The sequence below is a fragment of the Callorhinus ursinus genome, unplaced genomic scaffold (genome assembly GCF_003265705.2).
Source record: "Callorhinus ursinus isolate GAN/ISIS: 27379988/994484 unplaced genomic scaffold, GSC_fseal_2.0 scaffold9, whole genome shotgun sequence".
NCBI lineage: Eukaryota > Metazoa > Chordata > Mammalia > Carnivora > Otariidae > Callorhinus > Callorhinus ursinus.
The window spans coordinates 28,865,117-28,937,041 of NW_027397071.1; the positions used below are offsets into that span (position 1 = coordinate 28,865,117).

General features: G+C 47.0%; 1 protein-coding gene and 1 long non-coding RNA gene across 2 annotated transcripts; both read left to right on the top strand.

Annotated features, from left to right (window-relative positions):
- Nucleotides 1-33,485: 33,485 nt before the first annotated feature.
- Nucleotides 33,486-36,162, top strand: LOC141373421 (uncharacterized). Its single transcript, XR_012379385.1, has 3 exons — nt 33,486-33,573; nt 34,236-34,320; nt 35,189-36,162. It is a non-coding gene; the product is annotated as an uncharacterized lncRNA (long non-coding RNA).
- A 5,280-nt stretch (nt 36,163-41,442) lies between these two features.
- On the top strand, nt 41,443-42,549 carry LOC112824342 (V-type proton ATPase 16 kDa proteolipid subunit c-like). Its single transcript, XM_025872128.2, has one exon. It carries the CDS (start codon nt 41,547-41,549, stop codon nt 42,012-42,014), a length of 468 nt encoding a protein of 155 aa, XP_025727913.1. The 5' UTR covers nt 41,443-41,546; the 3' UTR covers nt 42,015-42,549.
- Nucleotides 42,550-71,925: the final 29,376 nt, after the last annotated feature.

The window sequence follows — 71,925 nt, forward strand, 5'->3', positions numbered from 1 at the left end:
AGACAATATTTCTTTGTGAGAAAATCCAGTTTCTGAAGAACAATGGACATCCATTGATAGTAATCTGAAATAACACAAACATCAAAGGTATATACATCCTCATTTACCCCTCTGGCGGGTTACAAGGAGACAAAATTCCAGAGGAAAACCTCCCAATAGATGGCTCCACCTCTCTTTTAATTATAGCCCTTCTCTTGTTGAAACTGTAATTGTCACTAGTTGAGAGATTGTCCAACCCAGTTCTAAGCACACTGCGATCTGATGTCCCAGAGTCAGAAGGCTTTGTGATATCCTATCTGCAATTGGTAATCTGCCCTTATTCCCCCAACCTCCAGAGCATACAGATTAAGACAGCCACCTTTTAGACAGATTACACTTTGTGGAATCCCATAGAATAACTGATTTGGGAAGAAAATCAAAATATAATTTGTTGACAAAAACATACTTTTTCCCTTTAGAAGCAAGCATTGAAATTCAGTGTGTCAATAAAGCCTTTACATTTTCTTCCATCACAACCAATATCTCCCACTGACCTGTCTTGATTGAGGGCTTTGCATGGATCTTTAAGTAAGAGAAGAAAAAGCTCTAGGAATATCAGATAACCTCAGTTACCACACTTCATATAAACAACTAAGCAACATATGACTTAAGTGGCATATTGCTTCATATTTTTCTAGAGAAATATTAAGAGGTGATTATCAAGGACTTAAATAGCAACACAAAGAACCACATTAAAATTATTAGGCCCAAAAAAGCACGTGTTAAAATTATTAGGACCCCAAAAGCCTATGAAAATTAATTTTAGAGGCACATGTTTTATTAAAATCTATTGTGGCATGTGGTTAAAAAGTCATTTAAAAATAGTGTTTAATAGGGGCGCCTGGGTGGCCCAGTTGGTTAAATGTCTGCTATTCCTTCTCCCTCTGCCCACCGCCAGCCCCGCCCCGTATATGCTCTCTTTTTCTTGCAAATAAATAAATAAATAATCTTTTTTAAAAATAGGGTTTAATATGTGTAATTTGACCATTTAAGCTCATTTCCAGTTTGGCATTTAAAATACTCTCTGAGTATGTAATTATCATCCCACATTTGGAGGTGTCTGTTCTTGCCCTATCGTCTGGGACTTTCTGCTATTTTCCCTGACTATAGATGATTGGTCCAGATGATTGGTCCATTTGACCCCAGCTGAGCCAACCAGATTCTCTACTGAGGATTTGGAGTTGAAACCAAGAGGACATTTATCAGACTCTATAGGTGCCTGGACATAAAACACAGCATCTCTTCATGTGATCTGAGAAACAGAGAAACCTCCGGGGAGGAGTGGACGGAGAGAGGGGGAAGAAAGAGAGAGAAGGAGGTGGAGGAGCAGATGAATAAACAGCAGAAATGACAAATGAAGAGATTCCTGATTTCTTTTAAGTCTCTAGTTCCATTCTGGTCCTAGAGACTGGTTACATTCCCACCCTTGGGTTCCATGAGACATCCCGGACTCTTATAACAAATTCTCTCCTTTTTTGCAGAATCAAGTTCAAGTTTGTTTCTGTCACTTGCAATCAAAGAGCTCTATCCAAACACTCTTTAAAACAACCAAATGCAGTTTGGTCTAGAAGGCCATGCATTCATTGGTTCCACAATCATTTCTAAACCAGACCCTGAAAACACAGATATGGATTAGTCACATCCAAAAATCTCATGTTCCACTGGGAAGGCAGAGAAATACCTTTGAAAAAAAGCAAACCACCAGGTAGGCAAATATACAATGTGGGTATAGACTCACTGATAAAGGAATGTTTTGTGAACACTGGAGTTTCAAAGGAAGGGGCAGTGAACATGACCTGGGGAAACCAGGAAGGCTGCCCCAAGAAGGTGATGCTGACTGGAAATCTTGAAGGATGACTAGTGCAGACAAGGGAAAAGTGTATCGCACAGAAGGAAGAGTACACGCCAACAAGAGAGGATGGAACAGTCTGGTGTGTTTGGAGTTATGAAGGGTCCCTTATCCTGACGCACCTGGTTCAACGAGGGAACGAGGCAACGAGACAGGAGTAGAGAGACCATGAGGGCAGCATGGCATTCAATATGATGAGTGTTGGGTTCAGGGCTGGGCTCTCACAGGCCTGGTAGCCCCCTTGGCCCTCTCCCGTTCCTCAGGATGAGGAAGATGGCACTTGCCTCACTTTTCAGGTCAGAAAAATGAGGCACTTGACAGAACTATGGGACTTGGTCCTGAGATCATCTGGGAACTCCAGACACAGAGTCCCAGAGTCCCGTGACCGCCACCAGTTCTCACTCATAGCCGTCGGAAGGCTCAAAAGAGGACATGCCTGAGAAAGCAACCCCCAAATTGGGTTTCTTAAGTATAGGTACAGAACTATTTAAAAACTACATCAGGGGCGCCTGGGTGGCTCAGATGGTTAAGCATCTGCCTTCGGCTCAGGTCATGATCCTGGAGTCCCGGGATCGAGTCCCGCATCGGGCTCCCTGCTCCTTGGGAGCCTGCTTCTCCCTCTGCCTCTCTCTCTCTCTGTCTCTCATTAATAAATAAATAAAATCTTTAAAAAAATAATAAATAAATAAATAAATAAAACTACATCAGTACATACCTCAATAGAAGAGCCCTTTTGAACATTTCAATAAATGCTTGGGTTGTTTTTTTTTTTCTTCAGTTATATCTGTGCTAAAAGGACTAATGGGAAAGAAAAACGGAGAAATAAATGCTTTGGGAGGATTAAATATGAGAACCCCAAAATATCATGGGGTTGAAACTCAGAAAGAAAGAAGAACAAATACAAAGACAGTAGAAATGTAGATAATAACGAAAGCAAAGTTTAAAAAAAAAAAGGAGGTAGGTGTGTGTGTGTGTATTTGTTCAGGGGGACCAAATATTGAACTTTGAAGAAAAAGTTATACTAGCATTAAATGAGATAGGATCAGAGATACCCAAAGCAAGATGTAAAAATAAAACCAATTTTCCTAGTTCAACTTTCCTCTCAAAAGGGTTAGTGAAAAAAAATACTTTCGGGAGAGAACAGCAGGTGGGACTAAGTTTCCATTCTTAACTATCTCAAAACAATTATTGATAATTGCTTGTCCTGAATTACATTATTTCATTCTAGAGAACCAGATGGTCCAAGCTAGTCTTTTATTTGGGGGATTTAGTGAAGTTCAAACAAACTTTGCCACCACACAAAGGTTTAATAAAGTCAGAAGGAACGACTAGTACTTTCTCGCAGGCTGTCTTAGGACCTCTAATCCAACAGCTCTGGCAGGCTGGCCTTGGTGCCGGGCCTGCTGTCTTTTTATGTTGGTCCTTGATTGCAAAACTGCTCCAGCTGTTGAAGGACTTATTAACCCTTTCTCCTTAGAACAGTGCAAGAGAAGCAGAGCATCCATCTGGACCTGCTCAGCGCTGGGCCAACTGAGTCCAATCTTAGAACGGTGTTCTGCACCCAGAAATGCTCAGTATGATTCCTCAAACCCACCCAGCCAAGACAGTTCCCTCCTTCTAACATCCTTCTCAAACTTTATCATGCATGTGGATCACCTGGGGATGTTCTTAAACTATAGAGCTGATCAGTGGGTCTGGAGCAGAGCCTGAGCCTCTGCATTTCCCAAGATCTTGATGCTGTAGACCAGACTTTGCTAAGGGAGGTCATAGAGCGTTCCTAAAGACAAGCATCTGAGCACTCATGTAAGAAACCTAAAATCTGCATCAGGTTAGATCAGGGGAGTCCAGAGCAGAAATGCCCATAAGACATAAGAACTTTTGTTAAGCTTTCATGTCAGCTCCTGCAACAATATCCCCAAAACAGTGACTTTCACAATGTGCCGGCTGGAGGTTGCGATAATCACAGGACTTCAGACATGGACTTTATTGCCAGGGCAGATAATCATACCAAAAAGGGGAAGAGAGCCAGAAGGCATTCAAATCTCTGGACAAATATGACTTGCAATTTATTATCATGTGAAAAGCGTAAGTTGCAGCAACATTGTGATTTTTTTTCAGGATACAGAGAAATTGATAACATCAGAGTTGAGCTATCTCCTGCCAGTGTCCCCTCCTGGTGCTGTCCCATCCACTGCAGACCTGGAGGGCCTTATTCATCTTCATCTATCAAAGGGGTCATGTGTGATTACACAAGCTAGATAGAAAGATTGCAAAAAGAAGCCTGACAGGGCGATGGGCCCCTTTGCACCACAAGAGTAACGTTTGGAACAACGGACAATTATTATCCCAGAGGTAGTGTTGCATCTGGTGTCCCTCCACTCCTGTTTAGGGAAGGAAAGGTCACAGACCGGGTGATGGAGAAGCAGGTTCCAGGGGAGTGGCTGGGATCCAGGTCCTCTGGCTTTCCTATCCCTGCGGCAGCCTGGAGAACCCCTCCTGGCCAAGAAAAACATCCCGGCTCATATCATTAAGGGGCTCAACTGTCTTCAGGCAATCGCTCAGATTTTTTTTTTTTTTTTTTTTTTTACCTTATTACCAATCTGCCTTTCTTAACAAAGGTCATGAAATGGACAGGGGATGTCTCATCTTCGTTATAATCCACTGTTTGAAACATTTCAATTAAGCTTCAGATCAGGCCCCAGAACTGAGGCTGTTTTAACGAGGGGAAGTAATGACCTTCTGTTGCAGGTGGTTTCTGGCACACCATCAGTTTTAATTCTTCTTGATCTTTCTGCACCCTTTGATAGCCAGGATCAAGGGTTTTCTTTATATGCTTCAAGCACATTGGAGGACTTTCAGGGACTCCACTGACATGGTTTTCATCCCCGCATCTCAGCCGAGCTGGTTGTCACCTGCAAGTTCTCCACGCTTGTTCAATTTACCCAAGATTAAAAGACAGCTGAAAAGGCAGGGCCCATGTGCTAAACTGTGAGTATCTGCATGTGTTCCCAGAGCAAGTGAGCATCAGGAGGGTTCCACCGAGACAGTGAGCTCACCCCTTTGATGCATGCTCCCCGGGCAGAAGGAAGCCCCTCAGAGGGCGCGAGAACAGCAGTGTGGGCTTAATGGGGTGCACACTGGGGGTCTGGTGTGTGTGTGTGTACATGCGTGTGCAAGTGTGTCTGGAATCGAGTGCAGTTTGAAAGTTACACTGGTTTCATATTGGAGGGTCCTGGCTTTTGTGAAATTTCATTTCCTTAACAGCGACATGGATATTTTAAGGAAAGTAATCCTTTTGAAAAGGATTTATCACATTTCTCATCCTGGATAAAGGCCAGGAAGGACAGATAAAATACCTTCTTTCCTTTCAGTATTGAAGAATTGCATTCATTTTACTTATTCTTTAACAATTCTCGGACCCTACTGTGTTCCAGCCTCCTTGTTGGGCTGTCATGGGGTGGGGGACGGGGGGAGGGGTGAGCAGCAATGACTAAGACAAATGACCTCTGCCCCTAGGAGCTTATAGCCTACTCTGAGGAAATTATATCCAAAAATAATTATGCAAATAATTGCTTAAAGTAAAAGGTGAATGCACTGTGCAGGAGAGGGAGAGGTACCTGTGTGAACGTGTGTGAGGAGCACCAGCCTCGTCCGAATGGCCACATTTTGGTGCATGTTCCTGGCTTCGGAAGGGTGAGATGGTTGGTTAGCATCATGGTGATGAGTCAGGGCTTGGAATAAAAATGAAGGCATCCTCACCAAGCCAAAGCTATTAGCAGGTGCTTGTGGGTGTGGATGTCAGCAAGAAACAGCCAGAAGTCACAGTTAAATATCCACATACTTAAAAAATAAAGAACATTTTATTGACATGTAAAGAGCCATACGTATTTAATGAATACAACACGATGAGTTTCAGGAAAGGATTTCGCCTGTGAAACCATCACCACCAACAAGACCACAGACACACCCATTACCTCCCAAAGCTTCCTCCCCTCCCTTTTATTATTATCATTATTATTATTACTTTGTGTGTGCGCGGCAAGAACACCTAATGTAAGATCTCCCCTCCCATCAAATCTTCAGTGTGTACAGTATGGTGGTGTTCGCTGTGGGCACTATGCCGTGCAGTTGGTGTCCAGAACTTACTCATCTCGCAAAACTGAAACTCAGTACCCTCTGGCCATCAACTTCTGATTTTCACCTCCCCGCAGCCCCTGGTAACTGCCATTCTACTTCCTGCTTCTGTGAGCTGGACTATTGGAGATTCCACCTATAAGTGAGATCAAACACACTTCCCTGACCCGCGAGATAGAATAACCTAGAAACTCGAGGCTCAGACTCTAGAGCCAGAGTATCTGGTGCAATCCCTAGCCTGAGCCCTCACGAACTGTGATCTTGTGCAAGTTCCTTAGCCTCTGTGTGCCTCTACTTCCCCAAATGGAAAAACGCAACCAAGAGGAATACAGTCCTCACTGGGTTTCTCTGAGGATTACATGAACTAACAAGTACAAGCATTTGCTGTCAGTATGAGAGGGGCACCAGAATCATCTCTCTCTCCAAGTCCACCAACCAGTGGTGACTAGCCCGGCGGGGTCTGCAGCTGTGCTGAGTGGCCCCCGTTCCCCTTCCAGGGGGCCTATCCTGCCATAGATCCACGGCCTACTTTCAGCGTGTTCCCCTCTCCTGTAACGAGAACTGTCCTCCCACCAGGACACTGGGGATGGATCATTTGAAAGAAATGGCTCCTGGTGCCTTTTCATTCCTTAAGCTGTTCTCACTTGCAACCAGACGGTTTATCAGGAAGGGTATCAGCAAATACTGTGTGCTTTACTGCCGTTAGACGGCACAACATTGAATTGAAAAAGCCTTAAAAATGGCCATCAATCATTTGATATACGTAGCCAGTGATCTATATTGATACGGCTCCAGCTACCATCTGAAATGGTTTGTCTTTCATTTTACCCTTTATATGAGGGTTATTACAGTGCACACCACTTACAACAGACATGGTTATTATGGACAATTGGTTATAGTGGACAAAAACTGATTTCCCAAACCAAACATATTAAATCCAATACATTTTTCATAGGTTATAACCGACAGAAACCTTGGTTTCGGCTGACATTTTCTAGGGACTTTAATGACATTACTATAGGACTCCAAAGAGGGAAAGGAAGGATGGCAGGTATCAAAATGAGGCCGGGGAACACCAGAGGTTTCATTTCCGACAAAATAATGATCCAAGGGTGGGAAACTATTTTGGAGTTAACCCCCAGAGTGCCCCTGCTCATGTGGCCAGGTGTCTGTTAGAGCTGTAGCCCTGCACACCCCCACCCCAGCCGTGGGCGCCAAGATGCTGGGAGCAGGGCTACGTCAAGAAAATGTGCAACTTGTCCAAAACAGGCCTCCCCCCGCCAGAACACAGCTGGGCTACAACTGCTCACGTCTTGTCCATGAAGTTTGCTGAATCGAGCTCTTTTTTTTTTTTCTTAATTTATTCAGGCCAACAGACCCCCTTCAAGGAGTTGTTAAGAGGTGAAATAGGGGCAGGTGGGACAGACCTAATGACCTTCCGAATCCGTGCCTTCAATTCTCTATTTCTTCCTAAGCCTAAGGTCACGGGGAATGCATGTAAAACCTCAGATCGTGCAATCAACGCCACAAGTCAGCACACAGCAGCCGATCCAGCCGGTAAGCTTTCCTCTCTGGGACCCTTCGCTTGCCCCTCAGCGATGTGGGCTCAAGGATCAGCCAAGTTTACTAGTTGTCAGAATGTAAGGTAAACCCCATTCTGCATGGCATCTGCTCACATTTCACCCAGAGCCCACCCCTCTCTCCCCTTTTGGCTCTCCCCCATCCAAGGGAGAAAACAGGGTATGGTCCTGATAGGTGGAAGAGGAAAAGTGACATGGCCCTTGGTCACTCAGAACGCGGACCCCTCAAACAGCATCAGCTTTGGAGCCCAGCACACGTGTGTTCCAATCTTTCTCCTACCTCCTAATACTCTGTCACCTGAGCAAGTTTCTTCACCTCACGGAGCCTCAGTTTCCCTTCTGAAAACTGGATGATGATGTCTACATCGTGTGAAGTGAGATTACTCTGAAGCATCATACATGAAGGCCTCTAGAAAGTTCTGGCACAGAGTTGGCCCACTTGAATATGTGGTGCCCTTCCTCTGGGCTCCCAGAGCACACTCACGGCATTCCCTCCAGTTCAGCCTGTGTTAGCACTCATTGACTTGTCTCACTACCCACGCACACACTTACCACCAGTTCTAGAAAGACTGAGACCTCAATTGCTCTTGGTGTCCCCAGTGCCAGGGGCAGAGCATGTGCTGGGTAAAAGTTTGTTGTTTCCCTCTTCGGTTCCCTCCCTCACGGGCAGTTTAGATCTTCTCTTCAGGGATTCTGTCTTCAGGGTTTTATTTCCAGGATTTGAGGATGATATTCCTAATTTAAAAATGAAGCTGGGGGCGCCTGGATGGTTCAGTCGGTTAAGCGACTGCCTTCGGCTCAGGTCATGATCCCAGAGTCCTGAGATTGATTGAGCGCCGAATCAGGCTCCTTGCTCAGCAGGGAGCCTGCTTCTCTCTCTCTCTCTCTGCCCCTCCCCATGCATGTGTGCTCTCTCTCTCAAATAAATAATAAAATAAAATTGTTCTGAATTCTTTCCTTACTCATTCTATTCGCCCTCTCCAGCTCCACCTGGAGGAGGCGAGTCCTCTCTCTCCTCTAGAGCTCAGACCCTATGAAGTTTAAACTCCCCACGCACCCCCTTCTCGCGCACCCAGGCCCTGCTTGCCACAAGCAAGGAAAGGGCGTCTGTAAACTCGGGGCAGCGTCGCTAATGGAGCACGTCCCAGCAAGCAGAGCGCCAGGCCTAATCCTGAGACTCGTGTCTTTAGTCCAGCGCCTTAAACCCTTCCAGCCTCATTTCCTGGTCTGTAAAATACCCCATTTTCCCTGCTGAATCTCGGGGATCCAGGGACAGAACACCAGGAAAACTACTGTAAAAACCAGAGAGAACTAGACGAGGATTTGAAGACCGAACTACACTTACTCTTTCCGGGTGCTGTTTGAACCCTTCACTGCTCAAGTGACTCTTAGACCAAATCATCTATCAAGGTCATTCTTAAATGACTGAAAACTGAGCGGCAGGCTGACAGTTTCTCATTACCGGAGCCTGGCACTTCTCCTTAGGCCCACTGCCCGGGTGCCTGCGCCCAAATGGCCTTCGACACTACAAGCTGCATGCCGGAGAAGCCAGGCCCAGACACACTCAGCGGAATACCTAGTTCCACTCCTTCTGCATCACTAAGTTCAACAAAATGACTTCCTTAAATAATCCACTCCCACCCTCCTCGCCTGAAAGAGGTTTGTTCTCTGGGGAAAGAAAGTTACGTGGGCCATTGCTAGGGAGGCGCTGCTCGAACACTTCCCCACACGAAACCCTTCTCACCTCCCCCGGAACCCCCCCCCCCAATCCCTCTCCACAGCTCTGAAAGTCAGTGGGGATGAAAAGGCATGAGTTAAAAAGGATCTTTTCACCTCTGTCATAACACCACTTATTAAACATAAAATTTACACATTTTCTTAGGTTGGTCATTATAAAAAATGTTCCAATGTGTGTGACTTTTGCAAATACATTCCAAAGGAATGTCAATAGTGTGTTTGTAGACATGTTCACTGGCTCATCCGGCTTCTGCAGGTTTTGTCATGGGAGGCAGGAGAACAGATTTAAAAGCGAAGGAGTGTTCTGGAGCAATAATTCTAGGTTCTAATCCCAGCTCTGCCTCTAACTTTCTGGGTAAACTTGAGAAAGTTACATGCTTCTCCGTGCCTTGGTTTCCTCATCTGTAAAAGGGGCATGATAACAATAATAATAGTACCTTCTTCAGAGTTGCTTTGTCAATTAAAGAGACTTAATCCAGGTACTTAGGACAGTACCTGGCACACAGTAAATGCTTAATGAGGGTTAATTATTGTTAAATATTGTTATGGTTTGTACTTTGGGGAAAATAATCACTCCTCATTGGGGCCTGGTGAAAATTAAATGAGTTGGATGCATATAAAGTGCTTGCAACAGTTCTTGGCAAAAAGTATTCAGTGAATGTAAGCCCCCCCACCCCACCCCAGGGACAGCTCTGCCCTAGCATGCTTGTGAAACAGCTCCCCAACCAGAGCCCCAGCTGAAGCCCCATCCTCCCCTTCCATGAAGCCCTTCCTGATTAGCCCAGCGGCAAGAGGGCTTTCTCTCTCCTGACTCCGTATTCACACAGGTGACATAGTATTTACACACACACCATCTCTCCAAATCTAACTAGAAGTTCATAGAGGGCAGGGTATAGATTCGAATTATATGCTCCTTACCCATCATAAGCCCTCAACAGATATCTGTGGATTTATTAAATAAATGAAAGAATGTTCTGATGGAACTGTGACTTCTATAATGAAAAGACAGTATCTATGGGCAGAACTTTTTTTTTTTTTCATTGATTTCTTTCAAGCCCCACCCATTGGGGGTGGTCACAGTCTCCTTTCCTTTGGGGTGGATAGCATGAGGGATCGCAGCTCAAAGCATTTTTGAAACAAGGCAGAAAACAAACAAATAAATAAAATAAAATATAAGGGATCATTCTCAAGATGTGGAAGCATTAGCATAAAATGAGTTATTTAGGGAAAAAATGAGTTATTTAGGGTGGAAGCATAAAAAAAAAACAGAAAATTCTTTCTTTTGGTGAGTGAGGAGAAACTGATTCTAAGCCCTTGGGCTTATAAAAGGACTCCTTCAATGAGTAACTCTGTTGAGGGAGAAGGCTAACTATTCCTTTTTGCCTTCATTTTCAAGCTGCTCTTTTTGGGGGACAGAGCTGGGCTCACCCCTCGTTTGTAAACCGGTCAAAACCCTTAATTTGGTGTGTGTGCCTCTCCCCAGCCCAGCCCATTGAGGCCTTTTTCGGCCACACTAGGAGCAGCGAAGGAAACCGGCGAAGCTCAAGACAGTTCAGTTCATGGACGGTGATTACGGTGCTAAGTTTGAGGGAAAATGGGCTTGAGTAAGGCTTCTAGCTAAAACTAGGCTTGAGGAACTACCTGTGGATTTCATTTCACCCCAGTTACTTATTTCCCCCACACACACACCAGCCCCCCTGCAGTCACCATGGAGAACTGAGAATTTATACTTCCCCAAATGTATCCTTTGGGACTGGATGGCCTTGAGCATTTTCCATTACAGACTGCTGGCCTTTCTGAGGTCCCACCTTTCCAGGCAGATCCTTCCTGAGAAAGAGGCCCAGGAGATGGGATTCTGCTCTAGGCCTTCCTCAGGCCCTTATGAAACTCCATCTCTAGGGAATTCTCTGTAGTTTGTATTCAAAGAGACAGCATATTTTCATTGGGTGTTTTTGGTCTTCTGTGAGCACGTTACCCATGTTGCTCCCCCCGCCACACACACACCTACTCCTCAATGTTTGGTGAATGAAAAAAAAATGACTGGCTGCCTAAAGAGGTCGGTTGCAAGGCTTCTCAAAACACCAAGGCTGGGTTCCAGTTCAGTGATTACTTTCCACCCCCTGCACCCAGACCAAGCTTAGCCCCAGGGGGCCCTCTTTCCATAGGTGGACACACAGGGGATGGATTTGCTCACACAGATGCAGCCATCCCTGTCTAGTGAACCCAAGGCCATCCTTCCACCACCTGCGATGGCTACTCTGTCACCCCGGAGCACGGGTGTCAGCTGCAGTGGGCAGGGGTGTACAGAAACGAGGCAGAGACAGAAACTTCCTCTGCTTCCTCCATGAATCAGTGAGTGGCAGAGGCTAGGAATAGACTTCTCCTTTGCTCTAAGTATTGGACCATACTCCGTCCCAGACAGCTTTTAGCTGCTCCACCGTCTGCTGAAGCTCTGGCCCAGGAATTCCAGCCCCGGAATTGACCACATAAATTCCCCCGAGGAATTCCACGGTGGAGACCCCCCAGGAGGCTAGAAATGCAGAGTGAGAATTACTTGGTGGATCAGATCGGACGACTCCGTTCTGCCCACGGAAAGGCATGTGGGTGAATGATCCACCTTTACACAGTTGTAGTCACTGACTTATTAATCCATTATTTAAGTCTTCCATAATTTAAAAACTTCCTTGCTTGGGAAGTGGTAAGAATTTCCAGTTAAAGACAATCATTGTAATCCCAACTCCCACTCTGTTCCTAATTAGCTCTGTAATTAAATTACCAATTAAAGAGAACTGAAAAAACTCTTCATTGGATAAAGTAAAATGTCCTTAGTTCTGATGTTGTATCCTCGACGAACAGAAGCAGAAATATATATGCATGCACACTGACACGCAAGAAATTAAATATATATGTACCCATCTATAAATGTCATCTTTTCATAGACTTTTCCATACCAGCGCTTCACGCTCAAGCTACACGCCAAAGTTGTGACTCTCCTTAGTTTTTTTTAAGAGGGTGGGTGAGAGAGAAGAGGGACGAAGCAAGACTTTATTGGTTTAAACTTGCCTCATGAAAATAATGATATTGATCAAATTTATAGGGCTTGATTCAAAAGGGAATTGTTCAAGCTACTTCCAAATGAGAGCAATATCATTTTTAAAAAGGCACATAAGATGTAATGCTATCATCTAAAGGGCTAACTTTTGCTCCCTATTAACCTTGCTCTCTCTCACATAAAATCAGTTAGGATGGTCTGTAAGATACAAGAGTGATTTAGAGGAGTCCCTGTGTATTGTGCCTTAGTGGGTTCTGAGGGTTGGGCTCTATAAAGCTTCATGTGGTTTTTATGTCTTCCTGATACATTACACAAGAGAGGAAATAAAGACTGCTATGAACAGGAAGGAAAGGAACTTTATTTTTTTCCCTCTATTTACATTTTATAAAACTGACCATTTTTTCCTGAGGGTACAGAATCACTAGTGTGTTAATTAAATTCACAACTGTACATACCAAGTCAGGAAATACCCAAAGATGGAGGAGGAAAAGAGGGACGAGGAGGAGAGAAGAAAGAAAGAAAGAGAGAGAGAGAGAGAGGAAGAAGAGAGAAAGAGAGAGAGGAAGGAAGAAAGACAAAGGCTTCTTGCAACAACACTGAGTTGCTGGTGTTGCCCATGGCATATAATGAAGTTATACACTGCCCTACTATTCAAGCAGTCCAAATTCTGAATGTGCCAAGTAAATCACTTCTTAATTATTGGGGAGTTTAATTCATTTCCCCAACTCTCCTCTGCCTCCCCCTGCCTGTTTCCTCTCCCAAAGTTACCCTACATATCTGTGCATTTCAGTGCATTGCTCTTTCAGTTTTGAAGCTAGATTTTGTGTTGTATACTTCAATCGGGGAGAAAGGAATTTAGCACAAACATTCCAAAGGAAATTCTAGTAGGGCGATGAAACTTCGGGTGGAAATTTTTATCTCAAAGGGACATGGGTTTGGGAAAGTTCTTATTAAGCAGCAATTTTCCACGGACTAACACTGAGCTCTTGTCACTGCTACTGTAAGCATAATAAGAGCCACATTTGGAAATAGCCTTTGCGTATCTATGCATCTGTAATTTTGAATGAGTCCTAGAATGGAATCCTGATGTCTAACGGGCACTTGCTACTTTAAGGTTGATGCACAACTTGACAAAGTAAAACTGATTGCCCTTCTTCCCTCAACAAAACAGGACAAAACCAGCTTCCAGGTATGTCTTGGCATTTTCCTGGTGAAAATTCTAAAAAGCCCAAAAGAGGACTTAGAAGAATAATGCATCCATTCATAGTTTGTAGCTAAAACACAGACGTAATTTCCCGTGTCCGGCACTGTCCTCCCCTCGGTTCTGAGAAATGATGGAGGGCTGTGGCTTCCATTTCACAAATGAGGAACCTGAAACTATCAGTAGCTTCCATAAACAGTCACAGAAAACGATGGGCTGTCAGGCCACACCCAGAGATAACAACAAAGCCAAGATCTAAACCCCCAAACCTGATCATCTTAACTCGGGGAAACTTACTGAACTGATGAAAGCCATTCAGACAGAGTTTGCTCAAATTTTGGAGAGTCAGCCTCTCATCACCTCGGAGAGATGGTACATCTCCCAGAGCACGTGATATTCTGTTTTTGGCGGAGAATGCTGTACCCTGTATCACACAGCTCTGCAGCAGGACCTCTTTCTACTAAACACGCTCGCTTCCCACATGAGCTGCCATATGTCTCACCCTTCATAAGAAGTTGGGTGTGAATCCATTTTTATTTTAGCAAGGACTCTGATTCTGTTCGTCATTAATCTTCCCCCTTTGTCTCATCCCTCATCGCTTGCCAAATGACTTTTCAAGTACTCACTGAACTTATTTTAAAGGACAAAACGTTCCTATACTCCCTCTGTGAAGAGGTGCCATGAGAAATGAAGAAAATGACTGGAGGACTTCTTTTGTTTCAGGAAGGATCTGTGGACAGGCTTCCCACATTTTAGTAAATGCCTTTCACGGAAGGGAACCCATTAAAGACGTTTAGTAAATCTACTCCAGCGGTCTGTTAAGCAGACGCTGGTACAGGTGACTCTTGAATTTCAGTATCCTTACGGAATCCCGGGCCCCATCCCTATCCAGCCCAGTAATCCCTGAGCCCAGGAATCTGTATTTTTGAAAGCTGTCCAAGTAATCCTGATGCAGGTGGTCCCTGGGCCCCATCTTGAAAAACACTGATCCGGTAGATGTTTATCCACATCTCGAAGATAATTTACAGCATTTACAGCCTTGGCTCAGGCAGGGCCTGGCTTCAGGACACTGGAATGTTAAGAGGTCAGGGCCAAAGGGCCTGGGCTGACACAGGGGGTCCGAGATGTCAAAGGTCACTGGCTCACTTCCATGGTGAGTCTGAGGAGTAACTTCACTTTTCTTGTTTTCCTGAGTTCCAAACTCACCCATTAGCAAAATAAAGAGCAATCTGTTCAGATCCTTCCTGTGAATCTTTCCTGGGTTCCTTAGGAGCAGAAGTCCTGTGCTCTCCCAGGGGTTGGCTTTGCTCTTTGTACGGGCGGTGTTTCCTTCTTCCCCTAAACTGTCAGTATTCGGCTTGGACAAAGCAGTTTTCTTGTTCTGAATGACATTTTTCAGGTGTACCATAACTAATCTGGACTTTGCAAATCAAAATGGGAAGCACAACATGTGATCTGAATCCATTTCTTTCCCCCAATAACTGGAGCTCTTAATAGTTCATTTTGCTTAATGACCTAAGCCATGGATCCACAAGGATCCCTATTTCTGCCCCATTCGATTCACACACAGAGCAGAATTCACACAGCCAGGCTTTAATTTTTTTCATATAAATAATTAATTCTACATTTAAAAACACGTTACGATGTTTTATTTCTTAATCAGCTAATTTGACTGGGAAACAAAGATGCCTTTTATTCACATTCTCTTTGAGTCGTGTTACTGTAGTAAAAGTTCCCCACAAGATTTGGCCTTGGCTCACAAGTTTCGTGGCTGCCAATTAGTTTCCAGAGTCGCTATTTTACAAAAATGCTTCTCACTTTTAAAAAATGTAATTGAATGTCTGTTCATCACAGAGTTTCTTGTGTTCAAGCCCAGGGTGTTAAACATTTTTCGGGTTGACTTGGGTCAGCTTTGAAAAATTTCAGACAGTGAAACTTGAGAGGGGCCCGTATGCTACAGTGTGTCCCTCACATCCTGTTAAGTATTAAGTGGATATTTAAATGGACTTGTTATACCTCGAGACCGCCTTAAAGTGAGCCATATAGTTTATAAGATTATTAATTACATGAGAGGATTGCATGGGATGCACATGTATTTTCAAAATCACTCACAGTGGCCTGGAGCTGCCCTTTAATTTTCAAACTAATTAAAGTAACACACTGAACTTCGGAGGGTGCACGGCTGCCTCTCTGTGTAGACGCTAACGTGGATGAAAGTGGCATGGCGAATTTTTCTTTTTAAAGGAAGGAAAAGGAGCGGGAGAAGAAAGACTTTGTCTGAGTGGACCTGACTCCATTCCATTCATGGCTCCCTATTTGTTCCCCTCCTGGATCAAGTTTTTAATTTAACAAGACTGCATTTTGGGGGAGTTTTCAACCCCATCTGTTTGGGGCCAGAGTGTGCCCCACCTGGTGGTGCAATTGATTTTTGAATTAACTGAGCTTTATTTCAGTACAATAGAGCGATTGTTTAGTTGCTTTTAAGCACTAGGATTCTTGGAATCTGATGGGCAAAAAAATAAATCAGACTGCAACGTGCAGCTCCCTGAGCTGCTAATTGCCTTTGACCCATTATCCTCCATGGCCCTGGTTGAAACTTTGACACAGCTGACTTGGAGTCTGAAATGGAAAGGGAAGGCCCGCCTTTGCGGGTTATCACACTGTGGAAAGTCCATTCCTGGAACACTCTCCCAGGCCTGGAAAAGAGAAGAAACGGATAGGAGCAATTAGCCGGGGACTGTGTGGCTGCTAGCACGGGGCTGCCAGACACCGCCCCGGGCCCCTTCTCCCTCCAGCAGCCCTCGCGCCCCCCTTCCCCGCCCCCCCCACCCCCGGGCAGGGAGCAGGACAGGGGGAGTCAGGCTGCCCAAGAGAGTAGCAGTAGAGGTGTCAAAGGCCCATGTGTTCCTAGCACCCCAGGAGATGGGGACTGAAGGGGAGCTCCCCTCCCGCCTCCCACACCCACCCTTACAAAGCATGTTGCACTGACATAGGGTTAGTAACTCCTTTTCTGCCTCTCCAGTTTTATTCTGCGCCTCGCCACCCCTAAGGCCTCTTTGAAAAGAGCACAGCCTTAATAAAGCTCCTCTTTCTTTACAAAGAAAAGTTCCTCCGCTCCTGGGAAGCTCGTCCAAAACCACCAGCTTGCACTGCTCCCCAGCCTGGGTCTAACACAGGATGTGAGTGCTCACCTTCAGCTCCGCTCCCCCCGGAACCACGGCTTTCTTGCCGAGGGGAGCAATCCTAAGTTGAGTTAACAGTGACTTTCAAAACAGGGCCAGGCTGGTGCTTCTAAGGGATGGAGTTGGGCCTCTGAGAGGAGCCAGGGAGAAGAATGGAGAGCCCTGTTGGGGGAAAGGTGGATTTCCAAGTCAGGAAGGACTCTGGGGGCTCAGAGGTAATTGCAGCTGGGAAGAGGAATTGGATCCAAGCCCCAGCTCTCTAGGACGGGAGGGAAACTGGTCCTGAAAAGGTAGGAGGGGATGGAGGAGCCCTAGGGAGCAGGGCTGCTGACATCATGTAGCCACATGAGCAGGACCGCCCTGGGCAGGGGTCTGCGGGAGCCCTGGGAGGGGCACCCAAGGCAGCAGTCCAGAGAGGGGCGTCATTCGGGGTGACAGCCATGTGCAGATCCCAGCTTCGCTACATTCCTAGCTGTATGACCCTGGCCAAGTTGTAGAACTCTTCTGCCCCGGTTTACCAAATTGCTCAAATGGGGGCAGTAATAAACAGTAACTACACAGTAGTGCTGTTGTGAGGAATTCGGTGTGAAAGCCTGCTGGATAGGGTTTGGATAAGGTTCCAAGCAATAGTATCATGAGAACCAAGGCCAGGCTTCATCTTGTTTGCTGAGGAAAGTTCAGGGTCTCCCAAAGACAAGCACAAGTACAACCTAACAGTGTCAACGCAGCACACCTCTGGAGAGGCCTGGCTTCCGGCAGCCTGAGCTCCTGGCCGGATGGAGCTCACCACCAGCTGGAGGAGGCAGAGGCAGCTACACCTGTCAGAGAATAGAGGCACTGGGGTGCCGCGCTCCCCGGGCCCCACTGACCTTTCCGTCCAGCCTTGCAGAGTTCTCCACGCTGCCTCTTCGAGGGACATGCCCCGCTCTGGGCCAAGGGGACAACATCTCCGGGCCAGGCCGGGGACTCTTCCCCGCCCACCACTGCCCTCCCTTGCCAAAGACTGCAAGTCGTTCAACCTAACCTTGCTACTTGCCTGATTTGACCCTGGTTGCTCTTCTCAGTGGGAAATCAGAAGAGGGTGCTTTGTAAGAGTTTAATTATAGCTCCTGTGTATATTAAAAGGAGTGTAAGGCCCCCGACTTTGGCAGGACTACAAGAGACATCCCACCCATGTTCTCAGCTCAGAGATGGAGAGATGTACTGTGTTCAGGGCCAGGTCTACACGGCACCTGGATCCCTATATTTGCCAGTAAATAGAAGCACATGGAGTTATTAATTAGCATTTATGAGCTCATTAGCACTCATAAGTAATGTCAACACAAGAGGATGAACTAAGCTGGATTGTTTGGGAAGGGGAGGTGAGGGAGAAAACTTCTCCCTCCACTTGGACTCATATAAATGTTACTTCCCTAGAATCAACCCCCACCCCCAGAAGTCAACAGAAATAAACACAAATATTCAGGGCAAGACAGTAAATTCCCTGTATATGAGGGTGGCCTCCTCAGAGTTTCTGGTTCCCATTACTAATCTACTTCATATTGAATGGATTTGAGACTCAGTTTAAAGAAAACATACAGTAGCAATATTACCACCCAGAGTGGCCATATGTGATTCCTTTTCATGAAATTTTAAGGTAAAAGGAAACTCAGAGATCATGACCTCATCCTACCACACTTGAGGTAAGGAAACTCAGGTCCTAAAGTTGGTAGCAGAACTGGGTCTGGAAACACCACCTCTCTCCTTTTTCCATAACTCAAAATAGATAAAATGGATCCATCAGATGTGGGGCCTAAAAGTTCCTGTGTGTCCAATGTGATCACTTTGTTTCAAGTGCCCTTCTTGCCCCCAAGAAGGCAGGCAGGCTTCTTTCCTTCTAACATCTTCTGGGAACCAAGCAGCCCTCTGTTCCCTCTTGGGTCCATCTCTGAGCCCAGCTCAAGAGTCAATGGCAGCTGATGTCTGTACTTCAGTCCCTTCTGGGCAGGGCGAGAAAGTGAATCACTGTGGGAACCACCCAGCTTCTAATGGAAACAGGATGGCAATTATTCTGGGCTTAAAGTGTCCAATTTACTAGGGACTGAAAAGGGTTTTTGCAGGGAAGAAAGCAGCAACTGGGTGAAGGAGGGGGCAGAAACGAGATTAGGAACCCAGAGGACTTTTGACTCAGTTCCTCCAGCCATTTGGAAATCTGGCCATTTCTATGCAGATCTACATTTGAAGGAAATTTAATAGGAGTTTTAATTGGTTAAAAAGAGACCATTTTCTAAAGCTTCTCCTACATTCAATCTCTACCAGGTGTTTTGCTTACAAAAAAGCTACTCACAAAAGGATGGTCCCACACTGTTGATTATAGCACTCGCTTTTTGTTGTTGTCTTATATACAGTCTTAGCTGTATTAAGCATTTGTCTAGTTTCTCAAGGGTGCCCTGTGTCTCGCAATTATGATGCCTGATTTCAAACCTGATTTTCACGAGCAGACCATCTCAGCCACTCGGCCCTGAGTGTCTGTGTGTAGTATGTAGGCGATACCTTGGGCTATGTTGGGATACATTTGGCATTTGGTTTATGTAGACTAGATGGGAAATGAGGAAAGACCAAGTGCTGACCGAGGATACAAACTGTTCAGTTCTTAGAAGTTTTTATGGATCCCTAATTTGGAACCACTGGCCCACATGGGACATCTTGGTGACATAATTTTTCAATAATACCACACTTCTGCAAACAAGCAGCATTTTCCTGCTGGGTAGACTGGCCTTAGCTCTTAATCTCATTGTCAATGATTCCATCATTTTGTGTTCTGAATGGTTATTAGTGAATAAAACAACCAAGAAGCCAAAGATGACTTCTACCTCACAATGAGTTCATGGACACAGAACAATGAATTCTACCTGGAGTTCGGTGTTGACTTTTAACTCGGTCAGGAGCTTTTTGGCAAAGTAGTTCACATGTCCCCTTGTTTCCTAATACAAGGTGATCTGTCTTGACATTTTTCCTTCTTTGCCTATCAGTTCATCACTGGATACAGTCTTGTCTGATCATGAAAGTTCATTGCCTTCTGTAAGTTCCCTTGGGATGCTGAAATCTTGGGTTCAGGGACTCAAATTGAGTGATAGTCTCATGTGGATTCTCTGTTTTCAGAATGATCACCAGTGAGTTTAAATGGCTCAGCAAAGTAGCCCACACCAGTGTGGACTCTCCAAGCACCAATAAAGTGCAGGAGCTTCTGGATGGCTATCTCAAAGAACCAATGTTCTCCTGGAACCCTGGCCCATTATCAATCACTGACTTTCCCTGCCATGCCTTTGGCTATTGCTGTCTTAAATAGCTGGAGGGGGCGGGGGGCGGGGGGGGGGGGCGCGGGGCAGAATGAGGCAATTTTCTGCAATAAGGAAAGGCTGAAAAGGCACCAGCCACTTCAGTACTACAGACCCTACCAACAGGTAGTGACCTCAAAGACGTCTTTTTAGCAGCCAACTTCACTAGTATCTGCCAGAACTGAACCGTCTGTTGGTGTAAGATGCTTTTGTAAAGTGTCATGTACGGTGACCCAAAGACACTCAAGCAGCTGCATTCCAGGGAACTGAGAGGCAGCTACCAGCAGGAGACCGAAGAGAGAAGACAGAAAGATGCATTAGAACCCCGTTCCCCACTGAAACCTGTCCATGGGCCCCACATCATCCACAGGATAAACTTGATACTCCTCCGTGTAGAATATAAGAGACTTCATTTTTTGACCCCTGCTTTCCCTGACCTTGTCCTGTACCTTTGATCTGCCTAGAATATTCTTCCACTGCACCCTGGTCTTTTTTTTTTTTTTTCCTTACTCGATAAGACTAAGCTCAGGCATCAACTCCTCCTGGAAACTGCATTACCGTCTTTTCTTTCTGACCAGGAGATGGGATAGGCATCCTTCCTCTACACTCATCTCTACCACTCCACTTACCATAGTACTTATAATAATAGTTAAGTATCTTTTTCCTCCATCTGACTATGATTTTCTCAAAGGCAAGAGCCATGTCTTATTTCTCTTATTCATTTTCTCATTCTCTGTACCAAGAACAAAGCCTAAGACATAGTAGAAGGGTAATAAATGTTCAATGGATGAATAATAGGCTTCAAATAAGAGGAAAAGGCTGTGGAGAGATGGAGAGGCTAGCTCCCTCTTCTAATGACCATTTGAGACTCCCTTTGTCCTCAGCTAGCTCCTGTTCTGGTCTGGGTGGCTTACCTCACGGAGTGTTCCAGATTCTCATCCTTGAGGGGTCTGAGCCCCTGAGCCTCTTCTTAGGCCACTTAGGTTGATGTATTTTCCATTTGCCATCAATACTGGGTAAGAGAATACCTAAAGATGCCTAAGTGGTAAACATAGGCCTCCCTGCCTCTGTTGTGGAAAAGGAGCCCTACCTCTTCTTTGTCAGGATCAAATCCGGCTGCTAAGATGGTGGTCCCTGAACACATGGAGTCCCAAGTGTCCTGCCAGTAGCCATAATTTAGAGTTCAATGAGACATTGGCTATGTCCACTGATAGAAGCTTTCTGCTTTTGGAAATCAAGACCTCTAAGCCTGCAGAGCCCAGAGCTGTGGGGAAGGGAGGTACAAAGTCTTCAAGTGGGTTACTGGGGGTCATGATAAGCAGAGATACCATCCCCCAGCCTGTACTTCATGAAGTGTCGCCTTCAACAGGCCATTCCATCACTCTGGCAGACCAGCTTCACCTAGGTAGTGCTATCCCACTGCCATGTCTCCCCTGGTGTACCTCCCTTGCCATAAAGTAGGTCCCCTGTGTGACATGATGTGATGCAGGATCCCTGTTGATAGATCAAATACTCTAAGCCCTCAGATGCAAATGGAGGTGCCAGCTGAGGCTCTGTAGGCAGAAAAGGGAAACTTGGAATATAATTTTTTCAGTGTTAAAATGAATTTTTGTCCCTCCTAACAAAGTAGCTAACTTGCATCCAAGTGGATGGTTGGCGATCTCAAAGGATAATACCATATACAGGGTTGTTTTCTGTTGCTGACAGATTGGACATTTGGTAGCAGCAATAACTATATTAGTTTGGTGAGTGGGACCCAGGTCTAGCCTCCAGCCTCCACCGTGGCTACTGCGTCTAGGCACCCATTGTGCCAGCACTATGCTGATCAATGGCAGTGGCTATTTGATGTCAACTGGCCTAGTCAATCTATTTTCTTGTTTGTTTAATGCCTCTTCTGGTGTTGGATGCTCTCCGGTGGTTGTTAACCTGTGATACCAAGATCTTCACACTTCATGCCCATCCCCACAAGAATGCCTCTCCTCCAGACCTCCTTGTCTTCCAATCTTCTTCCTTCTGGCTCCTGACCATTCAGTCAAGTCATTTGCCATTGCTCATGAGTTTATATATATTCTCTTTTCCCACAATGTAGATGAGCAGGTACACCATTTGAAGCTATGCTCATAGGGAGGATTTCCACTAATTGGTGACTTCAAGGTCACCCTTGAGTAGGCTTTAGTGCATGGCAATCCACTTTTGATTTGCAGCCACATACCAAGCCAACACATTCATAAACCAAACTAGGCCCTTTATATTCTCCATCAACTGGTCATAAGGGACCCCCATGCGGCCACCAGTGTGCACTGAGGGAGAGGCAGTGCAATGGTGGTGGATGATGACATGGGGTCTGAGCACACTATCTACTTGTGCCCTCTGGCCCTGCTTACATCTAATCCCAAGAGCACCCCTTCCGTCTTGCAATGGATTACTTCTGGGTTCACCCACTTAACGTTATGACCCGTTGCGTCTGACAAAAAGCAGTTTATGATGGATAATTCTAGCCTTATAACCCTTTGATGACTAATAGGCAGAATCCCAAAGCAGACCAGGAGCTGCTTTCATAATGTGTACAGTCTGATCTCTGGGCTCTCCCACTGAACTTGGTCATTTGGTGGGATTTCTGACCTTAGGTGGTATTTCCACTCTGTTGTGCCCATTTCTTTGAGCCTTTTCATCGTTTCTCCCACCAACTGTCATGGTAATTCATTTCTACTTCATTTTATGTGGACTACTACTTTCTCCAAGTTTCTGAGAGCCATCCCAGCAGAATATTAGCAGCATGCTAGGATCCTTACCAGACATCCTGTATCCTAGGAGAATGCTCCCATATCAATAAATTCTTCCTGATATAATTTTATATTCCACCCACCCAGATCCAGTAATCCCAGAATCTAGTCCCTCAAATAACATCCCAGACCCTGCCCGTACTTGTTGGCTAGATCCTACAGTTCCTTCAAGGCATAGTACCTTTCCTCCCCTAGCAGAACCAGCACTTCCCCAGCTGGGCAATGTTGTGATTTAATCCTACTTATTGGTCTGGCTGCCAGGAGAGGGGATATGGGGACAGATCTTGAAGAGAAGGGGACACATTTGCTTTGCAAGACTGAGGCCTCTGCATCTTCGTCAAGCAAGAGAGGAGTGTAGTACTAGTCTTTAACAGAGAGAAGTAGGCCACTTCTTAGGCCCAGAGGGTTTAGGGGAATCTGGAGACTCCAGATGTTCAAATGTATCAACCCTTATCTCAGGTCCTCCTCTTTCCCAATCAGAACCCTGGCCTGGCATAGCACACCTACCTAGGTTGAACATTCAACCTCCCCTGGAACTCCTCTACTCTTATGATTAAGTTCTAGCCCCGATCTTCAACTTTTTCTGCCCTCTAACTACAGGAGATGAGGCTTGTGTTATATCCAATCAGTGAAGGCTTGTGTTTTTCACACTGAGCCTTTAATTGCTAGCTAATTACTCTCTTTTTCCAAAGCATCAATTGCCCCCAGCAATATAGCCATCCAGTACCACTGTTCTTATAATGACTAGTTCCCCATATTTCTCAAATGTTCGATACCTTCACCCACTAGCACATTCCCTTCCACCATCTGAGTCTACCACTGCTACCTTGTGCCAGGATCCATCACTTCTCTGCCTAGAGATGGGGCTCCTCATTACCAGTGGCTATCAGGTGATCAAGTTCCAGAATCCCATCTTAGTATTTCCTTCCTCAGACCACTACTGGTATGAACTGTTTAGGTTGGGTTCTCTGAGAATTAGACTTTGAATCAAAAAATTATTTACAGGAAATGTATTAGTGCACGCTCTAGGAGATCACCATTTGTAGAAGGGAAAGCAAAGGGAAGGAAAGAGGCCTGGGCCGAGTGAGAAGTTGGGCTACGATATAGTCACAACAAAGGCCTCAGCCAACCTCACAGAGTGCTCTGAAGCTGGTTTACACGTGGAAGTTATCCCGAGTTGGAGTGAGGTAGATAGACCTTTGTTCCCCTGAAAGCCGATCTTTGGATACAGGCTGCCCAGTGAAGAGGCATGACTTGGGTGCAGAGGCTCACTTAAGCAGAGGCAATTAGCAAAGAGAGAGCCAACAGCTAAGGGCTATCAGGCAGCAACACACCTAGCAGCTGGACGAGTAAGTCCTTCACTGCTGAGGGAGACGTGGGGGTACAGCAGTTCTATCTCTTATGAACTATATGACCTTGGGTATGTTAGCCATGCCCTCTGGGTCTTAGTCTCCTGATGTGTAAAGTAGAAATAACAATAATGCCTACATCATAGGGTTATCATGAAGATGAAATGAACTGTGATGCACCTTCACACACAGCCTGGTACATAATCAGCATTGTGTCTTTTTATAGCTATAAAAAGCTTAGGGTTTATATGGGAAAGCAAAGACCAAACTATAGGCTACAACAGAAAGAGGTGCTACACAGTGGTCAGTGGGAGCTTAGGAGAGATGAAGATCAGGGGAACAAAGAACAGTTTCAAAGAGGACACGGTCAACAGATACACGGAATTTAGAAGGGGGAAGCTTCCCGGAAACATATTAACAAAAGCAAAGGGCCAAGAAGCAAACATGGCCTTTGCAGGGTGGTGAGGAAGTCGTCCTGGGTGCCACAGTGCTTCCTGGCCAGACGCCGGTTGAGACAGGGGCGGGTTATGGAAGCTTAGAAATCCAGGCAGAAGCAGCTGCTCCAGGACCCCACCAGACCATAGTGCAGTTGGGCTCAGAGGCAGGGTGAGGGGCATCTAACCCTGAGGAATGACACATCTTGGGCAGGAGAGGGAGAGGGAGGAGGGCGGAGACAGGGAAGAGAAAAGGGCAAGGAGAGACAGACACAAAACAGAGAAGCCAAGGAGAGAGAAGGCCGAGAACAAATTGGGATTAAAAGCCAATCCAGAAAGGGAAAGAGAAAAACCAGAAATGAAGAAATGTGGACTAGCGCTTTAAGAAATGATGGTCTTACAAAAAGATGGAAAAACACTCCATGCTCATGGATCGGAAGAATAAACATTGTTAAAATGTCTATGCTACCCAGAGCAATCTATACCTTCAATGCCATCCCGATCAAAATTCCAATGACATTTTTCAAAGTGCTGGAACAAACAATCCTAAAATTTGTATGGAATCAGAAAAGACCCTGAATCGCCAAGGAAATGTTGAAAAAGAAAAACAAAGCTGGGGTCATCACGTTGCCCGATTTCAAGCTATATTACAAAGCTGTGATCACCAAGACAGCATGGTATTGGCACAAAAATAGACATATAGACGAATGGAACAGAATAGAGAACCCAGATATGGACCCTCAACTCTATGGTCAAATAATCTTTGACCAAGCAAGAAAAAACATGCAATGGAAAAAAGACAAGTCTCTTCAATAAATGGTGCTGGGAAAATTGGACAGCCACATGCAGAAGAATGAAACTCAACCATTCTCTAACACCATACACAAAGATAAACTCAAAGTGGATGAAAGACCTCAATGTGAGATAGGAATCCATCAAAATCCTAGAGGAGGGGTGCCTGAGTGGCTCAGTTGGTTAAGCGGCTGCCTTCTGCTCAGGTCATGATCCTGGAGTCCCAGGATCGAGTCCCGCATCGGGCTCCCTGCTCAGCGGGGAGTCTGCTTCTCCCTCTGACCTTCCCCCCTCTCATGCTCTCTCTCTCTATCTCATTCTCTCTCTCAAATAAATAAATAAAATCTTAAAAAAAAATCCTAGAGGAGAACATAGGCAGTAACCTCTTTGACATCGCCCACAGCAACTTCTTTCAAGATACCTCTCCAAAAGCTAGTGAAACCAAAGCAAAAATGAACTTTGGGGGCTTCATCAAGATAAAAAGCTTCTGCACAGCAAAGGAAACAGTCAACAAAACAAAGAGGCAACCCACAGAATGGGAGAAGATATTTGCAAATGACACTACAGATAAAGGGCTGGTATCCAAGATCTATAAAGAACTTCTAAAACTCAACACCCAAAAAACAAATAATCAAGTCAAAAAGTGGGCAGAAGATATGAAAAGACACTTCTCTGAAGAAGACCTACAAATGGCTAACAAACACATGAAAAAATGTTCATCATCATTAGCCATCAGGGAAATTCAAATCAAAACCACATTGAGATACCACCTTACACCAGTTAGAATGGCAAAAATGGACAGGGAAAAAAACAACAAATGTTGGAGAGGTTGTGGGGAAAGGGAAACCCTCTTACACTGTTGGTGGGAATGCAAGTTGGTACAGCCACTTTGGAAAACAGTGTGGAGGTTCCTCAAAAACTTAAAAATAGAGCTACCCTATGACCCAGCAATTGCACTCCTGGGTATTTACCACAAAGACACAGATGTAGTGAAAAGAAGGGCCATATGCACCCCAATGTTCATAGCAGCAATGCCCGCAATAGCCAAACTGTGGAAAGAGCCGAGATGCCCTTCAACAGACGAATGGATAAAGAAGATGTGGTCCATATATACAAGGGAATATTACTCAGCCATCAGAAAGGATAAATACCCAACTTTTACATCAGCGTGGATGGGACTGGAGGAGATTATGCTAAGTGAACTAAGTCAAGCAGAGAAAGTCAATTATCATATGGTTTCACTTATTTGTGAACATACGGAATAGCATGTAGGACATTAGGAGAAGGAAGGGAAAAATGGGGGGGGATTGGAGGGAGAGATGAACCATGAGAGACTATGGACTCTGAGAAACAAACAGGGTTCTAGAGGGGAGGCGGTGGGGGGGTTAGTTAGCCCGGTGATGGGTATTAAGGAGGGCACGTACTGCATGGAGCACTGGGTGTTATACGAAAACAATGGATCGTGGATCACCACATCAAAAACCAATGATGTATTGTATGGTGACTAACATAACATAATAAAATTAAAAAAAAAAAGAAATGATGGTCTTTTAACTTCAGAAGCTCCAATACAAAGAATTGGTGTTGAGAAAAAAATAATAATAAAAATTTAGAACTAGGGCGCCTGGGTGGCTCAGTTGGTTGGGCGACGGCCTTCGGCTCAGGTCATGATCCTGGAGTCCGGGGATCGAGTCCCACATCAGGCTCCCTGCTCGGCGGGAAGCCTGCTTCTCCCTCTGACCCTCCCCTCTCTCATGCTCTCTCTCTCTCTCATTCTCTCTCTCAAATAAATAAAATCTTTAAAAAAGAGAAAGAGAGAAACAATTCTTGTTAAAAAAAAAAATTTAGAGCTAGGTCAGCCATGTTACTTCCTCAGGAAACAATACAAATGCACTTATTAAGGGGCCCAGAGTTTTGGCTATATTATAAATAGTCCTAAATTAATGTCCCTTCCCAAAATGCCTACTTTTCCAACAGGTGCAATATGATACCATCTGCCCAACAAAGAATCTAAATGTCACTAACTTCATAAGAGAATGTAACTGGTTGTTTAGGATCTTGGTTTATTATGATGATATTTAATAATTTGTACTTATAAAGCATGTCAGGGCATAAAATGAGTTATAAATGTTAACTCTCTAGCTCACACAATAACTCCTTAGAAAGACAGGAAACATGACACTCGCCTTTTAAGAGATCGATTCATTCAACAAACATTTATTGGGCTCCTACATGCTAGGCATTGTAATGATGTAGAAATTTGGCTACATGAAGTTTGAGTGCCTGCTCCTAGAGCAGAAATTAGAGTCTCCCAAGAGCAGGAGTCATGACGTTGCCTAGTTGCAGTCCTAGGGTCCAGCACTACACCTGGAAAAGGAGTCATCTCATAAATGTGGGTAGATTTTTTAAAAATTAAACACCCGAAATTAGCTATAAGTCTATGTTACTGTTATTAAAAACACAAACCCAGAAACTTTTGACCTCTGAGCCATTACTAGCCACTGGACCTTACTTCCTGTAGAAACCCCTCATCTAGTGCTCTTCTGCTCTTTCACGTGGTAAAACACTCGTTCATCCTCTGAACGTTGTGAAACATGCAATTTCTGTAACCCTTTGCATTTACTGGGGAAGAGGTTGAGGCTAAGGCGGCCCCACGCTGAGATTTGCTTTTTTTCTGAAAGATTTTGGCTTCTCTGAAGATTTTTTATACTGAGCAGAAAAATAGAACTCTGGATCTAGAAATCACTCCAAGTCAATATCCTCTTCTTAGTTCAGGTTGGGTGTGGGAAAGTTCCATTTGGCAGTTCTGACTACTAACGAGGTCCCGACAACTAACAAATGGCCAGCAGAAAACAGGAATAATTCGGACACTGGGCTTCTCTCTGACTCAGGTCTGAATCTCCAGCAAGATTCTTCACAAGGTGTCCGGTAAACTTAACCCCTGCTCACAAGGTCCAAAACAAACCTATGATGTGCCATACCCAAATCCTGGTGAAATGGAGAGAAAGGTAAAGCCACAAGTTTGTGCCCAAATCTTGCCCTTCCCCCACTCCCACATCTCAATGTGGATGCCCTTAAAAAGCTGGACTGCTCAGAGCAAGAAGGTAGCCTTCACTCTCAGAATGAAGGTAACAGCGCCACGGGGCTTAATCATGAAGCAGAATCTCTCCAAGCCTGAGGATCCAAGTGGCACCCAAAAGTCCAGGTGTCCCACCCCAAGCCTGAAGCTCTTGCCCCAGGGACAGTCATGGCAAAAGATGCATTTTCGAGAATGTCAAAAATCAGGCCTCAGACACACTCTAGGCCCAAATACACCCTAAATAAGTCACTGGTGGTTTCAATGATCCAGGTCATCACTTCTCTTTACCTTTAGCCTCCTGACTTTGCTCAGTGAATGACTATATATACCCCACTGCTGCTCTCTAAGGCGGGTCAGATGATTACACGTAAACAGAGCGCATCCGAAGAGGGCCAGAGAAGTCGAAAGAAAGAAGAGGACTTGCTTCCCTTGTTCTTTGAAAAAACTCTGTCCTGTATGGCTTGGCTGAAATTTACAGAGAAAAAAAGAATCTCCGAGTTCCTTTCTTCTGCTCGCGGTAGGGAGGAGGGTGGCACAGTCTGTCGACGGCTGAACCCACAGTCGTACATGCAAGTTAATATTTCCAGGGTCCTGCATGGGATACCTTTCCCTAGAATTCATGTTCTCAATGGGAAACTGAAATAGCGCGTGAGAGTTACCCTAAGTAGATTTAAATAATTAAATTCAAAAATTCTCAAACCACTTGCTGTTTCAAATTTATTTCTTTAATAACAACTCAGACTCAGCAACAGACTGGATTAAGATTTCATTGATTCGAAATTTAAGGTATAGCCAGCTCTGGGTGTTGTTTTTAAGTATTTAAGGGGAAATTTGTGTGTGGAAAATGAAGAGACTGCAGCCTTATAAATTCATTTCCTCTCTCAGAAGCCGGACCGCGCCTGCACGCTGCAGCTGTCCGGGGAGGCAGGCGACCCTTTGTTTCCCCACGAGGGCACGATTTGGCCGGCCCCACACCCTCAGCAAGAACTATTTCCTCAGTGGCGCCAGGCAGTTGGGCAGAATCATCTGGGGTGGTTTTCATGTGGCAAAGCAAAGCATCCTCTGGGATTCCAGAGAGACTTCTAAGGATCCATTTTCATCCGTGACCTCAAATCATGGCTCATACCAGGCCCCAAAGACCGGAGGCCATGGTGGCCTGAGCCGAGTTCATTGACCTCCGAAACAACCCGCCCTGATAACAGGCAGCAACGCAGAGAGCGCCTCAGAAGACAGGTGTTACATCGCAGGTAACAGCCCCACGGTACGTACTGTTCATGCTAACAGTTTTACAAACAAGTGAGTTTCTTATACATTCATCGCCACCCCCAGGCATTCATATTCTTTTTAAGTACAGAAACCTTAATTAGATTTTGACCACAGACCCGGATTTGACTTACCCTGACAGGGTTTCCATTAGTGTAATCTGTGGGGGAATTCACTGTTTTAACATCTGTGTGCCTGAGGCCTATCTCACATTTACTGCAAAACTCTGAAAAGCCTCCCTTGTATGGCTGTATGTTTCCTCATGCTCCCAATTTCACAGAAGTCATTTCAGCACCAAACGGTAATTAGCAAAGGGATGGGCCTCAGCTGACATGAATGCAATTTATTGTTTTCCACGAGGCCCTGAACCAAGCAAACAAAGAACACAGTCTAGCTGTCTGGCATTTTATTAACTTGTATTGTGCAGTGCACCTTACTGAAGGGAGATCTTCGGGAGAAATGCAGCAGTTTGTGTGTGGCAACACGCAGACTTTGGAAGAATATTAATTTCAGTTCAATTAGGCAAGTTTTGTGGTACCTCAGTCTGTAAAATAGGACAGCCACTTTTATAATTATCTTCCATATTAACTTTATCATCACCAGACTTTTGCATAAATGCAACCTTTCATCTTTAAAATGCCAACACTTCTTCAATTTTGGCAACCGTACAGCACTGCTAATTATTTGCTCATTATGTGTGGTTAACTGATGAATCATTAATAAATGAATGAATGGCTAATATATTTTTATGGTAATTGGAGATATAACTGATTGCAGACTTCCTTAGCTTCTCAAAACGGCACTGAATGAACAGTGGCTGCCTAATTGTTTACAGATGATATTTATGCCCCCACCCAGTGTTTCCCACAGTTGTGGTTTATCACTGGCGTGGTCTCATCCGTCCAGGGTGGCGGCTCGCCGAGGACCAGCCCGGGCCATGGGGAGTGGGCAGCAGTATAACCATGCTTTCCTCTCCTTGTGCTTCTGTCACCTCATTTGTTACAGCTCAGCTGTATGGGCCTCAGGGCCGCTCGCTAGCAACTCGAAGACTCCTTGTGGGTTCCCTTCTGCTGGGCGTTGGCAGGGCCACGGCCAGAACACTGCTGCGGTTACTCCTAGTCAAAGACACAGAAAGAGTTGGAGGCTGACACACAAACACACCCTCCATCCAACTGCCACTTGTCTTGGCTGGTACACCCAAAGGAACAGTGTGGTCAGTGGCCACCCAGCCTGGTGTCTCTGAGGTGGAGGAGCTAAAGGAGACGCTTTGGCGAAGTTTGGTTAGAGGCCTGGAGTTCAGTTTGCACCGCTGACAGAAGTCCAGAAAAGAAAAGCAAGCAGAAATCCTTAACTCCGTTCCCTGACTCGCCATTCCATGGCTGGCTAATGGGCATAGAGAATGGCTGTGTTACACAAACTCGATCTATCAGGCACATCGGTCACCACCTATAGGTTAAAGACAAAAGGTCTGTATTTGTTGACAATTCTTGTTAAAAGGAAAGATAGAATACTGGCCAAATAAGGCTTGTTTAGCTTTATACAAACCGACGGAAGATCAAGTTAAAAATGCAAAGGAGATTACCAATTCTTAATTATAATTATTTAACCAGGTGGGTAGTTTCTCCTAATGAACATTTCCATGAAAACAGAATAACTAATGACAGCCTTAAAGAAGCCTTTGTCTTTCCATGTACTAATGATCACATTTATAAATATGCAGCAAGGCCCCCGTGTACATTGCTAATGATAAGTAATTAAGCACCAGGCGTGGGAAGCCAGTGAAAAGGGTCATGTTAATGCAAGAGAGGAAATTAAAAATGCAATAAAATAAGTTGCCTAGAAAAGATTAAATAAACTTCTGGCTTCTCCTCCTTCCAGAAGGAAAAGAACGGTTTCCCCATTCTCACAGTAGTGTCATGTCAAGCCAGTCAACAGCTGGTTACAAAGTCAGACAGAACAAGTGATCCGCTCGCTCCCTGCCCCCATCCCCATTTCCTCCTATTGGTTTGCAGGCAGGGGGTGTGGCTTCACAGGACACTTCCGGTCACTGGATGAGAAGATGGACCCCCACAAAAAGGAAGGGGTCGGCCAGCGAGGATGGGTACCTGCCGTTGTCAAATTAAACTGGACTTTGGCTGTTATCCCTGATATACCACTTGTTTATTAAACCATCCGGAGCAAACTGGGTTTTTCTCACCTTTCAACTGGCCACGAGGACAAGATGGGTGCCTTTTCCAACACAGTAGAATAACCTCCGTCTCCCCTCACATTGGCTGCTTCCCCGCCAGACCCCAAGCTCCTGGAAGATGAGAAAATGACTGTGTGCAAGTCGGCACTGTATGCCTCGCACCCAGCGCTGCACCAGACACTGAGCGCTCAATAAATGTCGGTTGGATAAGCGAATGAATGAATGTGCAAAATAGAATGTCTCTAAAATAAGCCGCAGTTTGTCAAAGAGTCCTTTAACCTCACTCCCAGACCAAGCAGCTCTGCCACTTTAAAAGCGCTTGGGCCCAGTTGAAAGACATGACACATTTCTTGCTCTCATTCAAGTCCTGAGAAAGGCGCCATCACCGAAAGGAACAGAATGGTGAGGCTTTAACAAAAAAATTACTCTTTGCAAAAAAAAAAAAAAAAAAATCATAGAGTTGGTGTAAGATTCCTGTTGGGTGACCAGGAATTCCGGCATTTCTGTTAAGCATTAAAGACAAATAGAATGAGTAGGTGGCCTCCTTGGTGAAAGAAAGGGGACTTGTATTTGGATCTCCAACGCTCTTAAATAGGGGCCAATTTTGATTCTTTTTTTTAAAGTGTCTTAGTGAAAGCTCTTAAACCACTGAAGATTTTTTTTCCTTTCAAACATTTCAGACTCGCGGATTCCCACCAGTCCCTCAAGGCTTCCCCATCCCCTAACTCTTCTCTCTGCTTCATCCCTCAGTGAGGGGAATCTCATTTTCTGCCGCTGCTGCCGTCCAGGGTGAGCTCGAAGGCAACCTTGCTCTGAAGAAAACAATAGCGGCAAACAAAAACTAAACCGTGGTTGGATATTTGGGGGGAGTGTTTCCTTTTCATTCCCCACCCCCCGTCTTTTTTCTTAAATGAGTTCTAAGAAGCAAGTCATCAGGCAGAAAATCCAAGGCTTGGATCTCCCTGCCCTGTTTTAATATTCCTTCTGAATTCAAATGAACCATTTCCTTTTACACAAAATCTCCGACAAGGCCACACTTCTTTTGTTATCAGAGTGTTGTCATCGGCAAGCCTGCTTGGCTCTCATAAAGGCAATTTAGCACCTGACGAGTGCGGGCCTAGATCTGCCTCGCAAATCAGGGCGGCGGGGGAACTCCAGGGAGGACGGCGGGTTCTGGGGACACCTTAGGTGCATCTCTCATCAGCTTCCCCGGCGGGACCCGGTTTCTCGGGGCAGCCGGTGCTTTCCTCCCGGGAAAGTCCAGCCCACGGCAGGGACACTCGGCGGGCGTATCCTGACCCCCAGTGGCCGGCCCTGTCATCGGACCCCCGCCGGTTCCCACTCCTGCGGGATCCCGGGTACCCGGGCCCCCATTCGCTTTAATTGACAATTAAAACAAACTTCGGTTCTCACAGAATCCGACCGGGTGGAATTTCGCAACGCGAGTTTCACAATTCAATTCCCTTGAAGCAAAACCGACGGTTTTCCCTGAGGTTTCACTCCACACCTCTGCGTTGGTGGTTGAACTTCCCCCTCGAGTTTCTCTTCCCACACACACCACTTTACTTCAGAGGCAGCCATGGAGACAGTTTCGGTATGTTTCTGGGGGTCCCCGGCTCGTGCCCGCCCCGGTGCTGAGTCGGCGTTTCCGCGACGCCCCGATGCGACCCCGCGCGTTTCCGAGCGGAGCGCGGAGCCGGCCCCCAGCCCGGAGGGGGCGCTTGTGGCTCCTGCCCGCCCGCCGCCCGCATCGCACCACCTGGATCAGGCTTGCGGGCCCGGGAATGGAAGGCAGTCAGCCCCGCGGCCGGGCCGGCCGGTGGTAGGGGTGCCCGACTGAGCAAGCAAAAGTGCAGCACGCCGCGGGTCGTAGTTTTACTGAGAAATATTTGCTGTTTATCTGAAGTTCAAATTCAGCTGGGGGTTCTCTTCTTTTATCCGGCAACCTCACGTCCTCGTTTTGTGGTTTTACAGACCAGCTGCTGACCAGACTCTTGGATAGTCCAGGGGGTCTGGGTGCCCCCTAAGAGTCAGGCAAGAATATATACACATATATTTATATTCTTATATAAAAATATATTCTTTCAACAATAGGAAAATAGAGAGACTGTGGTTCTGTTAGCCTCTCCTGAGGATCAGACCCCCTCGGGCATTGACCCTTTCTCAGACCTGTTAGCCCTGTTCCTCCTCTCCTCCCTCCCCATTTCTCCAGAGGGGAAGCAGGCCCCTGTCCTGAACGGGGTCCCTTTCCCACAGTCAGCCTTCCAGAGGATCTGCAACCCGTGTCCTCACCCACAGATGTTGAAACAAAAGTCACAACCAAGGTAACTATTTTTAGGGGGTACCAGATTAAACCGCAGCTGGGTCTTTAAGAGATAGAAGTGCCTACATTCTGAACTGCTGTTCATATCCACTGAAATGTTAAAAAGGTCAAAAACCAAGTTTTGCGTTACTGTTATCTGTCGGCCATTAAAAAAAGGGGGGGGCTATTGCCTTGGGAATACTGTACATATCTGTTACCAACAACTCTGAAAACCACCTCTGCAAGCTTGTCAGTTAAACCAAATGTTAAATGGAAAATATTTGGCGGGATTTAAAATTAGACCCACACACATTACTTACAGATGTTTCTATGAAAAACACTTGAAACTGAACCACACCAAGTAATAAACCCCACAATGGTGTATTTTTTATACCCCAAGTTAATTTTTATTATATAAGTAGCCATATGAAGAAGGTATTGCATACTGCTTAAATTAAATACGGAGGAATGAAATCAGCAGTATCCCTTTACAGCATATGGCCCAGCAAATCAAATTACAAAGCTTTCCACATCTCATTAACTGCAATGAGTACAGTGAGTTTTCTAATAAGTCACATCTTTTTCATGTGAGTGGTGAGCAGTGACTTATTGTAAGAATTCACAGGATGACCCTTGTGCTGAAATTAAGAACTAATCTAAAATGGGCAGGGTCATCTGGTCAAGACTGATCATAACATTTCCTCATTATTGTTTTAGTTGGCATTGAAGCATATGTTTTCCTGGTGCCCCAGCTGAAAAATGCCTTTGATAATTTCACTGACAGCAAATAACCCACACACTGCCATTTAATGAGTTCGGGCAGGATTAGCTGACAATAAAGAATATAGTATAAATGTTTTTATTAGAACTGATTTATTTTTTAGCTGCAAAAAAAAAAAAGAAGAAGAAGAAGAAGAAGTCACATGGAAACGCTGAGCTGACTTCCTCTCGAGATGGCCCGGATGGCCTTGGCCGTGATGCAGGTAAGGAGGTGTATACTGTGAGCCCAGGGCTGGCCAAGACTGTGCCTTTGGGCTGCAAATGGTGAAAAGGCAAATACCAGCTGGAACCCACACTCAGATGTCGGGTTCCTCCTTTACACAACAAGGAAAAAAATACTTCTACAATTGCTCATCATGTGGCCTTTGGTTGAGATGAATTACCAATTTACAACCTCTTGTGTTTGGAGAGAAGGAAACTGTGCTCTTCTGAGGCGAGAATCAGGAACCTAAAATCATTCAAGCCTTCTTGTTTATAAGGCCAGAGTGAGGCCAAAAATCCATTTCCTTCTGTGCTCTAAGCCCTTTCAACGACGAGTTTCTCACCATCTGCACTAATAAATATGGACTGGTGTGTGTATAACCATACACTGAGGAGAAGGGATTTTAAATGGTTGCAAATTTCTCTCCTGCTGAGATAACAGCAGTTTGCCTGTGAGCCTCAGTTGTTACACATTAAGAATGGGCATTTGGCTTCTTTTCACACAGCTGTGAGAGAAGGGGTAGGTTTCTACTAGAGAGAAAAGGGGTCTGTTCTTAGGGAGACAGGCTTGCTAGTGGCATCTTGCCCAGAAGCTCTTTCTTCCCAACTCCAACGGTGGGGACTGGAGACAGCATAAGCAGACCAGTCCCAGCGCTGGGAGGTAGGGGACCGTCGGCACTGGTGAGGTGAGCCCTGACACGGGGGCCATTCGCCCCCAAGCCTCAGCAGAGGCCAAAGGTATCAAAATGGAGGCAAGACCAGGAAGTTAATGTAGCCAGCGTGTAAGAAAGTTATCCTCGAGGCCAAGATGAGTTGCTGGGGGGATCTGGAAGCTTAGGCACACGTGGTCATAGGAAAAGCTGTCCAGGGAAGATGCCAAAAACCACCAGTAAGAAAGTAGTAGAGGTTAGCAGGGCCTGGCCGTGATGCAGCATAGGAAAAGCTCCCAGGACTAACTGAGCCTCAGAGGTGTCCTCCCAGACAGAAAGACACGACTCCCTGTGCACAGCATAATGCAGGATGCAATTATGGGAGCTTCCAAGAGACTGCCTGGCAAACTGTGGAAAAGTCGAGGGAGCAGGAGAACAGCCACATAAAGGAGCACCCCAAACATCTGTACATCAGGGGGCGCACTCTGGTGAATGCTAGGGAGCATAAAAAGATCCTTCGGTCCGAACACTTCTAAATACATCCTCCGCCAGAATGCAGCCTGCTCCCAGATGGGAATATGGAACCCGAGTCTCCTCCCTCCCCTCTCAGGTGATGAAAATGTGAGGGGAAAGGGCCCCGGAAAGCAAGGGGGACTCTGAAGCATCACATCCAAGGGAGGAGACGGAGAGCGAGAACTGGAACGGAAGCCAAGGATCAGCCACTGAGCCCAGGCAGACAGTGGGACCAGGTTTGGAAGACAGGGGCGAGAGAGATCACTCAGGAGGGGAGACACTTTCCAAGCAGCTACAGCTGAGCCTGTGGGAGGAGAAGGAGCTGATAAGGGTGCCAAGCCTTCTGGAACACCCAAGACACAATGCTGGGGTAGGGGCCTGGGGATGTTCAGTACAATCCCTGGTATAAATACATTCCTTCTCCCCCAATCCCTAGTGAGAAGGGATTAGTAGTCACCACCCCCCAGGCAACTGTTCAGGAGAATGGCATGGGGTTCACCTGTAGCGTTCTTCTAGGTCTTCAAAATGAAACCCTCATTAGTCTCTCTCGTCTAATTTCACCTTCCTGTTGTAATTGAACCCGCCAAGCCCTCAGTTACTCAGACCCTAGCTACTTAACTGGAACAGAGACAAGAACAATCCCTGAGTATTGCTAGGTAACAATAACAAACTAACTAATATTTGCACAACTTTACAGTTTACAATGTGTTGTCATAACGTTCCTCATTTGCTCTTCATTACCATGCTATGAAGGAGGCGATGCGACCGGAGCTAGGAAGTGAAAGAGCCAGATCTCAGACCTGAGTCTTTAGACTCCAAGCCTGGTGTAATTTTTTATTACAGCAAATAGCTTTTATGTACTATTAAGATAACACAAAAATGCTCTGGTGGTCTGAGGAAATATCCATGTTCTGCTTCGAGAGAATGTATTCAGGGCTGGAGGCAAGGTTCTCCAGAAGAGCCCATCCTCTCCTAACTTCCCTCAGAACGTGTCTAAATCTAAGTGTATATGATGGGCTTTTTCCTCCCTGGCTGGTACAGACAGGGCAGTCTTGCCAAGATGACATCCTTAAGACGGATGATTTCTGGGACGCTCCCTGCCCACCTCCTTGGGGGCTGCTTGGTGACTGTGCTTGGAACCAGAACCATGGTTGCTTTTGTGGCGAAAGAAGAACATAAGAAAACAAATCATGTAAAGACTTGAACGACAGACCAAAGGACGGTAATAATGAACCCGCGTGGCTTTTAAAGAAGCGTCAACCAGGGAAACTGCCCAAAGGAACTGGATCGGAGTTACCAGGCAATGCCCTCCCTTGCTCCTCTGCCTTCCTTCCCCCACTTCTTCCTGTTTTTCCATCCCCACCATTGACGATGCTCAGCTTATAGTCACTATCTAAAGAGAATAGGAAACTCACTCCTCTCTGCATTCTTGGCGCCTAGTTCTAGCTGGTGAGCAGGGTCCAGCTTACAGAGGGTCCTTGCGGAAGAAATAAAGGCTCCAGATGAATGTTAAAGGTTAGTTGTGCAAGTAGATTATAAAAATTCTGCTCTGTGTAGGAGGCTTTGGAGACCTTGCCCTCTACCACAGTTTCTGGAACTTGGTATTAGACTCTCCCCATCCATTTACCCAAAGCATCCAAGCATAGTACAGAATGCCCGGGGCACACTTACGCAGATAATTGACATAGGCAATATGTTAATGAATAGGAAAACAGTTTAAACCTGGGAAAACATTCCTCCTGTTCCTACTTTTCTCCTTTCCCTGACCTCCCAAGTGCTACATTTGGCCCTGTGCTATTTCTTGCAACCAGCCTTCCTCCACTCCAGCCAGCAGTGGCTTCTGGCATTCCCTCCATTCTCCCTCCCATCACCTCCAAGCTCCTGCCTAAGATACCCACAAGCGCTATGAGCATCTCCTTCATGTTTTCTGTGCTTTCCATTTTTCTTTGAAGTTCCTCTCCCCGACTCAGAGAAGACTCCATAGTACTGTATTCCCAAAACTGCAGATTGCCAGAGCCTTGACATGTACACTGTGTGTGATTGAAAAATTCAACAATTATTCACAGGTTAAGATTCATACAGTCTTCGGGGCTGGAAAGGACACTTGAAGCAGAATTTGTCAGTTTTTCAAACATTTCTCTAGCTTCTGACAACTTTTGTCTGTAATGTGAGGGTGCCGGACCTCTGTTTCTAATGTTCTAGAAGTCGGCAGCTTGCTTAAAGTCACATAGTTGGAGTTCCAGTACTAAAATCTGGGCCATAGGTGCAGCTTCCTCCCTTCTTAAGTCCACACTCTTCATTCCATCACTTGTGTGCGTATAAGCATGAGCCAACTTGCCTGCCCTCACTCTGTTAGAATGCTAATCAGTTTGAGACCAAGGAGCAATTCTTCTCTTTATATCCTTAAATACTTAACATAGTATTGGCTACTGAATCGCATTTTCTTAATTGCAAGTGCAGATACTCTACCTTATCCATATCTGTATCCACCCACCACAGACCACCACCCCCTCCCTTGATGCGTTGCATGTCCAAGATACTTGATAAATGCTTTTGAATGACTAAAGGAAGAACCTCCTGTATTTGGTTATCTCAATGAGCACTGCTTGCCAGTTGATTGGAACGAGACTCCCTAATGCTTAAACTAGGTTCACCTCCCGGATGTGTTCCCCCATGGTCTTGGCTCCACCATTAAGTAGCTGTATCACTCGGCAATTACACAACCTCGCCTCACCTGCATTTCCTCATCTGTAAAACGGGGATAAAATAGCACTTACCTCATCGGATCACAGTCAGGATTAAATGAGAGAATCCACAAAAAGCCCCAAGAAGAGTGCCTAGCAATACATAGCAAAATGCTCAGTAAATATTAGCTACTGTTCTTTTAAACTTTATCTAGCATAAGCTTTATTACTTATCACTGTGATTCTTACTTAATCGGTTGACTTTTCAAAGACTGTAAGCTCGTGTCAGTCTTGACCCTCCCAGCACGGTGCTCTGGCAGGGGCTGAGTGGTCAATAAATGTCTGAATGCTCCCATCCATGCAAGGATGGGAGTGTTTATAGCTGACACACATTTCCACAGCCTTTGGACACCCTAAATGTTAGTGTTGACTCATGCTCCTACAGCATTCGAGAAGCAGGTAATGGACCGATTGCCAAGTGGTAAGAAGCACGGAGGGCAAAGCGGAGAGAACGGACATGAGTCCTGGCCCCCACTTACTGGAATGTGATCCTGTGTGACTTCTGTGCCTCTTTTTCCTCATCTGTAAAATGGGAAGAATAATAGTAAGAGTAGTACCTACCTCGGAGGGGTTTCGTGAAGATTAAACAAGTTAATGTTTGAAAAGCCCCTAGCATTACATCCATGTTAGCTGCCACCGCCATCAGCAGCAACATGGCCTGTGAGTAAAGACACGACACAAAGGCCTGAGCGTGAAAACAGGCATGTGGCCCTGGACTCGCAGGAAAACATCATGTGGCAATTACAGAGAATCTGGGGGGTGGCCGAAAGGCAGCGCTCAAAATAAACATGAAACCGTGCCGTGACAATTTAGCTGTCATTAATGCACTGATGAAATGTTGTAGGTTCACACAGTCAAGGCCACACTTAAGAGTTGTGGGCTACGGGAGAGGGTTTTCCGAAGAGTGTCTGATTTGCAAAATGCAAACACCGCAGGGCCCACCAGCTCCCACCACAAACCCTGCCCTCCAAACAGGTGGAAGCACATCTGGGCCCAGCGCCCCTCCTCGAGTCTGGAGTCCCGTGGCCCCAGGACCATTCTTCCCTCCTTGCCGGCTCCTCCTGACCTGGGTTTTCTCCTCATCAGTGCAAGGCCCCTCCAGAAACTCGGGGTGGCCGTTCTCTTCTTTGCTGCGGTGTCTCCAAAGCCATGGGGCTCGGGGAAGCCCACCTGCCCTAGACAACAGTGGCCCTCTTGCCAGACGTCCTCGTCGCTGGACCACATAGGAGCAGGGATGTCTGAGGGCAGCAAGCAGGCTCCTCCCAGGTTGCCACCTGGCTCCAGCAACAAGCAGAGGGACGGTTTCCCACCCCGCTCAGGGAAGATGTGGGGCTCTCCGTGACTCCAGGAAACCTCCCGAAAAGGCACCTGGGGTCTCAGAACAATTGAAGACCCAGAATGGGATTGGGGGAAGGAATGTGGGGAGCTTTGCCTCTTCTGTTTTCTGCTCTCCATCACCAAGACGGCTTCCGCTCCCCCCAGCGGCCCAAACCCAGGAGGTGATTTGCAGCTCATCGCACTTAGCCCCAGATTGCTTTTAAAATTATTCATGATTAGCCATCTCACCACTATCTACCTGCCTCAAGATTAGATGCTGCCCCTATCTTACAACCCTCTTTGAAGGGCCTGAAATCAAAATCTCCTCATGAATGGAATTTATCTGCAAATATGTACGGTGGCTTCTTATCAGAGAGCTCTTTTTTCAAGTCTTTGCTTAATCTACCTATCTAATGTATAACATGCAAATTATATTGCAAATCCTATGTTAGGTGCAGAAAGAAAATCACAACAGAGCATGTGGTGGTTCTGCTACAATCAGCACCTTATTTGTTGTATCTACCGCTGATCATGACCTTCCGATGTTTATTACCCCTACCCCTTACACATGCACACAAATCGAAATGGGTCTCTGGAGATGCCTCATGAATAGGTCAACTTTGCTCAAGATTCATGGCTCTTATGTAATACTACTTACTATTAAACACTTTTGTGCCTACTTAAGTAATCTTAGCAAGATGTTAATAAATGAATATTATGTTCTTGGGATAGATAGCCACACTATTGCATCGTGATGCCAACGGGAAGGCAGAGAGAGGTGCCTGGCTGCCAACAGAAGTTAAAGAATTTGGTATCAGGAAGGGTCTCAGAAAGGACCCAGAACGTGGCCCATTAGGTTTCTCAGTCAATAGAGCAGCTAGTCATGTGCTCACTGCCTGAGTCTGGGGGGCAGATTCCATCCATGTAACATACAATTTAAAACATTTTCTTGGTCACCTTCACAGCCGCCTGACTGCTCTGCTCCCGTTTGCTCGCTGGGCCCGGCCCGTCCTCGCCCCCGCCTCGGCCCGCTGAGCTCGCCCTCTCCCCACCCGCAGACATGTCCAAGGCCAAGAACGGCCCCGAGTACGCCTCCTTTTTCGCGGTCACGGGCGCCTCAGCCACTATGGTCTTCGGCACCCTGGGTACCGCCTATGGTACAGCCAAGAGTGGCACCGGCATCGCGGCCATGTCCGTCATGCGGCCAGAACTGATCATGAAGCCCATCATCCCAGTGGTCATGGCTGGTATCATCGCCATCTATGGGCTGGTGGTGGCAGTCTTCATCACTAATTCCCTGAATGATGGCATCAGCCTCTACAGGAGTTTCCTCCAGTTGGGTGCTGGCCTGAGTGTGGGCCTGAGCGGGCTGGCGGCTGGCTTTGCCATTGGCATCGTGGGGGACGCTGGTGTGCGTGGCACCGCCCAGCAGCCCCGGCTATTTGTGGACATGACCCTGATCCTCATCTTCGCCGAGGGGTTCGGCCTCTACGGTCTCATTGTTGCCCTCCTCCTCTCCACAAAGTAGCCCCTCTCCGAGCGCGCCAGTCACAGAATATGATGTAATGCCCAACCCCTCATTCCAAAATGAACAGCCTGACACACATGCACGGGGTAGCTGCCCCCCCCCTCGATAGCTGGTCTTGTAAATGCGCAGTGTCCCAGTGCCCATCGTCTGTTACCCCGGCCTTGCCCCCACCCGCCCCGTGCCGTGGACATCTGGGCCCACTTGTTACCCATCCAGGCCCCCGACCAGTGAGGATGCAGGCCTCTGCCTCCCCCACTCATCTGCCCTAGAGTGCTCTGTGTATAAGGATGAATTAGAGTTGTCATTTTCTCTTCACTGGATGTTGATTATTTATAAAGATTTGATCTCTTCATCCGTCTGTGGAACAGCCCTCCGTCTCCCAACTATATAGTAATCTTAGGTAGTGTTGCGTTGTGGGGTTACCGTCTGCTCCGAGACTCATTGGATGGAACCACCCTCCTCCAGCCCCGCCCGCCGGGGGCCGCGGGGCCAGTGCACTGGGCCTGTCAGGCCCTGAGCCGAGCTGAGTCCAATAAAGCTCTCAGTTGTGACTGGGGAAAAAAAAAAAAAAATTTCTTAAAGGGGATGTTGTCCCTGTTTAAATTGGCGAGGCAGTGGTATAAAGGACGAAATCAGAATTCATGGCCTTCCCAGGAGTGGCATCATGCTCTTTGGAGAGACAGGGAAGGGAAGGGTGCAGTCACACATGCCAGATGTGCTGGGTCTGTGGCACAGCTCCTCTGGAATACAAGACAGGCACAAAACCTCTTGAAGCCGATGGGAGTCCAAGGTAAGCTGCTTCACAAACACTCAGCCAATAATAAAATGTTTTGAAAAGCACTTAAGCTTAATGGGTTGAGGTGTTAACTCAGTGGAAGCGTCTGTTACTATGGAGAGGGACTGTGAGAACAGGGCAACGAAATGCCAAGAGGCCCGGAAGGAAAGGCCATCAGGAGGAGTCACTCCTCACACAGCAAACACATAACAAGAGGGCCTCCTGTACACAATGGGAGGCCACACGGGGCCCAGAATGATGATGATGTCCTCAAGGGGAGGTGTGATCGGTACCAGGATGGTCTCCCGATCCCTTGATGCCTCTTGGTTTGAATCAGGCTCCTTGAGTCACTACTGTGCCCAGGCCTTCTATGGACCAGAACTTCCAGGACCTATACTGATTCTTCCAATCTCCTCTTGGCCATTTGCTCAGAAGCCAAGGACCATGCTGACATGTATGGCCTGGTTTGGGCCCACTGGCCTCATGTGTTTTCATGTTCCGCTCCTCCAAAGTCTCTGACACAAGCCAGGTCATAGAAACATCATCAGGCCCAGGAGGTTCTCTGGCAAGAATGATGATTTGAATTCTCCATGACCACTCACTTGGTGATTAGTCTTTTTATAACTTTGTTTCCTATCAACATAGCATTCATTGCCTTTAAAAGGATTGCAGTCTCCAAACTTCCTATGATTGCCTCATACCCTGGGTGCTCATGTTCTAGCCCCCATGCCATCTGGCAGCGATTCTAGTTCAGGGGCTGTGCATCAAGGGGGAAAACTGGTTCATCCTAACACCATTTGACACATGCCTTCCTGACAGTCTTCTACAGTACAAGGCACTGGGAGGGGCTGAGTCATCAGCCAGCCAAGTACCTTCCTGACCCATACTGTTGAGTCATCTGAACAGTATTCAGAACCGTTGCTGTTGGCTCATCAACAACTCCGAAATGTATCCTTCATCAGAAGTGTCCAGTCTCTTAGCCTGAGATTTGTAACATTATTTGAATATATATATATATATATATATTTAAATGTAAGAATAAAATAACCTAATTATTTATTATTTATCTATAGAATAAACAGACCTCTGCCAGCCCAGGTAGAGATGATGAGAACTAGGGTTTGATTTTTCTAATTACACACAGCTTTTGGATAGGGGTGGTCGAAAGGACACTTTATTCCTCTCCCCGTAGTCATGATTGCTCTGTTGCAGCTAATCAAACTCTAATTCATTACAAGCTAGGACAAGAAACAAAAGAGAAGAATAAATAATGGCTTCTACTGGCCCTTAAAGCCCAGTGGGACTCTCTGATTAAATGTGGCACTTGGGTTCACTAGGATGTGCGCCCCACGAGAGCAGACGCCTTGTCTGGCTTGCTTACAGATGTATCTCCAGCACCTACGTGAGCACCTGGCACATTGTGATCATGTAACAGGTATCTGCTCGACGAAGCAATGAATGAATGAATGAATGAACCAGACCACAGTCATCAAGAGCAGCAGAGGGGCCAAATGTCATAGTGCATAGAGAAGGCAAGTGAAATCAAACGCCTTGTGTTGAGTCCCAGGTCTTCTGACTGGATGAACTTGAATAAATTACCTCACTTCTCTGAGCCATTTCCTCACCATAAAAAGGAAGAACAAAAATATATATTCCACAGAGCTATTTTGTACAATGAATGATAAAATTCCTGTGAAGGTATTTCATAAAGTAACAGTTGCCCACACTAGCACTTTGGAAGTTCCCTTATATACCACTGGCCCACTTACTCCCTGCTCCAGTTCTCTGCTGTCTCCCCTTCCTCCCCATTCCCACCCCACTGCCTTAGCTACGTGATTCATCACCCAGATAGCTCCAGTCCCTTCCTACTGGATTCCCTGCCTTGAGCCTGACTCCTCTACAGGTTCTTGCTGCCAATAAGCTTTGTGGGTAAGTGACCAGTGCAACTGCATGGGGCCCCATACTCAGAAGGACCCCCTCCTTGAGGTTTAATGCACTGTGGTTGCTCTCTTGAAATTCTTAATAATTTAGTGCTTGGGAAGTAAAGTCCATGAGACAATGAGCTACGTGCTAGGGACTTAGGGTCTTGGCTCATGTGTGCCACATCTTCCTCCCCCTGGGACAGCTTCTCAGCCATTCACTCACTGTGTCCTGGCACTGTAGGCCCTGCCCAGCTTCCCTTCTCCCTAACCCCTTCCAGTGACCACTACCAACTCCACCAGCAGCAGGGGCCTGGGCACAGGTGTGGGAGGGTCAAGGTTGGATGAGCATCCCTCACGATGTCTAGGGGGATGGGCATGGTGATGGCTCTCTCTACCCTAGGCTGACTGTGTCACCATGCATTTGGCAGGTGACTTTGTGCAGGCAAGCCTTGCAACCACCCCAGACCCAGACACCTAGTGCATCCTGACACAGACCTTGTAATACCCTGTGGGGACATCTGCCTGCCAAGGGTAGGGGCATCAGTCCTCTGGGAAGGGGAGATGCCTGGCTCCATCTGGAGCTGGGGCACAGCCCATTAGTCCAGCAGATACTGAGAGTGGAGAGCAGCAGTGAGTGGGCCACACATGTCCCAAGTCTTGGGGTAGGACCCCAGGATTCTGTGAGTGTCTCTACTAGCCCCACAGGTATCCCTGTGCCTGACAGAGGTAACATTAAGCAGCAAATTTTAAAAACACCATGACCGGTTGAGAGACTACAGAATAAAGGGGGAAAAGTTGTTTATTTTAGTAGCACTAACAATAATTTTTTCTTGTTTTTAAATAGGGGCCCCTACTTTTTCTTTTGTCCTGGGCCCCAGTAGCTGATCCTGGCTCCCAGTATGACCCTTCTAGAGCTTGCCCCTGAATATGCCACTCACCTGTGAGACTCCTTCATAACTTATCCATAACATGGGCCATAAAGTTCAAGCTTCCTGGCTAGGCCCCCAGACCCCTCCTTGTCTGCCACATGGTGACTTCCTCTTTCCTTTCTGCTCGTCCACGCTTACCCTTCTCATTGGCCGTCTTGAAATATCAGTAGCTTCCGGAATGTGCTTGTCATTGTTTCTCACACATTCTTGCCTGTTACCATTCCCCTACCCCCACTTTTATCTATGTCCACTTAAGCCTCACTTCCTCCCATGGCCTTCCCTGACTGACCCCCAGGCTGAGTCAGGTGCTCCTTGCTGTGCTCCCACACCAACCCCCACTCCCAGGAGAACCTCGTCATGACCCTTATCACTCTGTCCTATAATCCCTGAAGTTCCTACCTGGCCTCTCCACGGGACTCATAACAACCTGGTCCCTGATAACAGGGGTCATGTCTTACGTGAATTTCTATTCCTAGCACCAGGCATAGTGCTGCCACTTTGGGGGGGAACTAAATTCAGTACTAAGCTGGACATGCTGGCCCTCTCTGCTCATTCCCTTCACTGCCTACTGAGTGAGATGATCGGAATCAAACAAGTCACAGCAGCCGCTTTCTCCAGAGATGAGTCTTTTCAATAACAAAGATGCCCATTTTAAACCTATTTTATAGACCTACCCCTTTCTGACCTGGCAAACTTCAATGACCCCTTGGGTTTCAGCCCTTGCTTATCACCAAGCCTCAGCTACAGAAATTGGAGATAAAAAGCACTGGACTCATTTTCTTATGAGAATAAATCATTTTTTCTCTTCAGTACATTCATAAAGCTCTAGCAACTCAACCCCAGACGTTGGATCTTCCTTCTACCACTTTCCTATGGAGATTAATGCCCCATATACTAGGAATCATGATCCTGGACCCAGAATCTTAACATAAGCTATTTGATCATCTGGGCCTCATTTGATAGTTGCAGGAGGACAAGTGGCTGCCCCTAATTCCAACCCCTGGGCCCTTGCTCCCTCCACTGCTCCATATGGGCTCTTGTGAACCAGGAATGATACCTCCTGGCTTTTGATGCACTCTTTGCACATCTCTCTTTGAAGATATAGTCATCATGCTTCTGGGTTTCTTCTCCTCAGGATCTCTAGACCATAGTGTAATCCTGTCAACTGTCTAGTAAGTCCAAACCCACCAGCCAGTACTAAATGAACCAGGATTCTGGCATTTTCTATTGCCATTTCTCACTGATGCTTCCCTCCCCCCGCCACCCAAATGTTCCTCAGGTGGTCTTTGTAAAAATTGGGAAGGAGGGAGGATGAGACTATCAATAACCATCAGTGATGAAGCAATATAGTTCACTAAAGTGGGGGAGAGCTGATGATAAAGAAATGATCCTTATTGACACGCAATATTGACAGAGTAGCCACACAAATCATACTCATTATCTCCCTAACCCAGCTGCCTAGGTGCTTTTGGGAGCAGCCCAATTGCTGCCCCATGATTTCATGAATGGTCCCCTCCTTATTCCACCACCATTCATGGATTAGTTAATAAGCTAGTAAGTTTCTGCTCCAGGCAGAGAGCAATATGCAACCCAGCAGCTTTCCAAACAGCCCGGAAATGGGTCATTTTATTGTACACATCCCTAGTCACCTTGCTAACAGCCTCGGGCTTCAGGAATGTCATTAAATATTCCTTTCAAGAAACACAGGAACCCCTAAATGTGGCCCTCCTCCACCCCACCCCTCCCGCCCTGTCTCCATCCTGCAGGCATGCTCTAAACTCAGAGAAATGTGGCCAGGAGAGAGTTAGACTATTTAGTGTGATGCAATACAGCCTGCTCAACTTTTGCATAGCAATTCAGCAAACACAGTTTTAAGCATTCAATTCTACTTCTACAGCTTCTTAAAATTCCCTGCAATATAATTATACTGATGGGAATGCAGAAAGATAATTGCTTTTAGAGGAAAGTTTCTCCTTTGTTCCATGTTCATCTGGCTTCCAGAAATGGAACAAGAGCCCTTGAACAGCAGAAATACGCATCCATGTGTCTCTAGTTATCATTTATTTACAAAGATAGACCTTGACAAATGTAATTTGTTCAATAAAATTAAAAGGATGCACGATAATTCACTTAGACAAAGAGACTTGAAAGGGGACGTCATCGGCAGCAGCGCCGTCCATCATTCCAAATGATCAGCTGACTTTGAAGAAGTGGCAGGTGTCCCCCTTTTGGAATGCAGCATTGAAATAGTATTTAGAAGGGGGAGAAAAAGAAAGAGAGCTAGGAATTGGAGCAATTCTTTATTCAGGCAATAATTATACAAATTAGATCTATGAAAGCCACAGAATGACTGTGCCTTGAACCCTGTCTGTGTGCATAGAACAATGGGGAAATTAATAATTAAATCTATTACATATGCTCATAATTCAATACAAAAGATACCTCAGTAGTTCAAACACTCCTGTATTTTCATTTGAATAAGGCTTTCACACATTCCCCTCATTATATATGTATTATATTTTAAATTTAACAGCTTATTTTGTTGCCTTTATGTTTGAATTAATAAGGGCACACTTTAATGCACTAATGGGGAAATGCATTAGCCAGCTTTGCAGACATAACTTTGAAAAATCTCCAGTTTCCCAAGGGTGAAATCAATTTGCCCCATAACGTGTTGTCTCACAGACACATCTGGAATCTTGGAAGAATAGCTCCCCTCTACAAGCTTCTGATTTGGGCCTCTGTATCTGAAAGAGGATCCCCAGAGTAGAAAACTTTGCTAAACTGAGCAGACACATCAAGATCATCTTCTGGATTTTGCAACCTCTTAGCCAGCTAACATGGTTTTCCGTGCCTGGCCCAGGCTATTTTTTTTTTTTTTCAGAGAACAAAAATAATTCTCCTATGAAAAAGTAAAGGTTTATTTTGAATCCAATAATTCATTTTCTCTTTTTTTGCTTTCTCATTCTCTCTCTCTCCCCCTCTGCCTCCCTCCATCTCCCTATTTTTAACTCTTCATACTACTTCTGAGCCATAGAGAGTGGCAAGGAAATGGAAGTTAGGGAAGAAAAAAGAGAAAGAGGGAGAAAGAAACGTCTGTCTTATGGTAGTTAATGGTGGAGGGGGTGGGGGGCTTTCACAATTGCTGAGACACCAAGAATTCTTGGGGTTCCAGGAGAGGGGGAACATTGGTTAACGGAAGCACTAAAATCCAAGAGGACAAAATGAGGTCACAAAGTGGAGGTCCCTCTCACTTGGAAAACAGAGTGATTCCACCGGAGGATTGAATGCTGAGGATAGAACCAATGGAAAAAATCCACCCCACCCCACCCCCAACCCCCCATACCGCGCAACCAGGAAAAGAGACAAAGAAGTCCGTTGCTGAGGGAGAAAAGAGAGGAAGCCTAACGAAAGGCTCCTACGTTGGTGCAGCGGCTGCCAGCCTACCCCGGGTGCCCAGGCTCGCCGCTGCTGTCACTGCGGTCGGACACGGAGCTCCGTGCCTTCAGAGGAGCAGAGGGGCGCCAAATCCAATGATGCTAATTGCATTGCAGATTTCTAGCATCATTAGCAATTCTTAAAATTACATTTGCCCTGCTTAAGTTCTCTCTTTCCAGGTTGTGTATACAGAGAGGGCAGGTCTCTGAGGGGGAGACGGGTTACAAAGAAATTCAATTGGACACGTTGGCTTCAGGTGTGCAGGTGGAGGCTGGCCAAGGGGGATTCACAGACCAGGAAAAATGCTTGTTTGTCTTGTTTTAAATGCTGATTGCCGGGAGAATAAACAAAACCCGCAGCTAAATGGGCCTTAAAGGAACGCTGGGAATTTTGGAAAGAAAAAAGAGCCTTACCGAATAACGAATAACGGTTGGAACTAGCCCTGTGGGTCCTATGGTGACAAGCACCATCCAAACACCCCAAGCGATGGAGTAACTTGCATGTGAAATAGTTGGTGCAGAAATAACCACTTCTCCCCTCTCCTTTTGTTTGTTTGTATTTAAAACAAATGAATAAAATCCAGATGAATTAGTGGTTTTGCTTCGTTTGTTTGTTTCCTTAAAGAGAACATATTTGCTCATTAGGAAAGCTCAACAGCCAGCTCCAGAAACAAAAGCCCGAAGTCCATGTCTCTTTGGGCGAGGACACCTTCCCCCAACCTTCCCCAGCTCAAGCACCTTGACACTGTTGGGACAGGAAAGAAGCATCCCAAGGGGAGACCAGAGATCAGAACCTGCCTCTCCCAAAGCGGCTGGGCCATGATACTGGGGCAGGGCTCTGTGCGGCTAGGACTTCCATCGTGGAGTCATTGAGAAGCCACCAACGCCACCCCCTCACAGGGTGGCCTCTAGTCTGAATCTAGCAACAGAAAGGGGGCCAGCTCCTGGGTATTTTTCCAACAATTTATACCATATAATTAAATTGCTAAGTATATATATATATATAACACATATACACAGTTAGGAATATATATTATATATACAGCTCTATATATAAACACACACATAGAAAGTATGTATAGCTTTTAATTGGGCTGTCTTTTAAAAATAATTAAACCAGTTTTAATGAAATACTGCTTAAGGCTCCTGGCAAGTGAAGGAACCATCTTTTGCAGAGCATTAATAAACTGAGTCATTCGTACTAGAGAATGGCAAGCTGTATCAGCCAATTCATAGTATTTACAAACGAACGAGCTCAGTTCTCCGCCGTGGGCCCAGGACCACAGGGTCGGGGCAGCGAGGCAAGAGCAGCGAGTCTAGGTCTTCCCTGTTCACCGTCTCAAACAGTCCTCAGAGCTGCGGTGCACTGATGGTCCCGAGCTGGAAGAAGGGTTCGCTTCCTTTCAGACAGGACCACAGCAGGAATCCAAGGCAATTTGCTCTGCCCATGGAAGGACAGGTGACAGACCACAGAGGCTGGTGGGACCTTCAGAGATCCCTGGAGCACCTAGGGGCACACGGACCAGAACTGGGAACAAGATAAATAGATGATCAGAAGTGTTCAAGTTTCAGGGGCGCCTGGGTGGCTCAGTCGGTTGATCGTCTGCCTTGGGCTCAGGTCATGATCTTGGGGTCCTGGGATTGAGCCCCGCATCAGGCTCACTGCTCAGCAGGGAGTCCGCTTCTCCCTCTTTCTCTGCTCCTCCCTGCTGTTCATGCTTGCTCGCTCTCTCAATAAATAAATAAAAAATCTTTTTTAAAAAAGTGTCCCAGTTTCATCTACAGAATGAAAGATATGTGCTTGTCAACCTCCTAATATCAATAAAATAAAAACATAGCATTATTCAAATGTGAGGTGTCAACAGTGTTAATATTTCAAACTCTTAAAAGGGAGGGTAGTACATGCCTTAAACTAATACAATGTTGTGTGTCAATTAGAATTATCCCAATAAAATTGGAAGAAAGAAAAATAAGGGTAGTCGTTCTTTAACAGCACATGATGATCTCCACACAACAAAACCAGATATGGAGAGAAGACTTTCCTTTATATTTTTGGTAGCAAGAGGTATTTAGAGGCAAAGGAATGTCTGGCTTGGTTTTTAGTTAAAGGGATGGTTTACACAGTCTCATGTTAAGAAATCTTTACAAACCTAATGACTTCCATCAAAACTAAAGAGATGGACATGCTGCCAAGCAGAGGTCCATTCCAACAAGATGGTACAGCAATATTTCTCAAAGTGAAGGGGCCTGTGTGAAATCCCCCTTGAGTAAGAGAAGAAGCTGACACCGCCCCCCCCCCCCCGCCACGTTACACTGTTTATCCCCAGAGAGATCATGGATCTCTCTCCTCAAGAGTCCTGGGAGAAGAAAGTAAGCCATTTACCCTGTCTTCCTTTCCACTAAGGAGAGGAGAGGACATTGTAACCCATAAAATGAGGGAAAACAGGGGCGCCTGGTTAAGCATCTGCCTTCAGTTCAGGTCATGATCTCAGGGTCCTGGGACCAAGCCCAGCCTTGGGCTCCCTGCTCAGCAGGGAGTCTGCTTCTCCCTCTCCCTCTGCCTCTCCCCTCCCCCGCTTGTGCTCTCTCTCAGATAAATAAATAAAATCTTTTTTAAAAATGAAGGAAAACACTAGTATCTCAGGGAACCTTTCTCCTAATCCCAAACACAGTGAGAAAAGCTGGTACTTTCAGCTGTCTGTATAGTCAGCAGGGTGAAAGATCCGGGCTTAGACGGAATCATCACACAGCTATCCTATATTGGCCTTTGTTATTTGCCAAGAGGGCACTTCATAAACATAATAGTTAATTATCTTCACCATAACCCTATGAGGTAGGTGGTAGTATTCCCATTTTACAGAACAGGGGACTGAGGCTCAAGAAGTAAAGTGACCCAGAGCTCAGAGATGTCAGAGGCAGGATTCAGACACCACAGGCCTGCAGTCACGGGGCCCCTAGTTCTTGTAACGGTTCCTGGCCCTCCCTCTCCTTCTCCCTTCTTGCCGCGGCTCTTGCCACTCTACCTCGTGTCTCTTTGTCCCCACAGCCGAGGCTAATGTAGTTGAACTTCCCAGGCCTGAATTTCCAGGAAAGGATACTTCCTAGTCAAAAGGCAACTTCTCGGGCAGGAAAGGAAACTGTCTTTACTCACAGACCACTTCCAGATCTGAGTGCCCTGGCAAACAGGAAAGGAAGAGCACCTGAAGTGTGCGCACCGCACTAAGGAAGGAAAGGAACCAAACCTGGCTTCATTCTTGACTCTCCAGAATGGGGGGGCGGGTACGTGGCGGGAAGCCTTGGTGTGGGGAGGGACCCCGGATCCGGCCTAAACCAGGGCCTGAGGGTCCAGACCAACCGAGAGACCTGGGAGAAAGGAGCGGCGCGCGAACTGGTGGAGCGAGGGGGACAACCCAGGGGGGCCGAGAGAAGACATTCGTCTGGATGGGGCAAAGGAAATGGGCCAGGTGTAAATGGTGATGCAGACGTGAGAGAACAGCAACTGACTTTGAAGTAGGGAAACTTTATTGCGATTTGAGAGGCAGCTGGGAATCTCTGCGGGATCCTGAGGGGAACCGAAAAGGGGCGGCGACCCCTGGGCTGCGGGCGGCGCGCCCTGCCCCTCTCCCAGGCCTGGCCTCCAGGGGGCGCTGGCGCCGCGGGGTCGGAGGAGCCGCCCGTGGGGTCCGCACCTGGCGGAAGAGCGTCGTGACACCAGAGCCGGGCACCTAAACGCCCCACGGCCCCCCACGGCCCCCCCACGGCCCCCCACGGCCCCCACGGCAACCGCTCTAGGCCGGCTCCGAGGCGCCCATAAGGCAAGCGTAAGTGTATCACGTCTGCAGCCTTTCAAAAGAGAAAAAAAAAGGGGGAGATATATTTAGCACCCCAAACCCTTGTAACGATGCCACTCAAAGCAAATGAATCCTTACTGACACAGGGGGCGGGGGCGACCGATGAGGAACAAACGCGTAGTCCTTTGGGGTTTAAAATGCTGAATCGGTGAATCCTAAAACCAAATAGGGTATGACTCCCATCGCCAGGCAGGACAACACCAGGGCTTTCCCCGGAGAGAAGCCGTGCTTTTGGTGGGCGGACAGGGCGGCGAGAGGTGGCCAGCCGGAACCCTAGCCCTGCGTGGAAAGCCCGAGAATTCCGCGGCTCCCAGAGAGTCCTCCCCGCCTGCGACCGCGCCTCGGGCCGCGAGGATGTTCCTCTGGCGACACCTAGTGTCCGAAGCGCAGACAACGTCCTGGCGGGAGCGGCAGGGACCTCAGTCAGACTGAGGCTCCCCCCCCCCCGCACCCCCGACCTTGGACGGGGCCTGTCATCCCGTGGACCAGTAAACACCCTTCGGCTGCACAGAAAGCCTTCCAAGACCTCTCTTTCTGCTGCCACCAAACCTAAATAGAAAATCTGCCAGAATAAGTGGAATAAATGAAACTCCCTTTCAATGAGACGTCCATGAGGTGATGTCTGGTTTTTCCTAAATACAATGGCAAGTCGATTATTAATTCATCCAGAAAAAATATAGATGCTGTCATCGTATAAACATGAATCCTAAGCAGAACTGAGCCCAGACCATCTGGAGGAGCCTTCTGAGAAACACTGAGTTAGAATTTTGGGTGGGACAAAGAAGAAGCTTTACTTTTTATTTAATGGTGAATTGCAGACCTCCAGAGAAGAAGATTCCACCGTGTAATGGAAAGAATAGAGACCTGGGAGCCAGGATACTAGGGCTCTGACATTGGCTCTGCCCTCCAATTATATGTGTGACCTTGACCAGGGGCAAACAGATTTTACCTCTCACAACAATGCTGTGAGGTTCGGATTATTATTTCCACATGATAGATGAGGAAAGAGAGGCTCCAGGGGGTTACCCAAGGTCAGACAGCTGGCCAGTGCCAAAGGCAAGCTTCAGACCCACCTCTGCGTAACTCTAGAGAGCGCGCTCCTTTCACAACACGTAGATCCCTCTGTGTTCTGGCTTCCTCACCTACAGTCTGAAGGGGCTGTGCCAAGTAGTCACCTGGTCCCTTCCAGGTATAGCAGACTCTGATGTAAGGTCTCATTGGTCCCTGAAAACCCACCTCTAGTGCTCACAGACCCCACAGTGATAATAAAAGGGCCTTTTAAAAAGATTTATCCACCTATAAGAACCACTGGATTTTATTTTCCGCTATGCGCAAGGAAACACCAAAACAGACGTGCTGGAACATCAAGCCTCCTTTAAAATACAGGGCTGTTGGAAAGAGGGGAAAATCCACACAGGGCATTGAGTGACAACTTATGGATCCAGGGCAGAAACCAGACCGGCAGGGCGCTGCTTATCTCTTGAGCCACTGGCCTCCCAGGGATAATTGCCTTCTGATAATTGTTTAGCCTTGATAAATACAAGAAGCCAGCAGTTTATCTAGCTACCAGTTCAGATCTGGACAGAACTAGATTAAGGAGTCAGGCACATTTGCAATACCCTCAAAGATAAACCCTTCCTATCTGAAGCAGTTTATCTCCTCCTCAAGGGTCATGTTGCCCAGTAACTGCCATCTCCAAAAGAAGGAAGGGGGAGACATACCGAAGGGCTCCAGATCAGCCTTGAGTCTTCTCTTCCTGCTAATCCTTACAGGTCACCAACCTGAGAGCGAGGGGTTGGTACTCTGCCCTCATCTGGAAAGCCTGGGGATGTATGTTGTCAAAGTGAGAACTGGGCTATTAGACCCCAAAGCCAAGGTCACCTGACCCCAAGGTCAATGGTTTTCTCAAGGCTATTCCTCTATCTTAGAGGGGCAAGCTAAAGGAACCCCAGCTGTCACCAGCAGAGATAAGACCAGGAACTACAGCTCAGATCTTGGGACCCTGCTGAGCCACACACTCACCATGTGATCAAAGGCTAATTAAAACTCCCCCGGACCTCAGTTTCCTCAACTCTAAACTCAGGGGTTGAAGCTAAGTAATCTCTGAGACCCCACTGAGCCATTTCATCGACCTCAATCAAATAAGCAGGTACCCTTTGGGGTTTCAATGAGGCCACCGGTTTCACTGAAGTACCATCTCCTTGACTTGCATTCTTCCTCCATCCCCTTCCCTGCCTAAGCTCCTCTCATTCCCCGGGGCGTACTTCTCCCATTGCCTGGTCACTTCACTCCATCCTCGGACTCCTTCTGTCTGTTAGGGGGTGGCTCTACCAGGTGGCAGAGCAGCACTGGAAGAGCATCACCTCAGAAAGCAGCCCTCCTGGAAAGACCTCGGAGCACGTCGCCTGGGGTGCGGACACAGCTTTTATTTTCCATTCATTATCAAGAAGAAAAGCCCCCTATTGTCCTACACACTCCAGCCCCAGCGAAGGAGCTCCATTAGGAGAGCAATAGGCTCAGCAGGGCAGCAACCAAAAGTCTTCTTCAACTGCCCTAAAGCCCCGGCCTGACACCATCTCTTCAGGGGCCTTTGGGGGACTCATCATTGAGCTGTATTTCAGGAAAGAATTTTTTAAAGAAAGGAATAAAGCACTGTTTTTCCAAGAACCCTTTGTCCCTCAAGAAACTCAAAATTAACTAAGAATATTGCACCTTATTTTCCTTTTGGCTATAGAAGAGGGCAGGGAAAGAATACGACCTTTTTCTGGAAAGAGAAGTCCCAGAAGGTTGAGGTAAGTCCTTTGTGAAGACAGAATGGTCTACTTCTTTCAGAGCTGCCCCCACTCTGCCAGCCCCACCAGAAGCCTTTACTAGGTGCTGGTTAATTGAGTGGAGGCCATGTTCTGATGGATTTCTTCAGTAGCATAGATGACAAAACTAGATGCCACCAAAGGCTAACCATTCCCTCCCACTCATCAGACAGCCCCACAGCCACTTCCCTCTCTGCCAGCCTCGGACCAAAGCAAGGGGAGAAAGGTTAGATCTGCCCTAGGTGATGTCATGCTAGGAAGCAGTGTTGTCAACTTTCCATGAGCACTGAATTCAATACAAATGAGAGCCACACCGTCTCCATGCAGAATCTTCTCTAAGCAGGACTGGGAGCCTGGATGTCCACAGAGAGAGGTGGTGAACCCCTAAAGATAATCAGATAGTGGAAACTTTCCTTACTGGGCAGTTGAAGAGCTCCCCTTTCCTCTTCTCTAGTGATAACTCCAGGGAAACCAGCTTCCTGCTGAAGCACAACGGCAGTGTGCTCTTAGAACCAACTCAGAAGTGGGGACAAAAAGTCCTGGCTGCTGCCCATGGCCAAAGGGCCGGGTCCCTACCCTTCCCTTCATATTTTTGTTTGTTCTTTTTTGGATGTTGTAAAAGATGCACAGATAAATGTCTTTTATATTGAGAATGAATGGGCAGGAGAAGTGGGGAAGGAGAAGAAACTAGCCTTGGAACACGTCAAGTGCCAAGCACTGTGTTGGTAAGTTGGTGAGGGCTCAAGCCCTATGATCTTGGCCAGTGGGGACAGGGAATGGTCATCACCTCTTCTTTTATGTCTAAATAAATGCACGTATTTGACAATGGCTTGAACTACAACCAGACATGGCGGGGAGCCCCCACAGGGACTCCAAGTCTTGTCTTGGAGCACCATCTTTCCTCTAGCCAGGTAGACCATCTCTCATCCTCCATTACTTGATCATGCAGTTCCCTTGGCTGTCAGAACCTTCCCACTCTCCACACCCTCATTCCCAACCACTTTCCACTCCTCATGACTCATGTAGCCATCATCCTCAAGAAAGCGTCCTTGCTTCTCTCCTGTCCGATTCCATCTGGATGGGCACCCAGACGCACAGACAGCTTGTATATCATTTGTCACCACTGTGGTATAATTCTCTGCTGATTTGTCTGCTTCCCCAAGTTACTGGGAGCTCTTTGAAGGCAGGGTCTTTTCATATTTGCATATGAAATTGAATTCTAGGCTACCACTTGCCCTAACAACCCCTCTGTATTCTAAGAAAAAGATGTTCCTTCTGGAAGCATGCAGGCCCATTCTTCCTACACACCCCATACATGCACGATCAGCCTCCAAGCAAGACTTGACCAGCATATGACTCTCTTGTTCAAATCAGGAGAAGATGCTCTTTCCTCCTAGTGGATGCAGCCCTACAGCAAGCAGCAAGGCTTAGCCAGGAGTACATGAGCTGGGTTTCTGTACTCACTTGCCCTGGCCTCCAGCAACCTGCACAACTGTCCTGGGTGGCCCAGGTTGAGTCAGTCACTCAGTCATGACCATAGTGGCCCACTTCTCCCGACCGCTGGTTCAGCTTCCGAGACATCAGGCTGCTTTCCTAGCCTGTTTCCTACCAATCCCCACCTAACCACAGCCGCTCATGAAGTAGATAGCTGATGTGTCTCCAAAGTCACAATGCCCCATGAAACCCAAGCCACAGGACCCAGGAGAGAGAGGCTGAAGAGGTCCCATTTCTTGCAGGTTCATTGCTGGCCTCTCTTCCGGCCTGGGCACTGGGGTTCATTTGCATGGCTGGTTTGGAGCCTTTGGCAGATGAAAGTGTGCAGATAGTTTTATATGTGTTGCTCATCATTAAACCTCCCCTTCAGGGTTTCTTGTCGCCTTTGGTTTGTGTCTCAATCTGGAGCAAATTTAAGCAAAGGTTTAGACCTCTGTGTTTTCTTGGTTTAATTAATAATTCATAATAAAATTTAATCAAGGCATAAGCTTTTGTGGAAGGTTATAAAACACTTTTATTTGCCCTGGAGATCAGAATGACCACTTTCTAAATCTGTGAAATGATTTTTTTTCCCAAATGAGGAAATTTTACTCTCAACTGTAAATTTCAGCTGTTTGCCATATGTAACCACAGAGAATCTGTTTATTGACTTAGTATATTAGAAGTAGTTAGGCAGGAAGAAAAATAAACCCAAACTCCAGACGGGAGAAAGTGTGGGGAAGGAACGAAGAGCTGGAGCTAAGGGTCTAGCAAAACTCTAGCCTCAGAAAATAACAAGGAGAGAGACAAATGTCTGAACCCGCCTCCCAAAGGAGGGGACAGGGAAAGTAACCAGATTGACAAAGACAATGGCTGGATGGTAACAGAGACAAAGACAATGGCTGGATGGTAACCACAAGCTATTGAAGATCTTTGGAGGAATAAGCAGAGAATGCAACAGGAAAAATGGCATCATGAAAGGGTATCAGACCCTGGAAGGTCCCCCCCGAGGGGTGGGGGTGGGGTATAGAGCTCTGTTTGTTAAACCCCAGCGCGGGGCAGGTTTCCACCTGCCTGGAATAGCGGAAAGGAATTCTTGCCTAGTGGCGGAGAAAGGATCGTGGCAAGGGGTAACTCAATCCCCTGTCTGCGGACCAAGCCAAACCACCAGGAAAGTAACTTAGAAATACAGATTCCTCAGCATCCACTTTAAATGCCCCATAACACTCTGCAGGTGACTCAGGTGCGGCCAGGTTTGAGAACCCGTGGTCCACATGACCTTTCAAGGATCGGCCCTAACTCTCTGAGATGTAACAAATTAGGGCAAGAGAGGAAGTTGGCGCAGAAGAACTGGGCACGGGCCGTGGATTTGGGTGATAGCGTATGATCACCAGTGGTTCTCCGTAAGGGTTGCTGTACTAACAACATGTTGTTAAGTGAGTGGTTACCCCCTTAATCTGACTCCGGTCCAGAAAGAAGGGGATTATCATCCCTGGCTTACAAAGGAGGAGGCGGCATCTCAGAGAAGGGAAGCGACTGGCCCAAAGCCATGCCGCCGCTGAGCAGCAAGGATGGGTTTCTCCTTAGAGCACCCCCGAGAGACTTTGCGAAGTTGTCAGCTGGGGCCTCACAGCATGCTTACAGTGCACGCATTTCTCAGCCCTCAGTGCAGCTGGATGACCTGACACTAAAATGGAGTGAAACTATATATAAGGTGGGGCACGGGGGATAGCGTGCAGTCCAGCTAAGCACACTGATGGCTCAGGGAGGCAGCGGGGGGGGGGGGGTGTCTGCTCGTGTGGCCGTGGGACAGCAGCGTGCACAGGCCCGGGTGTGGGGGAGCTTGTGACGGCACCTCCGGTACCGGGTGCGGACTTGACCACCCACCAGAGTCCACACTGATATGACACTGATGTCCGTAAGTCCTCCAGCCCTCGAGGCTAAAACCTCTTCCCTGACTCAGCTCGCACACCCGGAGACATCAGGAAAACCAGTCTTCCATGTGTCCATCTCAGCCCAGGTGTTTTTGAGAATCCCCAAGGAATGTGCCCATGTTGCACAGGTCAAGCCTATTTGTCACGTGTCACGTTGCTCCACTCTCAGTCCCCTCGGACTGCCCCATAGCTCCTACTCCCGCACAACATAATTAAGGCCAACCTATAATATCAAGATTTTCTGAAAGTTCAAAGATAGCAGAAGGGAATTACAACATAGAGACAAAAAGCTTAAAGTCCGGAGATGGGGAGTCCGAGCTATCTTTGTTCTTAACCTCTAGCCTGCCCCCTGTTTCAGGGACCAGCCTACTTTCCCCCAATTAAGTGCTCTGACTGTGAACCTTAGCTAGAACCTAGGTCGTCTGTTCCTTGCAGGGTCCCAGAAGAGATAGAAACATCTCAGGCTGGTCTCCAAGTCAACACAGCTCTGCATACAGAGGAGACAACCCATCACCTTATTTTACAAGCCACCTAGCTCCTCTTTGTCGCAAGTATCTCCATTCCAAGGAGACTTAACCTGAACATGACCGAGTATCCATTTACATGGTTCCTCCAAAATAAAGCACCATTTCTCTCAAGGATGAATCATAAAGTTGCAATGAGCACATCTCCTTTTCTAGTTATGTTTCCAAAATTGCGGGGCACCATCTAGGTTCCAACAACACCCTTATCCCACTTCCACTGTGCAGAGCAGAAGGGGGCCAGGCTCATTCCTTCTGCCCGGCGTACTCCTTCTGGCAGTGGGTAGGATTGCTTTAAATATTTGTGGGTTGGTAATTTTTGGACTCATTTGCAAGGCAAATGCAGACTATCTAAAATTAAGGTTCAGTGATGTGGGGCCCTAGCGGAGGATTTCTTTTGTTTGTTTTGCTCTAAAACCACAGTCTTGCTCTACAAGATCATTATCACAGCCCTAGCAAGAGGGCTGATTGCTTTTATTCAAAGTCCGTTCTACTCCCTTTCACAAGGATTGAACACATCCTAATAGAAGGGTCTGTCGAGGTAGGGTTGTTGGATGGTGGCAGCTGAGTGCCAGTGCCATTAGGGACCAGTCCAGGCTGGAAAGTTGGCCTGGCCTGGGGGCCGGTCTCTGTGTGAATGTTATTGGTCACAGTCCCCTGTGGGGAGGCTTTGGGCTAATTCCTTTTAGTGAAGTGTGGTGGTCTAGAGCGTTTGGTCAACTTCAAAGCCCCACACAACTTCCTCAGCGCTTTAGTTCAGACTCAACCCAAGTCTGATCCAAACGTGGGAAGTGGGGGCAAGAAGGGGGAGTGCAGTGTTCAACTCAGTCTACTCTTGGCAAACCAGATCTTCCCGAGTCTTGGGGGGGAAAGAGCAGCTTAGACAGACGTAAACAGGCTCTGAGGCCCTTTGGACATCAAATAACACTAGCAAAACAACGTTTAGATGAGTTAAGTGTAAATCAATCGGAAACATATGGACTACATTTCCCTGAAAATACACAGGGGTTTACAAATTACAGGCACAGGGGTTTGGCAAAAAGCAATTCAGGTTTTGCCAAACCTAAAATGTTTGGAGAAGATTTAAAGAAAGTAGGCTGACCCAAAATGCCTTCAACTTTGCCCATCCCTGACACTGATAATATCCCACACGACCACAAGCATTTAAGTGCATGGGTTTTAAGAGCTTTGTATGTTGAATAAACCTAACTACTCACAACAAGCTGCGATTCCTTTCCAGATGAACGTTCAGAGAAAGCTCAAACTGCCAAGTGTCTGCACTTACAGGAGGGAGAAAACATCTACCTTTTGAGTTGGGCCAAGGAGATATACCTACATGTTTAAACTTGCAACAGAATGAAATATTCTCAGCTTTGAAGCCCATAATTGCATATGCACGGAGCCCAGGCTGCGCTTTTCCCCGGCCCACGCTTTCTGTCTCTGCACGACCGGCCGTATGGGTCCCGGTGTGGGGACAATATGTGGCTACATTCCCGAGAGCCCCTGTGCACAATGACTCCCCAACATGTGGCAGCGGACCATGACCATTTCTGTCTCAGAGGGAGGTTGTCCCGCTGGAAATAGGGCACCCGACACCCACATGTTTAGGTGTTGAGGCTCCAAAGTGAAGACAAAGAATGTGGCAAAGCTTTCCCTGGGGGGAGGTCAAGGCCCCGCGCTGGCTCGAAAGCAGAAGGGAAAGAGAGGACTCTTGGGGGTGGGGGCTCCCTGCTAAAGCCCTGCTCTGCACGGAATTGAAGAAGGTCCCCTGTGCCCTTCTTTCTGCGCCACAAGAGCCAGCTGGCAGGGATGTGCACGCACCAGTGGGCCGAGGTGGAGAGGCCTGGCACAACACCCTAGTTTCCTTAGTCCAGGAGCGGGTGTGGGGCGGCAGCGGAATTGCCTGCAGGCCCTCTTCGAAGGGGGCCTGGAGGTTGTTAGGGTGCATGACCAAGGGTGGAACGGGCTGGGACAGCCCTGGGAGACTAGACACGGACAGAGGACCTGGGTCAGGGGCCGCCTCTCTCCACTCCCCACCACCCCGCTCTCCACGCAGCGGAGGACGTGGAGCACGTGGACAGCCCTCTTTCATTGTTTCCGCGTGGAATCTCAAACCTCTGAGGGCCTGATTAGGGAGGTGGGGTCCACAGATGACCTCTTCCCACCCTCCACCACCCAGAGAAGGCCCAGAAGACTCCCCAGAGAACATTCCGCAGTGAAGCAGGCCTCACTGAGAAGCAGAGCCTCTCTTGTTCCGTCACTCCATTGGGACTGGAACCCTCCTCCTGCCTCCAAAGGGCCTCAGGGCTAAGACCTGGCCAGGGCGCAGGGTGGAGGGAGCAAGGAGGCCAGGCAGGGGGCCTCCAGTAGGGAAGATGGTGCATGGTATTTCACCGAACAGGACAGAAGACTGGTTTCCATGCAGAGAAAACACAAATAATAGCAATACAAATTACAGAAAATACATAAACCTTTTTTTCCTCACTTAAAAAATTCCTGCTCCTATAGTGGGAACCTCTGAGGTGGGGTTTTCATAAATCTGCGTGTTGGTGGTTGACAGTAGGGACAAACTGGTCACTGAAAAAGAAAAATAGCTTCCTCTGTCCCTAAGGTTAGAAGCGGGAATGTGTCTTGGGGGCAGAGGCTTTCTTCCTTCTGGAGGTTCCCTTTGGTGACTCTCTGAGTCATGCAGAAGTCAGTCAAGTGCCTCCTTTCGTCCCGACCCTGGTGAAGCTCTCCAGATGCAATTAATGTAGTCTGTACTAGGGGCTTAGGAGCAGAAGGTCTTCCGTATTTGGAGACAGCCACCTGATAGGAAACTACGTGAGAGAGACAATTTTATAGTAAGTAGGAGGGGAAAAAACCTTTGAACTTGAAAAATAAAACACAAAATTATTAAATAAAGCTTTTAAAAATCTTATATCTAACACAACTTATGTTATAATTACAAATATGCATTAAGTCTTACTGAACAAAAAGTGAATTATTTTTTAAGAAAAAAATTCAAAATATTTGTACCATAGCACTAAATCCTTTGCCTCATATTTTACTTTTATAGCCAATCACGTGAAGAGACATTTTTACAAAAGTATGCAGGAGCTTTACGAATTTCCCCAAAGGCTTCTCCTGGTTGTTTGATACACACACTTTTCTCTTTGAAGTGGCCCTGGGGTCACTGTCTCTGTCAATGTTTGGTTTTCCCGTGGCTACCTGGCATGCCACCACCATGCTCCTATTTTTGACAGGATTTTGGTAAGATTTGAGCAATTCTCCAACTCCATTCTCCTTAACACCATGAAATCTTCCATCTCTTAGGAGATTTGAAACTTGACTTCGAAATGGATTTGCGTCCCTGGCACCATCCTGTCCGATTTGTATACTATTCCCCAGTCCTTGGGAGTCGGATCGGGAAGAGGCTTCATTGGGTAGCTGGGTGGGAGAGGGGAGAGGGTTCGTGTTCACAAGCAAATATTTTTGTGTTGTCACGACTTCCATTTCCCCATGCAACCTTGTAGCTACGGGGACTCCAGTGATGAATACTTGAAGAACCTCTGTGATTCTGTTTGTGAAAATAGGGGGAAGAAGCAGTACGTGTCCACAGCCTGTTTTTTCTGGGTTTGTTTTAATTCTTCCTTTTTCTCACTCCTTCCCCTTGTGGCCTTCTTGAGGAGGCCAGCCAGCAACTCTAGCCTTTAGTCTAGGCCTTAAACTGGTGGTTCAGCGGGCGCCCGGGTGGCTCAGTTGGTTAAGCAACTGCCTTCGGCTCAGGTCATGATCCTGGAGTCCCGGGATCGAGTCCCTCGTCGGGCTCCCTGCTCAGCGAGGGGCCTGCTTCTCCCTCTGACCCTCCCTGCTCTCATGTACTCTCTCTCTCTCTCTCTCTCTCTCTCTCTCTCTCTCTCATTCTCACTCTCTCAAAATAAATAAATAAATCTTTAAAAAAAAAATTGGTGGTTCAGCATAATTCCTGGAGGTCTGCATGAGGACTCCAGCAGTCGGCCAGAGCGGGAGGTTGAACAGCGATGGGAGGCCAACGCTCTCATGAGAACTGGTGTTCATTTGCTTGGGTGTCCACAAAGCCAGAACTAACACAGGTGAGGTGGTCGATAGTAACAACGTAACTGCTATCTTTACTGGGGTTTGGAGAAGTTCGTTTGCTGCAAATCACAGAGCTGAGGAAGGGCAGGGATTCACACTTGTATTTCTCTCACCATAGAGGATTTTGGAATTCAGAACTTGGACTTTATTGAGAGACTCCACTCAGGCTAACTGTTGGGGTGAACTAATCTCACCCCTCTTTAATGAGCTCTACTGCTGGGAAAAGCTGAGTTGGAGAGACAGCTGAACCTCCAACCAAACAAGCCTTCCTGCTCTTTCTCTTCTGAGTTGACCTTCCCCGCGCCACCCCCCCACGCCCAGTGGCCTGGGAGTAGAGCCTACCCAAGTGCACTAGCCACGGGGGAGGCCTGCACAGAGGGGACAGAAGGGCGCAAAATCCCCTGGGGCTCACTTGAGGCACACCTCAAAGACAGAACGGTGTTCCAGTGCCCCTCCAAACGAAATCATGTTCCATGTCAGGCCAACTGGCCCCATCCACCTATACGGAGATAAACGGAGAGGTAAAAACAGCTAGTGTGCTAGAACCAGGGTTCTGCCCGGGAGAGGAAGGTGCTCAGGGCAGCAGGGTCTGGAGGCACAGGAATTTGGGGAAAGGGAACAGCCTGGAATTGTTCAGATGGATGTGTGCCATTGGCTTAGAGGGGCTGGCCTACAGGTGGGCAGTTAACCCAAAGAGAAGACGCATTGTCCTAGAGGAAATTCCAGGTCTTTCCCTGGCTTAGGTGGCACAGAGGAGGGTTCAAAGGCCAGCCCACAGGGTTCCCATCCCGCCTGCCTGTGGCCTCCTGCTCAGAATGGGGCACCACACAGATGGGGCTGGTAGCAGTTGAACGTGAGGTCGCATCTGCATTCACGGAAGCACCGGAGATCTTCTTCCTGGGGCCTCCGCAGCATGAACTATCCAGCCAAGCTGCAAGCCCACCGCCCCCTTTTATTAGCTGGGCTCGGCAGCACAAAGCACTGCCAACTTAGTGACACAGAACAGCACAGATTTATTCTCTTACACTTCTTGATGTCAGAAGTCCAAAACGGGTCCCACTAGGCTTAAAATTAAGGTGTTGTCAGAGCTGGGTTCCTTTCTGGAATCTGTTTTCTCGCCTTTTTCATCTTCTAGAGGCTGCTCATATTCCTTGGCTCTGGGCCCCCTTCTGTCTTCACCGCCAGTGATGACCAGTTGAGTCCTTTCGCTTCACATAACCCCGTCACTGTTTTTTTCTTCCCCTTCCAACTTCTAAGGGCCCAGGAGAGGACACGGGGTCCACCTGGATAATCCGGGATGCCCTCCCTGTCGCAAGGTCAGCTGACCAGCACACTTGACTCCATCCACATCCTTAGTTCTCCCTTGCTACGTAACGTAACACCAGTCCCAGCTTCTGGGAATTAGGACAGGGACATCTCTGGGAGGTCATTGTTCTGACCAGCACACTCCCCTGAACCCGACTGAGCATCGGCTGGCGCGCGCGCACGCGCACGCACACGCGCACGACAGACCTGAGTTCTCCCAAAGAGAAAATCTGAACAAGGTGTCTCGTATCTCGTGGCTTCTGCATCTGTTATCTACGGTCCCTCTTCTACATGAGGCGGGTTTTTACTTTTTCGGACATCAGAGATTCACTGCTTGCTGATTTTTAATCTCATATTAAGTTGGAAATGCTTTAACCCAATTAGGAACAGCGTGCTGCATGTGGATGTGATCTCCAGCCAGTTATTTCCCTCGGGCTTCCGCTGAGCAGAGCCCTTTCATGCCTGCACACTCCCCGGGGCGTGCTCCAGAGGGTCTGGCCTCCACGGCCACATCTGCGCCTCGGCAGACCTGCTTCCTAGCAGTGCAAGTGTTAACTGCATGATTAAAGATCAGGAGAAGAGAGAAATATTTTATATTTTTAAAACCCCACAGTTATCAATCTTTATTATAAAAAACATATGCGCCTCCCCTCCTGTAGTAGACGTGTTCCTGACGGGGTGTATGTAAATCAAATTCTTTATAAATTGAGTCATATTTTAAATGCACTAGGGGAGCTGGCTATTTAAAGGCATCCTGCTGTGAATCTTTTTGTCAAGCCAAGAGGCTGTTTGTGATGCTAATTTTCACCCCTTAATTTGTTTTGTAGGTGCAGATTTTCATAAAATCCCCCAAATTCACAAACCAAAACAAGGCACACCTGTATCCTATATTTCAAGGGTATCTTTTTCGTAAGAGCTCAAAGAGCTGTCAGGTGGATTATCTCATTTATCTTCTCAACATTCTTCCAAAGGAGTTTGGGGCAGTCATTATTATCCTCAAAGGAGGTGTAACTGTCTCCCCAACAGCCACTGCTTGCAGGGGGCCCCATGAAAGGAGAAGGCAGGCTCCGCTGAGAGCTATTGATTTTCCAATTAAGGATGGGCTCTGTCCTGGGAGGAGTGCTTGGGTAGGTCTTCTTTAGACCTCAGAATGTCCTTTTTTGCTACTCTGTGTCACTACCGTCCAGAGAGAGAAACTGAAGAAGAGAAATTAAGTGCTTGCAAGTGTTTTAAATGTTCACCAAATGCCCAGTGTGTACGAGGTGTGGTGGTGGAGTTGGGGGGAAGGGCAGGTGTCCAGATGCCAGCATGGCCCTGACCTAGAGCCGGCCACCTAGAATGCAACATTGGGAAACACGGACACCTTGAGCTCACCCCCAATTTTCTTCTCCCAAGGATTTTAGAGACATGAACTCATTTGATCTTCACAACACTGTCAGGTAAGGTAGGCTTTGGTTTTACTTTTTGCAGCACACAGAAACAGAGATTCGTGATTTTCCAAAAGTCACATGGCAGATAAGTGACAGAGCCAGCACTGAAACCCAAGTCTGTTTCACTCCAAAAGCATGCGCTTCACATGTCCCTGTTACTGAGCACAGACACACGCGATGGGTTTTGTGGGTGTAGTGGCAGGAACAATAGATTCTGACTCTCAGAATCAAAGAAACCATCCCAGAAAATGCTATTTGAACCAGGCCTTGAATGGTTAAGAAGGATTTCCACAGAAAATCGAGAGGAGAAAAATGGACCAAGGCATTAAAGTGTACATGGGTGGTCTGCTGTGCCCAGGTTATGAGAGGAAGCTCTAGAGCTAAACAAGCTTGAAAGGGGAGTAAGGGACATATCATAGAAGGTCTTGAATGCTTTATTAAAGGAGCCGAAACTCCTTCCCACGGTGGTGGGAAGCTGCTGAGACTTTTTCGAGGGAGGAAGCAAATTCTCTCTGGAAAACAATTTTGTCACCAGTGTGAAGAAAGAGTTAGAGCCAGAAGATCAAATCCTGATAAAGTTAGATAGTTAATCCTTTTTTCCTCTTATCAAACAAACAAAACGGCTGGATCTTTGAATAAAGAAAGAAGGGACTGGCCAAAGCCACCACTGGCTTACCTCCCCTCCCTGTGCACCCGGTGGGGCAGGCGCAGAGGAGTAGGCCATGGCCTCTACTTCTCTTCCCCCTCGGAGATCTTCACGGGTGCGAAGGACGGGGGTGTGTGGCCAAAATCTGACTCTTGCCCTTGAGGCTGACCCTCACCTTCAAGGCATCTGTCCTAAGGCATGAAACAAGAAGTGGGGCCTGGTGAGCGCCTCCAGGGGCACAGGAGGCAAATGTAATAGTCACAGCAAACTTTCTCTCTTCTTCTAAAATGCAAGTTTATTAGATTCATCTAAATGGAGTTCCAAGGTCTTTGAGCTGCAAAACCAAGAAAAAGAAGATGGTGGAAGCTGTGGGGGTGTGGGGCAGCATGAAGCCTCGGGTCTTCTTTGTGGATCCAAACCACCCACCATAGTTTACGAATCTCTAATGTCCACCTTTCAGAGCGACCGTGCTGGGCCGTGAAGGAGGAGAATTGGAATACGGTAGATACTTCCCCTCAGTTTCTGGTTTTTGTCCTGCAGCGTAAGTCTTGCATTTATTAAAGAAATCGGGGCTCCTGGAAGAAAGGAAATTTAAGTATAAAAGTGATTATGATCGTATTGCTATTAGCAGTGGTGGGTTTGGCATGAGGCCTGGGCCACCCGGATACCAGAAGCCTAAGTGACTGAATGGGAGGCTCAGTCTGACTCAGATGGGTCTGATCTGTCAGCCAGGATGGTGCTGGGGAACCTCCTGGAGACAGAAGGAACGGTGGCCCTGGGGGGCAGGGAGTTACACAGCGGGGAGGGAAAGAGGCAATAACAGCGGGGGTAACCAGATTCAGGGGGCTCTGGAGAGTTCAGAGCAGGTGCCACCCATGAAATGAAATCTCTGGGGCCGGGAGGCCCTCCTCCTCACTTGCTTCTGTGCCACCCCTCCTTGCTTAAAGATCCTGGACTTCACAAGGCAGAGAGATTAGGCGTTTGGCGTCAGCCTTTGTACACACTATAAAATCTCAGTTCTGCCCTCCCGCCCTGATGAGGCATCGGTATCACCAAACCCCACTTTGCAGAAAGTCCCCGGGGGTGTAGAGGGCGGAAGTGTGCGAACAGAAAGCGGCAGAGGGGGGTGAAGGGATGACTGGGAGGGGGCAAGGCCACCAGGAGACAACCAGGCTTTGCTGGGTCCCCAAGTTGGATCTGGGCCAAGTCTGCTCCATGCAGCGCCCAGGAGGAGGCTTAGCACCTTCCACCAACCCCAGGTTTAGCGGCCTGGACGATCTCCTGCCATGGTGGCTGTCATGCAAAGGCGAGGTTTGCATTCGGAGACCCTGCTAGAACGGGACAGCCCTGGCAGAATTTACCAGATGCCCCAGCTGCCCCGGAGAACCAAGGACTTAGCCTCAGCCTACACTCCCTCCCAGGCACATTGACCGCAGAGCCAAGGCCCTGAATCTGGAAATCTGGTTACTCTTTAGACGGTAACAACCACAAACTGACATTTATTGACCTGGGAATGACACATGAGGAAAAAAAGACTAGGAGCAGGGAGTTCCAAAAGCCAAGTGGCCTAAGCTGGCCCTTCCCAGCTCCCAGCCACAGACCGTCCTGGAGGCCTTTGGAGGCCTTTGCTGAGTCCCAAGCACAGCGCTAGCCCACAGGGCTAGTGCCACAGCTCCAGGGTCCCACGCCCCCTGCTGCCAAGCCCTGTGCGGCCATGTGGCAACACTGTGAGCAGCCGTCTGCCGCAGCTGTCCCAGTCTGTCACACAATGGGTAACAGCCGGAAATTTGCAGTCAGACACGGATTTGAATCCTGTCTCCACCACTTCCTAGCTGCCTGATTGTGGGGAAGTATCTGGACCTCTGGGAGCCTCATTTTCCTCATCTGTAAAATAGGGCGAATAGCAGGAATTCCTCAGAGCGTTAAGCGAGTGAGATGACAACAAAGCCCCTCGTACAGCACCAGCACATCGGAAGGGGCTGCCTGTATGGGCAACAGTTTTCCTCTTTTAAAAAGAGGCTCAGGCCTCTCCTTTGCTGATCTCTAGAGCCTGTGGGAGAAAGGCCTTGCCATGCAGGGAGGCTGGGCGGGGGCGGGGGTGGGGCAGTTCTGGCTTCCCTGGAAATCCTTTGAGCTAGGGACTAAGCCTCAGTTTGGGCTCTTGCTTCAAGGAGAAATAAAACGCAGGTGAAATTCATGAGAACTTTTGTTTATGCCACTCAGCTGAGAGGGTTCACATGCGCCCACAGGCCGTGGCTCTCTGCTGGGAAAATACTGCCCGTGAGGCTAGCACCAGGGATTTCCCATACGGCCTCTCTCCACACCTCCACAGATACCGCCAGGCAGGGAGCAAAGAGCTCTCTTGCCATTAAATCCATCACTGCAAAGTTATCAGGAGTGAACAAGAAGGTTGGGCCCGGAAAGCTCTGGGTGAAACGTGTTTCTTCTGGGTAGCCATTTGGGACCCCTGCTAGCCTGCTGGCCTTGGGGATTCTAGTGGTGATTTTGAGGCCTATCCCCCACCCCCCGAGCTCCATGTTCATCTCACCCAGAAAGCAGAAACTCATTAGATGGGGCAGAATTTGTGCCTTATATACAGAGATGTTTTTCTTACTGACCTTTTCTCCTCTCCCCCAAGGGGTAGTTCAGAAAGGAATTTACCAACGTGGAAAACCTAAGAGAGATGATAGTAAGGAGCCCACACGCAACACACAAGGTAGTGCAGCCAGGCGGACCTGGTTCGAATCCTATTTCATGGCTTCTTTGTCACGAGAGGCCTTTGTCATCTCCTCCCTAGACTGGTGCTCTAGCCTCGTGGCTTGTGAGCTTGTCTGTGTCAGAACCTCATGGAGGGTTTGTTAACACAGAGCTCGCTGGCTCTCCTCAGAAGGTCTGGGGCCCAAGAAAATTGCCTTTCAACAAGTTCCCAGCTGCTGCTGATGCTATTGATCCAGAGACAGGATTGCACTTTGAGAACCACCGCAACACTGCACTTTACGATTAAGTTAATCTGTAAAGGAGCCTTTATTCACAGAGAGACGGGAACACAGCTTCACCGTTTGGTGGACCGGGAATCCTGAGGGCTGGCTAGCCCCTCTTCCTCTTACTAGCTCTTCAATTTCCTCAACTGTAAATGAGGCTAAGGCTAGCCACCTTTCAGGCGGCAATATGAGGAGATAAACGTGACCATGCTTTGTAAAGCCTCACATCCTATGTGATTGTAAAGGATACAATATGGGGATTATTCCAAGGGTTAAAGTTTACAGTGCAGAGGGAGGTCTGTTGTGCAGCGCCTGGCACATAGCATGGCTCATTAAATATGAATTAAATGAAAAAAAAGTCTAAAAATAGCCACTGACTCCATGGCAGAGATTTTGGTCTCTGTCATACATTAAAACAGAAAAAATGGTAATAAAGTTACAACACATGAAATTCATATTTCAATCGTGGGTGGCAGGGACCTCCTTCTTGGCTTCTGATCCAATTCATTATTCAAATCCTTTTACCATTGAGCACTCCACCGCTTAATGTGGAACCAACTATGGATCTTGATAAGAAGAAAAGCCTGGGCTCTGTTTCCACTTTGCTCTTGGCAGTCCTCGGGCCTCCAGGATAACTTTCTTACAAAATGAATAGTGTTGGCTCCCAGAGAGACCAATCTAATCTCATCTTGTCCACTCAGAAGATCCATATCAAACATTACAGACTCACTGACTGCAGGACGGGGTATCTAATTCCATCTGGATTTGGATCAGTGTTTAAATGATCAAGAAGAGAACCATTAGCATGGCAGAAATAGAGAAGCAAAATATAACTGGGCCGATTTTTTTAAACATTGCTCTTGTCGAAGGTTTTATTTGAAAAGCCCCCATATGAGACAAAGACGGAGGGAAACGGCACGAGTGAGAAAGAGCAAGAAGAGAGTTTAAAGCCCGTCGCCTCTTCTAAAAACACCTATGAATGAATCAACATCCTGAATTTTTACTGTTTATGGGCATGACAGTCTGATCAGATAATCATGCTGTGCCAACAGACCTAATTACAGATCCACTGGAGAATTTTAATTACTTTTAAAGTGGGGAGGGAAGTCTCTGGTACTCTTGGTGGAATAAAATGTCCCTTATTTCCAGTCAGCCATTTTCAGAAAGGTGCTGCCCACTTCGAATGGCATTACTGGTGAGCTGTTCCTCAGAAAAGGGGTAACTTCAGACAATCAGTTTTGAGAGAAGCTTAAACACATCAGTTTCCAACACAACACTCTGTAAAGTCTCTACAAGGTTTTTACCTCTCAACCTGGCTGTTATTAAGGGGGCCCCCAGAATCAGTAAAAGGGATTCAAATTAAATGTTCCTGCCACAAACTTTATAAATAAATCTCTAGGGAGGCTACCTCGATTTCGGTCAAAATGGTTCACGTTTGGGAGAGAAAAGCCAAAGTTCAGAAGCTAGATCACTTGGGGACTGGAGGTCTACCCTTTGCCAGATTTTAACATTCAATTAGATGTAGGCTAAAGCTTTAATCTGCTACTTTAAGAAGGCACAATCTTGAAAAAAAAAAATCAAATTAGGTGAAACCTATCCCGCAGCTGACTACCTGAAGAAATTAGGTGTTCAAATGTCAGAGTTTCTTTAGTGTCAGGTTTCTACTAAGAAATTGATTTACATTGGAAGAAGGAAGAAAGAAGGAGGGGGAGAAAGAACGAACCAAACTGTGATTCTAGAATCCCAGGATAATCACCATTGGATCTGCCTGACTCCCGGCCTCAGAGGATTGCGGAGTC

What these genes read in the sequence shown, in the direction of transcription:
- LOC112824342 (XM_025872128.2), top strand. Translation starts at nt 41,547, where the DNA reads ATGTCCAAGGCCAAGAACGGCCCCGAGTACGCCTCCTTTTTCGCGGTC.